This window comes from Panthera leo, chromosome A3 (assembly GCF_018350215.1).
Source record: "Panthera leo isolate Ple1 chromosome A3, P.leo_Ple1_pat1.1, whole genome shotgun sequence".
Lineage (NCBI taxonomy): Eukaryota > Metazoa > Chordata > Mammalia > Carnivora > Felidae > Panthera > Panthera leo.
Genome location: NC_056681.1, coordinates 125,630,426 through 125,702,514, shown reverse-complemented (window position 1 = coordinate 125,702,514; position 72,089 = coordinate 125,630,426). Strand labels below are relative to the sequence as shown.

General features: G+C 39.8%; 2 protein-coding genes and 1 non-coding gene across 5 annotated transcripts; all 3 read right to left on the bottom strand.

Moving 5' to 3' along the window:
• Nucleotides 1–24,267: 24,267 nt before the first annotated feature.
• RDH14 (retinol dehydrogenase 14) lies at nt 24,268–29,273 on the bottom strand. The gene is made up of 2 exons (XM_042933619.1): nt 28,791–29,273; nt 24,268–25,517 (listed from the first exon to the last, which is right to left on the bottom strand). The coding sequence occupies exons 1-2, from the start codon at nt 29,178–29,180 to the stop codon at nt 24,900–24,902; spliced, it is 1,008 nt and encodes a 335-aa protein (XP_042789553.1). The 5' UTR covers nt 29,181–29,273; the 3' UTR covers nt 24,268–24,899.
• Nucleotides 29,274–31,229: 1,956 nt separating this feature from the next.
• NT5C1B (5'-nucleotidase, cytosolic IB) lies at nt 31,230–51,334 on the bottom strand. 3 transcript variants are annotated; one of them, XM_042933618.1, is made up of 11 exons: nt 51,204–51,334; nt 49,349–49,438; nt 48,829–49,011; nt 48,080–48,217; nt 46,295–46,726; nt 45,787–45,954; nt 44,557–44,686; nt 42,013–42,135; nt 41,443–41,627; nt 33,142–33,183; nt 32,611–32,641 (listed from the first exon to the last, which is right to left on the bottom strand). In XM_042933618.1, exons 1-10 carry the CDS (start codon nt 51,234–51,236, stop codon nt 33,172–33,174), a joined length of 1,494 nt encoding a protein of 497 aa, XP_042789552.1. In that variant the 5' UTR covers nt 51,237–51,334; the 3' UTR covers nt 32,611–32,641; nt 33,142–33,171. The 3 variants fall into 3 exon arrangements, with proteins under 3 accessions (XP_042789550.1, XP_042789551.1, XP_042789552.1); XM_042933616.1 differs by lacking the exon at nt 33,142–33,183 and having other exon boundaries at nt 31,230–32,641; nt 51,204–51,333; XM_042933617.1 differs by lacking the exons at nt 33,142–33,183; nt 48,829–49,011 and having other exon boundaries at nt 31,230–32,641; nt 51,204–51,332.
• LOC122216710 lies at nt 45,067–45,169 on the bottom strand. The gene has a single exon (XR_006201063.1). It is a non-coding gene; the product is annotated as a U6 spliceosomal RNA (small nuclear RNA).
• Nucleotides 51,335–72,089: the final 20,755 nt, after the last annotated feature.

Sequence of the window (72,089 nt, the reverse complement as noted above, 5' to 3'; positions counted from 1 at the left end):
TTTGACTATGAGACCGCTTCATTCTTGCTCATCAAATGGAAATGGATTTGTATCTTCTTATTTTGATTGTTAGTGGGATTCTCAAGTTCATTGCATTTTAGGTTTGTTTTCTGGAAATGCCTATTCACATCTCTGGTCTATTTCTCAGTTAGGTGTTCGAGTCCACTGGACCACAGACCTGACCTGTGGGAGCAGTCCCTGAAGTTACAAATGTCAGGGGAGAGTTCCTCGAACAGGCTACATCAAAAGCCCAAGAGAGCTCTCACCCCTTCATCCTAAGCAATTAATAAATAGTGATCATTTCAGGTTTTAGTTTCTTTCTGTGGCTCTCCTATTACCTTTTCCCAACATTCCAGCCAAGCTCATTTCTGGTTTACTCCAGGAAGGCTTTCCAGACACATCTCATCCATAAAGACCTCTCCTTCCTCTGACAACCATCCTCCACTATTCTCAGCGCCTGCTGCACATGGCACAGAACTGTATTCTGTCTTCTCACGTCCTCCGAGATCAACTTGAAGCCCCTAGAGGCCAGGACAGTGGAGTGCTTCAGAGCTTGGAAGTGGACAGGTCAGACATATGGGCTCGGCCTTTACCAGTGTGTGATCTGGAACAAGTCACATAAACTCGTGGCCTTGTTTCCTCAACCATACAGTGAAAAAATAGCAATATCAACCTCAGAAATATTGTGAAAACTATGCCTTTACGCCTTTAGCAGAATGCTTGACTTAATCACTCAAAACATCTTTGTCATTGCCACTAGTTAAAAAAAAATAATATTTATTCATTTCTGAGAGACAGAGAGAAACAGAGTGTGAGCAGGGGTGGGGCAGAGAGAGCGAGGGAGACACAGAATCTGAAGCAGGCTCCAGACTGAGCTGTCAACATAAAGGCTGATGCAGGGCTTGAACCCACAAACCATGAGATCGTGACCTGAGCCAAAGCTGGACGCTCAACCGGCTGAGCCGCCCAGGTGCCCCTTTGTCATTTCCATTATTATGGTGACTTTGTATTTCCCTCCACCCTTGTGTAACACTAGGTCCAGAAGGGAATCCCACACACACTAGGTCAGTCCTGACTCCCATGGAACCCTCTTATGTACTGATGTTCACTTTCTCTCCGTTACCTCCTGTCCATTTGGTATTTGTTTGCTAGTACTCTTGCCCCAGACTGCAGGCAGTGAGTTACGTGTGCCCTAAAATTTGGGCAGTGTGGGACAGCAGATAGGGAGTATGCTTGAGGGTGCCAGTATGCTTACAGGTCCCAGGTAGCACATGGAACCCATTCCATGGCAAAACTAAGATGGAGGTCCCATGACACGCTGCCCCAGTATGAAATATTTTTTAGCTTGGGGGCCCCAGGCTACGAATAGCTCAGTTCTTGGCTGCGACTCTAACTGTGCCAAGTCTACGAAGCATATTTTTCCTTTGTCAGTTTATCCAGATCAAAAGCTTTTGAAAGTACACGGTCTCCATGAGATTATTTGCTTTGTAACAATAGGAATCCCATATATTTATAGAGCACATTTACAAAGTGCAAGGTACTTGCACATCTATGATGTCACACAGTCTCCCAAATAATGCTTGAAGGTAGTCAGGAATCGCTGACCCTGTGCCACAGATGATTCAGAGGAGAATAACTCGGTCCATAAAACCGAGAAGGGACAGAACAGGGCTTGAGTTCAGGACTTTTAAATCTAAAAGCTTATTAAAACATTTAAATGCTTTTAAATCTAAATCTAGTGGTGCCTGGGTGGCTCAGTCGGTTAAGCGTCGACTTCAGCCCCGCTGAAGTGAGTTCGAGACCTGCCTCGGGCTCTGTGCTGACAGCTCAGACCCTGGAGCCTGCTTTGGGTTCTGTGTCTCCCTTCTCTCTGCCCCTCGCCTGCTCACTCTCTGTCTCTCAAAAATAAATAGACATTAAAAAATACAAATTTAAATCTAAATGCTTTTAAATCTAAATGCTAATTGATAGAGTTAATATGCTGTGTACTGTGTGCCAGGCCTTACACTGAGTTTTTTTCTTATGTCCCACTTACACTCATTTTCACGTCAATGAGATAAGTTTAGAGAGATGATGCGACTGGGCTCCAGCATATACAGCTGTGACAGCGGGTTTTACAGCCACTGCTTTTGCCTCCACACCGGGCAGCTTCCAAATATCAAGGTGATGTGTATCAGAAGGCAGGAAGACACCTTACCTCAGGCCCTCTAGGCTGAGCTGACCCTAATGGCCAGCCTTCATTGAGTCACCTCCCACCTGGCCACCTCCCTCCCCTCCAGACCAGTCCCTCTGCAGGCGCTGGCCCAGCTCTTGAGGAATATTTAGCTCACTGAGGGTAGAGACCTGGGTCCGAGGAAAAGGATAAGTTTTCGACAATAATTATGCCAACTTGGGCATAGAACAGTCATTCAGATGCAGGCTTCCTTTTCCCACAAAAGATCTTAACTTCTAAGGAGAATATTGGAGAACTTTTGAATGTGTGATTTACCTAAATGATCTTCATAATGATATTCTTTTCAATGAAATACATTGTAAAACATCATTTGGGTATAAAGGAAAGTAAGAAAAATGTCTCTATGAAAAAGCAAAGAAGGTTCTTGAAGGAAACACAAAAACCCATTCATTCTCAGGGGAATTAGGCTGGGCTGGGCTGGACTGGACTGGGCTGGGCTGGAGACCTTTCACACATCCACTGGGCATGAACTCTTGGTGACCTAACACCCTGGTCGGAGGATGAGGCAGGGCGGGGCCACTGAGGCATAGACCCTACTAAGTACAGAACATCTGACTGTAGATTCTCAATACACATCCCCACATTCATGGGCTCCAGGCCCTCCATTTACAGTAGGGTCTGAGAGCTCGGACTCCAGTGTCAGAGGAAACAGGGTCCCATCTACTCAGAGCTACTGAGCCTGCTCAAAAGAGCAGTAGCTTCCCACTTCCCTTAATCAAAATCCAAGTCCTTTGAAGGGTCCCCAAGGCTCTACCCAATGTGACCCCTTTGCTCATCCCTGCTGCTTGCGCACTGACCTCTTGGCTGCTGTTCCTTAAATGATGCTGCACACAGTCCCCGCTTTATAACCTTTGAATGCTCTTCCCTCAGCCTGGCCAGCTGCTTCACCTTCTTCCATGTCTTTACTTAAATGTCACCCTCTTAGCGAGATGTGCCCTGTGAACTTCATTTATTATTACCACCATTTCAGCAGGCACCCCTTCATCCTCCTCAGGTTTTTCCTACCACCTTCATAATATATAATTGATTTATTTGTATTATTCCTACAATTTTATTCTTTGTTGATGTCCTTGTCAACTAGAACTCAAGCTTCATTAGAGTCTTAGTTTCGTTCATTAATTGAGTCCAAGTTCCTAGCACAGTGCTTGGCATATAGTCAGAAATTATGGTTGAGTAAAGTAATAAATGAATAAATAATGCATGGCACGGAAGGCACTTAACCTCTCGGAATCTGTTCTCTTCTCCAAATAGGAGTGACAATAGTGCTGCAAGGAGCAGCTACTGCTTTCCCCTGCACGGTATTCCTTCTACGTGCAACAACCCAGCTGCTTCTTCCCGTGTTAAAGCCATTCCACGTGGTTTAGATGGTATTGACCACGGGGTTCATATTGTCACCCAGGCTAGCCTGGCTCAGGAGCACCACTTCCCTGGCTATGGTGGTGCACAGAGGAGGGCATGTGTTTCAAACGGGGCTCGTCTGTGAGATTAGCTCCGTCTGGAGGAACCCAGGCTGGCAGGGCCGTGTGGGCTGGAGGCTGTCAGCAGCCACCTTGCATACACGTGTAGGCAGCTTGCCTGAGGATGAAACCAAGCAGAGGCAGGCAGAGCAGAGCCCGGGGCCTTAAGGAAGATCAGGCTTTGTGTTCTCTCTCTTAGTAATGACTGGCTGAGGGTCCTTTGAGGCAAACAAAACCTTTACAAGGCACCAGAAGACTAACATGGAGAGAGGTACTGAGAGCCAGAAAGAAGGAATTCCTCTGTCCGTGATGTCATCCTTCAATTTTAGCTTGGCAAACTGAGAACCTCACTGAAGAATTTATTCCTCCCCTAGATCTCCCAGGCCGAATTGATCATGATTCCCTTGTGCCCCATGGTACCAGGTTTATACTTTATCACACTCTTATCATCATAAATTTCAGTTATCTAGTTTATTAGTCTGTGAGAGCTGCCACAACGAAATACCAAGACAGGGTGGCTTGACCAAAAGAAACTTATCTTCTCACAGTTCTGGAGGCTGAAAGTCCAAGATCAAGGTGTCAGCAGGTTTGATTTCTTCTGAGGCCTCTCTCCTTGGCTTGCAGGTAGGTGGTCTTATTTTCTCTGTGTCCTCACATGGTCTTTTCTCTGTCTGTGATGTCTGTGTGCTGACCTCCTCTTTTTGTGGGGACACCAATCATATTGGATTAGGAAATACCCATATAATCTCATTTTACTTTAATGACTTCATGAAGGGTCCTCTCTTCAAATACAGTCACATTCTAAGGGCCTGGGGGTTAGGCCCTCAGCATGTGAATTTGGTGGGGGGACCCAATTCAGCCCATAACATCCATTTACCTGCCTGTTTTTTCCAAGTTCATTGAAGTCACATGGAATCTGCAGTGCAAACATTTGTTGAACAAAGGAGTGGGAGAATGAGTGAGTGAACGGAAAACATCATACTTCCCCAGAACAAACAGAGCCTTCATTCATTGGCAATGGCCACTTCCCTAGTCTCTCCTCCTCAGGTGGGTTTGGGAAGATCCTCGTGACCTCACTTAAGTCTACCAGAGAGAGGATTCTACCTGAGGTTACCAGAGTTCCTTTGGTCCCATTTCAGGTGAAAGCAGTGCTGAGGGGATGCTTGTATCTGAATGGTCAAGAATCAAATTAATTATTTTAATCCATTGAAGGTCTTTCTCACCACCACTCTCTAGCTCTCGTCCCACATCCAGTAAGTCTCCCCAAGCTGTCAATTCTCCCTCCAAAGTAGCTCTCAGTTCTGACTAGCTCTTTTCCTGGATTAAGAGCTGCAACTTCCAAACTGGTTTGTCTACACCACTTCCCCATTTCAATGACCTTGTCCTTGTGATCACAATCTATCCGAAATACGGAGCTAGCTGTGACATTCATCTGCTAAAAAAACTCCAACGACATCCCATGGTAAAAACCTAGGTTACCTTTCTGTCCTTCACAGGCCCTTCATGCCAGCCGCGACCCTTGCCTCATCCATCTTTCCCGCATCTTACTTAGTGTCCACCCTCCTGCCACATCATGGCCAAGTCCCCGTGCCTCAGCCTGTGCATCTCCCACTGCCTGTGATCTTCTGTCCCTTCTTCCGCAAGGAACCCACGCTTCCAAGGCCAGCCCCAAACCACATGCTTACCTAAAGCTTTCCCCTTTACTATTGTTAGTTTTCCTGTGAGTTCTTTATCACAGATCCAATCTAGTATTTATTTATTTTGTATGCACATATTCATCTACACCTGCCAGACTGAGAGTATCTTGAGGGGCAAAAATTGGTCTTATGCATCGATGTATTATTTCCAGCACCCAGCACAATACCTGGAATATGATAGATGGTCAAAAACAGGAGAGTTTTTAGGGACGTCTAGTATGTGCCAGGCATAGAGATGCACGTGGGCCTGACCTAGAGACAGACATGACTTACAGTAGTGTGTTCAGGGCTGGAAAGGACAAGGAGGTGGGAAAGGCTTTTTGTAGAGGTGGCATGGGATCTGGGGTTCATCACATGGCTAGTGATTTTACAAAGGAAGTGAAAAACAATCCCTGGCCGGTGGAGGGTGAAAACAAGGGGAAGCATTCCCGGCAGAAGTGAGTGGCCCAGTTGGAGGAAAATAAGAAGCAGCCAAAAAAGCTTCAAGAATACGGAGTGGCTGAAGCTAGCTGAGAAGTAAGTTATCGTTTGCTGAAAGTCTTCATGTTGAAGTGAAGGTCCTTGGCTTGCAACGCAGGTCACCTGTTTTCGTGAACTTCCAGAGAGCAGAATAGAAGGCGAGGGCCCACATATGGGGTGACTTACATTGGTGCGAGGGAATGTGTATGTCACTCTGCTCAGGGGTGGTATGTGCTGTGTTATTAGGCCCAGGCTGAGGCCACAGTACAGTCATAAATCAAGAAGCGGGTGTTTAAAAAACAGTGGAAGTGTTAAGGGAACATGAAGTGGCTGACCTGTGGGGCTGGCTGTTACTCCCTACAAGAATTTCGATGACTAATGATGTGGATAAATAAGTGCTTAGCTTTCTCATAACCCATGTGTAATTTATTTAATTCTGGGGGTATTATGCAGTTCTGGAAGCCCTTTAAGATGATGGTGATCCGTTGAAAAAGGTTTCCCACTCTTCAGAAGAGGCCAGAGCCTTTTTCTCCCAGACAAGTACCCCCCCCCCCCCCCCGCCGGTAACTGGGATTAATGCACAGAAGGATGGGATTTAGGGGTAGCCACCCACCTTTCTAGTTTAATTTATGGTTTTTGAAGTTCTACCAGCAGATAATCATTCACCTGGGTCTTTCAGAGCCTTTTTGGAAAAAAAAAAAGAATAACTGAGAAAGAGGTGAGTCTCCCCTTAAGATTTATTGGATCGCATTGACAGAGGTTCATGGATCTGCTGAGCGAAAGGCCTAAATGCTTGTGAGGTCGAAGGATGGCAGGTAGCAGAAACCTGAGACTGCAGCCCTACCGTTTAGTCGCTGCCACTTCACACCTCCAAGCCTCGATTTCCTCATCTCTAGAAGGGGCTGAGGGGGGCGCCCGGGTGGCTCGCTTGGTGAAGCGTCCGACTTCAGCTCAGGTCATGATCTCACGGTCCGTGGGTTCAAGTCCTGTGTCGGGCTCTGGGCTGACAGCTCGGAGCCTGGAGCCTGTTCAGATCCTGTGTCTTCTTCTCTCTCTCTTCCCCTCCCCCACCAGCGCTCTGTCTGTTTCTCTCTCTCAAAAATAAATAAACATCAAAAAGATTTTTAGAAGGGGCTGAGGATACTGGCCTCACAAAATATTGTGAAGCTCAGAAGACAAAATAAAGTCAGATGGCTATTTCCATATAATATACTTCTTACAGGTGTATGAAATCCTAATATAGATATAAGGAATGGTTGATCCAGATACTTATAAATGACAAAATCTCACATTGGCCCTGTTGTGGTATAATATTCGATGTAATATTTCTAGTATTTTGTTTATATTCTTTGGTACATTTTGATTTATAACTGGACACAGAGATAATGAACTTAAGCCCAATGAACATAGGACTGATGTTGTAAGTTGTTTGCTTTCATTACACTTATTTCACTCATTCATTCAACAAACACAAACAAATAAATGAGTATCCATTACTGGACAATTTAGTCTCAAATGTGTCAGGATTCTGAGATTTATATTGATTTATCACCTCCTTTTAAAAAAAATCTCGAGCGATTTTTAAAAATATATAGATAAAATGCAGTCCATATCAAGTAAGTTTGAAAACTTCTTCTAATACTCAACCTTGCTTTTCTTATCTCTTTTTATGAAATAAGCACTGTCCAATAAGCCACTTGCCTGCTTATCTCTACTTCAGAATCTGCTTTTCAGGTGATGTGCAAAAGACACATAAAATGGTATTTTGGGGTAGTCAGAAATTGGGGAATGTTAACATAGATGGATTATAAATTTTAGAGACAGAGTCTGTAATACTTGTGACCATTCTGATGTATCTCTAAATAAAAATAATCGGAGTTTTAATTTTCAGAATACTATAATTTAGGCTACTCTAGGAAGGCCAGTAGAAAAAATTATTCAGATTAGGCAGAAGGGCTAATATGAATCATTATTTATAAACTAGAAATTCTGTTTCAGGGGCACCTGCGTGGCTGAGTTGGTTAGGCGTCTGACTCTTGATTTGATGGTTCAGGTCATGATCTCAGGGTTCATGGGATCGAGCCTTGTGTCAGGCTCTGCACTGACAGCACGTAGCCTGCTTGGAATTCTTTCTCTCCTCTCTCTCTGCCCCTCCCCTTGCTTGTGCTGTCTCTTTTTCAAAAATAAATAAATAAAATAAAAATTAAATAAATAAAAACAACATTAAAAAAAAAGAAATTCTGTTTCAAATATATACATATCCACCAAAGGCTAATTTTAAATGAAATATGATAATCTTTAGATTTGTCAATTAATAATATGGTTAAAAACAACTTCTCTTGACCAGGTGGTACATTGCATTGCATGTTCATTTGCTTGGGATATGCTTTGTCTTGAGAGAATGTGAAGGCAACTCATTTCATCTTCAAACATGCTATTACAAAATCCCAATTAATTAAGTCACAATAATGAGGTTTTATTTCATTTACAATTACTTTAAGAAAAGATGCATTTCTAGGATACAAAATCATAAATGTATTTAGCAATAGTTTTAGTAATTTTAAAGCTATCCTGTAAGCATCTGAAAGCTAACCTTAGTTCTAAATTCAATTACTTTTCTTGTTTATGTTTTATTAAAAAAAACCCCATATATCAAAAAACAAACAAACAAAAAGAAAGCATAGCACATATGCAAATAGTTTTAAATGCCTGTACCCAGTCACCCAAGAGATAGAACATTCCTAGACACCTGGATCACAATTTTCTCCCTCCCTCCTATAGTTATCCACTATCCTTCCTTCTGTGAGGTTATTTCCCTAGTTTGCTGTATTGTTTTATCACCCACATATCACAGATCATTATGCTCCCTCCCTTGGAATCTGAATGGGATTACAATTAGTGTAACTAATAGGATGGGACAAAACTAATGCTATGCTATGCAGATTTCCAGGCCCAAGTCTTAGGACACAGCAGCTGCCACTTGAAATCCAGATGCCATGCTATGAGAAGTCCAAGCCATCACTCAGAGAGGTCCACAAAGACAGAAACCATGCCCCCCACCCAACCGTCCTATCCGAGCAACCATCTGACAGCCAGCACCAACTATCCAGCCACGTGAATGAACCATCTTGGAACTGGATCTTCCATTTCAGGCCAGTTGCCCACTTGGGGCTGGCTACATAATGTGTGGGGCTCAGTGCAACTGAAAATTCAGATACCTTTGTTCTTAAAGTAGGAGAAAAGTTTTTTTCTTTTATTAATGGCCTCTTGGTTGACCTGCCTGCCATAGGTTTTTCGGTTGTTGTTTGCTATTTCATATTGTGCACCCTTTGGGACAGGGATACATGCCAAGTGAGTGCCAACCCTCAAAGGTTTCTCAGCACCCTGCAAGAATAGGGATGGTTGAGGCAGGTGCCTGATAAAGGTGGGAGCCAGGCAGCTAGGAATCCTCTCTGGGATGCTAGAAGGTGTCAGAGGGCTAAACTACATGTAACCTTAGGCTCCAAGCCTTTACTGCATGTTCCATTGTCCCATCAGATTTTATTTACAAAACACAGATTCAAAGATAAAATTATTAAAAAGTTGAAGAGACTGTGGGCCCTCTTATGAATATGAGGCCCTCTGCACCTACACATATTGCATACCTCAAACCAGCTCAGGTCCCAGCTAATGTGAAGAGGAAAAGTGATGAGCCCCCCATGCAGAGCCTGGTCCCAAACTGCCAACTCATGAGCAAAATACATGGTTGCTATTATTTTAAGTAACTGCGTTCTAGAGTGTTTTGTTTCACAGCAGTGGGGAAGCAGAACAAATTTTGATACCTAGAAGTGGAATAATATTAAATCAATCAATCAGTCAATATAAAGGCAACACGGTTTTTGGACTAGACAGCAGGCAGAAATTGGAAGAGCCTCACAGAGATCATTAGTGAAAGTAGGAAAGATCTTAAAGAAGATTCTGCCATTGAGGGCTTGAAGGGCAGTGAGTGACATTGTCTGTTTATTTGTGCCTTCTCTACAAAAGGTAGGCCCATTTTATAAATCTTTTCAAAGAATCAACATTGTTGATTTTCTCAATTGTAAGTTGATTTTCTATTTCATTAGTATCTGCTCTTATCTTGAAAATTTTTCACTTTTCTCGAGCTAATATTTGCTGTACTTTAACCTCTAGATATGAATGCATGCCTGATTGATTCCCAATGATTTTCTACTTCTAATATATTCATTCAAGGCTATTATTTAATTATCATATCTTTTAAAATATTTAAACATCTCTGTTTTGCTTTCTGATTTGAACCATTGATATTTTAAAAGTTTATGTTTCAATTTTGAAACATAAGAGAATTTCTGATTATTATTCCTGATGTTTATCTTAACTGCATTGTGATTAGGAAATACATTCTATATGATCTCAAATTCAAGAGATAGTTGAAACTTGGTTTATAGTCTAATATAAAATCACTTTGAGGGGCTCCTGAATGGCTCCATCAGTTAAGCATGTGACTCCTGAGTTCAGCTCAGGTCATGATCCCATGGTTTGTGAGTTCAGGCCCAGCACTGGGCTCTGAGCTGACAGGGCAAAGCCTGCTTGGGATTCTCTGACTCCCTCTTTCTCTGCCCCTCCCCCGCACTCTCTCTCCCTGTCTCAAAAATAAGTAGATAAACATTTAAAAAGTAAATAAAATGAAATCACTTTGAAATTCTTCTGTACAAGCTCGAAAGTTCATGGATTCTTCAGCTGTTGAGTACAATGTTCTCTGTCTATTAAATTAGCTTTGTTAACCAAATTATGGCTCAGATCTGCTACAGGCTCACTGACATCTGGTCAGCTTTGGGTATCAACTACTGAGAAATGTGTGTTTTAAAAAAAAGATACTGGGGCGCCTGGGTGGCTCAGTCGGTTAAGTGTCCGACTTCGGCTCAGGTCATGATCTCAAGGTTCGTGAGTTCGAGCCCTGTGTCGGGCTCTGTGCTGACTGCTCCGAGCATGGAGCCTGCTTCGGATTCTGTGTCTCCCTCTCTCTCTGACCCTCCCCTGTTCATGCCCTGTCTCTCTCTGTCTCAAAAATAAATAAACGTTAAAAAAAAAAAGATACTATGACAGACAGTAGATCTGCTTGCTTTTTGCTTTATATGTTTTGAGGCTCTATAATTTTTAATTTTCACACAGTTAGGTTCATGGCACATTTGAAAAAAAACAAAAAAAAACAAAAAAACAAAAAGCAAATCTATCATATCTTCCTGGTGGACTAAAAGTGTTACTGTTAGGAAGTGACCTTCTTTATCTACACTAATGTTTTTTGGCTTAAGTTTTACTTTGTCCTAATAGAGTTATGTCCATTTTCATTTGGTGACTTGTCCTGATGCAGCCTTTTCCTTTCTTTTGCTTTTAATATCTTCATACTTACATGTAAGGTGTATCTCTTGAAACAATGTACAATTGGGTTTAAAAATTTTTTAAACATTTATTCATTTTTGAGAGACAGAGCACAAGCAGGGAAGAGGCAGAGAAAGAGGGAGACACAGAATCTGAAGCAGGCTCCAGGCTCTGAGCTGTCAGCACAGAGCTCGAAGCAGGGCTTGAACTCACGAACTGAGAGATCATGACCTGAGCTGAAGTCGGACGCTTAACTGACTGAGCCACCCAGGTGCCCCTACAATTGGGTTTTTAAAAACCAGGGTGCGTGGGTGGCTCAGTTAAGCTGCCGACTTCATCTCAGGTCATGATCTCGCAGTCTGTGAGTTCGAGCCCCACATCCGGCCCTGTGCTGACAGCTCAGAGCCTGGAGCCTGCTTCAGACTCCATGTCTCCCTCTCTCCCTGCCCCTCCCCCACTCATGCTCTGTCTCTCTCACTCTCAAAAATAAACATAAAAAAAAAGTCCAAAAATCTTTGTCTTTGTTATAGGAGTATTTAATCACTTACATTTATTATAACTATACATTTGGTTTATTATGTTGTGTCCTATGTTTGTCTCATATTGCTTACTCTTTTTCTTAGTTTTTATATTCTTTTAGAAATATTTTTTAAAACTTTTTATTTATTTAAGTAATCTCTATGTCCAAGGTGGGGCTCAAACTCATGATCAAGAGTCATATGCTCCTTTGACTGAGGCAGCAAGGTGCCCCTAGAAAGATTATTTTTGTTTTTTTTCCTGCTGTATTAGTTTGGAGATTATACCTTTTAAAAATTATTTTGGTGATTACTCTATAATACACCATGCATCCTTTACTTAATAAATTTGAGTATCAATCTTGACTTTTTAATCTTACTCCTGGATAATGGAAAACCATTAGAACACTTTAACTCAACTTACCACTTCATGATTTCAATCTAAATCTTATCAGGTGTATTAAGTCTATTCTTTCACGTTATTATTTTATATACATTATTTTTATATAATAATGTTCATATGAGTCTTATTTTCTAATATAATTATCAGTTTTACTTAATATTTTCTTTGGTCTTATCTCCTCAGGACTTCCATCTGGAATTACTTTCCTTATGCTTGAAGTGAATTGTTTAGAATGTCCTTTGATGGGGTTCAGCTGTGGCTGGTTCTCTCCATTTTGGACTGTTTATGTTTGTTAACATTTTTATTTTACTTCCATTCTGGATATATACTTTGATTGAGTATGGAATTCTAGGTTGGCAGTTATTGTCATTCAGTCTATTACTATCTTTCATATGTGTATGTTATTTTGTATGCAACCTTTCCAGATTGATTTCTCTCACTAAACAATATTCATTGAAGTCTCCTCCATGTCTTTGCTTGTCTTGATATCTCATTTCTTTTTAGTCCTGAATAACCTTCCAATGTTTGGATGTACCACAGTTTACTTAACCATTTACCTGCTGAAGTATATCTTGGCTGCTTCAAAGTTTTGGCACTTACAAGTAAGGCTATAAATATCTGCGTGCAGCTTGTTGTGTGTATGTAAGTTTTCAGTGTGTGCCTTTTTAACTTTCCTTTTAAAATTAGGTTTGTTGAAGTTGTGGATTATTGTTTCTTATCAGTTCTGGAAAATTCTCTGTCATCTCTTCAAATATTGCCTCTGTCCCTATTCTCCCCTTTTTTCTTTCTATAACTACAATAAAAGTACAATAAAAACTACAATAAAAATATATTATATTCTGGGGTACCTGAGTGGCTCAGTCAGTTTAAGCATCAGACTTCGGTTCAGGTCATGATCTCACAGCATGAGTTCGAGCCTCGCATAGGGCTCTGTCCTGACAGCTCAGAGCCTGGAGCCTACTTCAGATTCTGTGTCTGCCTCTCTCTCCGCCCCTCCTCAGCTCACATTTTGTCTCTCTCTTTCACAAAAATAAACATTATATAATATATATATATTATATATAATGTATATATATACACATATACATATATATACATGTATGTATAATATATATACATATATATCTCATACATATACATGTATATATCTCATATGTATATGTATATATCTCATATATATACATGTATGTATAATATATATACATATATATCTCATACATATATATGTTGATATATATATGTTGATATATATATATAATATATATATAATGTTCTGTCTACAAATTTCTTGATCTCTCCCCTAAAACTTCCATCCTTATGTCACTCTTTGAAACATTCTGCATTATTTCTTCTAATCTGTCTCTTTAGCTTATTATTTCTCTCTTCTGCTGTGTTCAATCAGCAGCCAAATCTACCCTCTCACTTTTCATTTTTTACAATGTTGTTATAAATTATATTTGTTATAATTTGCTATAAATTCTATAAATAAATTCATTTCTAGAAATGTTATATAGTTCTAAAAGGTGTCACTTTTGTAGTTTTTCTCTGATGAAATTTTCAACTAATTTTTATTTTTTTAAGCATAGCAAACATACTTATTATATCATCTATGTCTGAGAATTCAACTTACTTGTTATATCATCTATGTCTGAGAATTCTGTATCTGAAATCCTCGGATCAGTGCTGCTGATTCTTACTCATGGTTCCTATGCTTGTACCTTAGCTACTTGTTGACTTTGAAAAAAAATATTTATGGAGATTGCTCAAGCCCTTTTATGAAGGTCCCTTCCTTGGAAGAGGATTTGGGTTTTTTTCTGCTGGTCCTCTAGGGTACTACCAGTCCCCCAAAGGACTTTCGGCCAAATTGATGGTTTGAGTTTTTTGGGGGTTGCTCTGGTGAAGTCAATGGGCACTTCTCCCTGGGGGCCAGGGCTTAGTCTTCCTTCCAGGGAGGGGTTTTCTCTTCTTTTATATGTTCCTTCTTCTGTTCAATGTTAAGACAACTCCCCTGTTCCACGGGACAGTTGGGGGTATAATTCAATGTTAATTCTTTTTCATACTTAGAACGAGCGTGGAATGGTTCAGAATCCCAGCTTCATGTGAATTTTTGTGAGTGTGTACCAAATCCCAGATTTTGTGCAGGCTTTCACTTCTATCCTCCTTCAGGCTCTGGGGAGTCAAAACAAAATTTTGCATTCATCATTGTTTCTGCTAGGGAGACAAAGGTCCTCTGGGCAAGAGTAATTTTGCCTTCTCTCTTAACTTTTAGGATTCTTACATCATGTTTGCCTGATTTTGATCTAAAAATTTCTCACCACATTGTCCGCATATTTTTTCTATTTTTATCCAGAATTGTCAGTTGTCTTTAAATTAAAGTATTGGTCTAAGTAACCTGTCATTTTCAGCAGCCAAAATTCCCTCAAATAATTTTTTTTTGGAAAACGAAACACAAAAAGTATTTTTCTTGTCATCTCTCACTTTATTCAGAAAATTTTACATGAAATAATATTGATATGTCAAGTGTGTTATCAATTGCAAAGTGGGAAAACTATTCTAAGTATTTGGAATCTTTAGAGGGTTTTTGCTAATAGGATATGTATAATCTCTGAATTTTCAGCAGATGTTGGAGAGTTAAAACTGCTTTATTTCAAAAGAAATGGATGCATTTACTATAAAGTACAGTAATACAATTCTTTTGATCATTGTATTATGATTTAACTCAGACATTTCATTGTTTGTGCAATTTCTGCAAAGCCATGAAAGATGATATATATCCCTTTGGCAGGGAACCAACATTCTGGATGGGGCACTGGGTTTTTTAACTGCCCCGATAAATAATTTACACTTAGGGATATTATGCAGAAACCTTTTCAATTAACTTGTGTTGACAGAGAAACTAAATATAGTAGTCAATGAAAAAAAAAATTAACACATTCTTGACCTATCAGGCAGAAATAACCTTACTTAAAATATTATCTACTCTAGAAAATGAATATATTAAAGGGACAGATTGGGAATAATAATGATCATAAATATGAAAACGAAATATCTACTATTGTGTTGGTTTTAGAGAAAATTTTAACTTTTTCTATGTACATTATTTTAGTTCACTAAAAGAAGTGCACACTGGTAGGAAGGAGCCAAAGTCTCCAAAACCTGAAAAATTTTGGTTCAAATCCTGGGCCCATCACTTTCTAGGCAAGTCACGTAGGCTTTCTGAAACTCTCTTCCCTTATCTGCAAATTAGGAATAAGAATATCTTGCAGTGTTGCTACAAGAATTAGAGATAATATATGTGAAATATCTCTCATAAATAATAATTATTCTAGAAAGAACTCTCTCTGGTGAGTTTAATCACATCTCAATTGTCCTAATTGAATTGATCATCCGTGGTCTTAGGGATTTGCAAGAATGGTGACATTATTTTTATTTTATTTTTAATTTTTTTAAAAATTTTTTTTAACGTTTATTTATTTTTGAGACAGAGAGACAGAGCATGAACAGGGGAGGGGCAGAGAGAGAGGGAGACACAGAATCCAAAACAGGCTCCAGGCTCTGAGCTGTCAGCACAGAGCCAGACGCGGGGCTCGAACCCACGGACCCTGAGATCATGACCTGAGCCGAAGTCGGACGCTTAACCGACCAAGCCACCCAGGCGCCCCACGGTGGCATTATTTTTAAAAAGAACATAAGCCCTCTTTATTTCTTTTCATGCATATATACTTATTTGAAAATTAATTATGAACCAGAGCAAATACATACTGGTTGTGGCAGAATTAATTGTGTTGGCTTTGGCAAATCCTCTCTCATCAACTGAAGGCAGACTGCTTACCAGAATCCACAGGAATCTGCAAAAAGAACTGGAAGGCACTAGTCAATAGTTTGAATGAACTATATAGACGTTTCCAGGGAAATCTGTGGCAAGATTCGTTTTTTTCAGCCTATGAGCCTTCTTTGTTGACATTCTAGTTTCCCCTCCTACAAATTCCTAATTATTATTGACTATAACTGTCAAAAATGATGACACACTTACTCAAGGCTCTTTCATACGCATCATTCCGTGTTTTGAGTAAGAGTGTAGAAGACAATCCAGCATTACTGTCACAAGCCCAAAGAACCCTCTACTCCCTGTGAAGGTTGAGCTTATTTTCCAGGATGTCGGAAGAGACCATCTGCCAGGCCAGTTAAATCAGCTCCATCTACCCTGACCATCAATATGGTGGTAGACACCTTAGTTTTTGGTAATTAAATAACTAATTAAATAATCAACCTAATATCTTGTGAGTAATTGATATGTTTTAGCCCCATGCCAGATGTTAGCAGGAAGAAAAAAATGTTCAAATATGTCCTTGCCTTCCATGCACTATAGTCTGGTTCTTAAACACTCACATGTAGCCTCCGCATCCCCCTTACCTCTACTTCTCTGATTTGATTTGCAGCAGATAACTAGAAATAAATATTCCTAGGGTAGCCAGGGTTTCAGTTATGAACGTCCTTCTAATCCATTCACACTGCCCAAAACACTTATGCAGGATTATCCATCACACGTCATTCTACAATCTTAATCAAATTGCCTGCTGAAGGAAGCCTAGTATTTATTACATTTTTCCTAAATGGAAAACAGCTGTGATAAATTAACCTGTTCCCCAGAAATCTCATATTAGGAAAGATTCGCGGATACTCTCTCATATGTCAGCCTTTGCAACCATGAATGATATATTCCTCTACCCCTACCTGTGTCTTTGAGTGTGGCTAATTCCCTCGGCCGCTTTTACTTCTCTGTGATGTATTATAGAAGTGAAATGTTTCCTGAGGCAGACTAGCCATATTTAGGTGATAAGCACAGATTCAAAAAAAGCAAAAAGAAAATGTCACCCAGAAGGTGGAGTAGTCAACAAGAGAACACATCCTTTCAAAGCCCCCTTCAAGAGCCATGGCCATCTAGAGCATAAATCTGCTTATGAATTCACCTAATACAGGTATCTAATCAAATTTCTGGTTATAATTTTGTTCCCCAAATGGATTTCCTCACTGTGTGTCACCCAAAGGAAAGAGGTTTCCAGTTCCTTTGGTGGTTTCTCATTGTCTACTGACATCTTGACAAGTTCAAATATGTGAGGCTGCTGAGTGAGGGCCCAAGCATTGTACTTCTGTGATTTTACCAAAGAAATGCCATGTTGGCTGCCTCTCCTTCATCAGCTCCCTCCCTTTCCAGCTGTAACCCTCCATTTCTTTGTGTCTTCTATTATGCCATTGCTTGCTCATTTGCAAGGTGGTTTTTATTTGAAACTTTATGCTTCTTGTCCCTGGTCAGTAATCCTGTTAATCTGCTTGCTTTCTTTTCTTTCTTTCTTTCTTTCTTTCTTTCTTTCTTTCTTTCTTTCTTTCTTTCAGCAGAAAACAATCCGCCCAGATATTTTAAGGAAAAGGGGATTGAGTAAAGTAGGGAAGTAGGTGCCTACAAAATAATGGGGAGGGCTGAAATACTGGGTTAGGTTATAGTAACAGGAATGAATCCAGAAATACTACAGAACTGACCTGTAAGAGGAAGCTACTACTTCTGTCATGCACGGTCAGGAAGGTGGGAGCCTGGCAGAAATACTTATTTACAAGACATAGCTTTGATTCTGGGATCAGGAAACCAGAATCAGGATGCTGCTACTGCTGTAGCCCCTGCTCAATACCCACTGAGAAGTGAGTGGACACAGAACTACAGGATCTACCTCAATTGCCTCTTGTTATCGAAACAAAACAAAACAACAAAAATAAGACTGAATAAAAAGAAGCAACTCTGTTTCCACAACTACCAGAAAATAGCCAAAAACAGTAGGAATCACTCATTCAAAATCTCACTGTAGAGGCATCTTTTGTTGGAAACTGGTTTTTGTCTGGAATGTGCACAGTGCAGTTGTTTTACTAAAAGGAAAGAAAACTGAATGGCAATTTAACATACCCAAGATAGTTCTGGTTCTATTTGTCTTCTTGTTTTTCTATAAACTGAGTGCAAGTTATATTGAATGTATCCTATCCTGCGCATAGCCCATTGTTCACATGGAATCTCTTAATGCTTGTATATGCATTAGTGGGTAAGATAAGAATTACACACTGGAGTTAGTCATAAATTATACTCGGTGTAAGGTACTGACTTAGATCCTACATTGTCCCACACCCCAAAAGGCTATGACTAAGTATGTGGTTGGTGCCTTTGAATGTCCCCATATCACACATAGTGAAAAAAAAAAAAATCCCCACTGAAAATAAGAGCACATTTATTTGATTTCTTACATCCCGCATTTATTTTAAGGAGGTGGGGACCCTCTAACCTGCTATTCCTTTCCTTTCTACCCTGCTGCATACTTTTCCAATTTAGCTATAGTTACTTCTTTGTGGCTACGATGATTTCTTTTAAAATATTCCAATACGGTTCTTCTCCTCTTTTACAGGTCACAAAGAGAGCTATGGTGTGTTCGGAGAAGAATGAAAAATCTACATTCGAGCCTTCTCCACCCTCCTGCAAAGGACTCCATTGGCTTTTGCAACACCCCCAACTTCATTTATCTATAGGATGGCTCTCCATAGCTTTGTGTGAGCTTTTTAAAGTTCAGCCAAGCCAGCTGCATGATCAACACAAAGACAATAGCTCCCACACACAGGGCTACATGGATTAAAGAACCCGATCCATCAGTATATCTGCCAGATGGCAGTGGAAGAAAGCTTGTAACTCTCTCACTTTCATTTCAACAGCAGCAAACAATGTTCAATGTTTAAAATAAACTCTTCCAGATGAGCTAAAGATAAACTCTGAGGTGGGTGGACTTGAGCTTGCTAGGCTGCAGCTCTGAAGTGTTTGATTACATTAACACAAAACCCCTGGGTAGGACCCGCTTCTGTCAACAGAATGCTCAGACTCCAACACCTACTACATGAAGCCATTTCCTGTGCTTTCATGGGTTGGTGGCAGAAACTTGCTTTGCTTTTTTCACAAACTAATGATTATGTATTTCTCTGCGCTCAGCATTTCCTCAAACCATGTGTACAACTTCAAGATATTCCTAAAATGTTAACATTGTATGTAGGTCTGTACAGATAAAAATCTCTTGAATATATTTACAACTTAAACTTCTATTTACTCATTCATTTTACTGCTCTCATAGTAGCAGGAAAGGTGCTATTAGGATTTAAAACCGTTCTGCTAATCACTAGATTACTATGTAGACTATAGGGTATACTCCCTCCAAAAAAAAAAAAAAAAAGTATTTTTTAAGTCAGAATTTATAAAGGAAGTTAGCAACTTCTTTTTTGTTGTTTTTTGAATAGATTTTAAAACTTGAGACTTGGAACAGACCAGGCTGTCATACATCATATGTAACATGGCAACTTCTAAAGACCGAAGGACATACTGAAAAAATAACTATTAAATATTAAGGAACTTACCTACTTAACACAATTAGTAGGGGCTTTAAATGAAGCAGAGAAACAAACAGGGTTAATGATGAAAATAAATCTTAGGATGCAAAAACACTCAGGACCAAATAAACCCAATAATCAATTAAGTCTACTGGGGTACTAAAATATATATATTTCAATTTAGATTAGAAGTCTTAGGGAAAATATGACTCACTATGCAGAACACATTTATTGCCAATTCCTCCAAACTGAAACTTTCTGGTGTCAGTGATAGCTCTATTTCATACAGTACTAGCCCTCTTCTTTGGAATTGGTTGGTTACATGAACAAGTTGATTAAAGAAGGAAATCATAAAGATGAATCATATGCACTGGGATTTATTATTTCAACTTGAAACATACAGCATATTCATTTATTTGCCTATCTTCTGATACAAGGCAAAGGGCCCTTATTTGTTGTTTTTCTGAGTATGAGTTCACTTGGAATCCCATCTTATTGCATTATAGTCACTTACACAGTATAGTCTATGATTTCCAGTTTTTGTATCTTTAAAATGGAGTCAAGGGGCGCCTGGGTGGCTCCGTCGGTTGAGCGTCCGACTTCGCCTCAGATCATGATCTCACGGCCCATGGGTTCGAGCCCCGCGTCGGGTTCTGTGCTGACTGCTCGGAGCCTGGAGCCTGCTTCTGATTCTGTGTCTCCCTCTCTCTCTGACCCTCCCCTGTTCATGCACTGTCTCTCTCTGTCTCAAAAATAAATAAAAATTTAAAAAAAAATAAAATAAAATGGAGTCAAAGTTGAAAGTCACCTGCAAAGCACTAAATATAGACACCTTTTAGATTTTTATAAATATATTTTTAGTATTTGACAGGTGTTTTGAAACTTTATTCAACAGCAAGTTTCTAGCGATCTGCCCTCATTTAATTGTAAGAAAGCACTCAGCTTACCTTTCATAGAAGTTCTTTCTCTTTGTGCTCATATTTCATTGGTTTGTATTATGATGAATAGTTTCTATTATGATTACTAATAGTGCACAACTAACTCACACACACAGATTTGGTTGAGTTTTCTTTGTTGCCCCTGCCTCCCCAAAGCCTAGAATAATGACTGGCACATAATAGGCATTCAATAAATATCCGTTAAGTGAATACATGAATGCTCTACAACTCACTCTTCGTAAATATATGATAGAACAGGTGGGAGCAGAATTCTGAGCCAGAGGTGCCCTGGAGGGGAACCTGCCAGCCTAGAGCATTTGTACCCTATGGGTATCAGTCAGTATGTTTTACAAGATGGAGTTATTACAGTAAGTCAATGGTCGGTTAAAGGTGCTTCTCTGTACTTTGGTGATATATCTAATTTAGCAAAAACTCTTCCTTACTGGTGGTGCAAAATGGAGCACTCCACCTAACTTGCCTTTAGGAATAAACTACCTTCCTCGTGTTAACCTGTAACTAATTTAACTCCCTATTGTCCAGATAAGCTTTGTGAAACATCTGAAGCTGTCTGTAGGGGCCAAGCTCCTGAAGGGTGATTAGTAACATGTTCTCTCTTCAGTGTTCCTTAGGACATTTGGAATCAATTAAATATTCAAATAGAGGTTCCCTCAGATCTCTGGCCAGGCTCAGCAGGTTTGTGAGGGGAGAGAGTTGAAGGAGGATAACTATGATTCCTCACATCAGAATCGATAGCTGGAGAGAGGTTTTAAAAAATACACTCTCTAGACTTCCTGGGTCTGCAAACAAATAGTCATACAAGATTAGAGATGATATGAAGAAACAACAGGAGCCACACAAAGAAACTGGTGTTACAGCACACTCAAGAACCGCTGTCATGCACAGTGTCTGAAAGAGAAGAAGAGTTCGTTAGTCCATTGGGCTGTTGCATAAATGTAATCGTCTGGCCTGCATGAGCTAAGAAAGGTTTTTACATTTTTTAAAGGATCATAAAAGAAAAAGAACATGTACCACAGATTGTATATGGCCTAGTGACTTTAAATATTTACAGTCTGGCCTTTTGTAAAAAGTTTGCTGACCCTTGGTTTAGTTTTGTTTCCATCATACAAACTCACATAAACATTACTATTATTAATTACTATTACCATTAATAGTAATGATCAGGTGCATTTGGGAAGGGGAAATGGATGAGTGCCTATTATGTGCCAGGCACTTTGCTAAATGCTTTATTTACATACTCTAATATATTCACTGCACAGTCCTTTAAAGGATTATCTGAATGATAGAGCCAAGAAAACAGAAGCTCAAGGAGGTTAAGCACCTTGCCAGTGTCTCAGGGAGAACTGGATAGTTGAGCTGTTAATCAAATCTGATGTGGTGGTGTCTTTATGCCATGAGATCCCTTTCCCAGTTAAATGCTACTGGGAAACCCCTATACAGAATAGTTACTCTGAGTAGAATCGAGGCAGAAAATCTAGCAAGTTCACTTCTTTTCAGAACAAGTTGCTTGATGTAGAAGGCAACATTTCAAAAGATGAAGCCAGAAACCAACATGAAAATGGGTTTCTAACTCAATTATTGCATCATCTGGCACACTGCACACTTCTAACAATATTTTGCTAAGGGTGAGAATAAGAATCAGCGGAACAGAATTGCCTTTTGCTCATTTCTTTGCCCAGTGAAATGGTTAGAAGTAAGTCAGCAGAACAGAAGAGTTTAATAATAATCTTCAAAATCTAACTAGTCATACTATAGCTATTAGCCCTCGATTCCATACAACACGGGGTGGGAAGGACATCTTCCAAATGGCAGCTCATTTTACCTAAATACTTGGTGTTTCCAGATGAGTTTCTAGTTTTCCATCATGATAAATTAATATATCCTATTTTATTATGGTGCCGCAAACAAGAACTCTGAAAGGCTCAACTCTTACAAAAGGCCCAACTCCCCTGAAAAGCATCAGGTATCAAAATGAAGCCAGAAAAGATGGTATTAACTGGAAGAAAAAAAAAATAAAAAAGGCGCTCTTTTTAATGAAGTCGAGGTGTAGGACAGATTTATTAGCTTCCATTTTTCCAAGTTGCATTCTGGTGTATTTCCTGCCATATTTCTAAGTTCAGCAAGTCTCTTTGTGGAGTATTTTTTAAAAATACATTTCAAAGAACATGATGCAGCTATACCCACTACACCTGCAGAGGCACACCTGTGATGATACAAACACCGCGTTCCTCAGATGCACAACCCAGTGCTCTAACAGAAAACAGATCTTCTGTGTAATCTGCCAAGGTCCTGCGATTCTCGAAAAGAATTGATACTGGTAACCAGATAATATAAATAGTCTTAAAAATAATAACCAACCGAGGATTACTCCTGAGCAAAATGGTCCTTAAATTCAGTATTGTACAGTCCATCATTTTCTGTCCCAATTCCTTTTCCAATAAGAGATGGTTAAGACAAAGAAATACTAATTATTTTTTCTGATGTTACAGTACAGATACCTACAATAGCCCTATTCAGACTTATTTTTAGGCACACCACTGACCCATTACTTATTACTCATTCAAACATCAGTATTCAATGTTTACTGTGTGTCAAGTACTACACTTGATTCTTGAGGAACACTAATAAGAATATAACAAAATAAAAAAAAATTCCTTGAAGAATTCTTATTCTAAGTATCTAACTGGATTTTTGAGCAAATAATTAGTAAAGCTCCAAAATCAATTAAAACAAAGTAGTAAAAGGACTGGTTCTGCCTACAGGGATGGAAGGAACGATAGAAGGAAAGGCCAAGAAGCAAGTGAACATATGACTGATTTATAATGATGACTGGGTTATACAATGGAATGAAGAGAGATTCCTGTCTGAGACATTAGTCACTAGGCACCTGTGCCTATTTAAATCTAAATTAATGTTAAATAAGATTAGAAATGCAGGTCTCAGTTATATTTCAAGTACTCAATAACCACACGTATCTAGAGTGTACCTCACAGGACAGCACAGACACAATTATTTCCGTCATTGCAGAAGGTTCTATTGGACAACACTAAGAGGACAAGGTAAGCCTGTGGCCAGTTCCTGGATAGTCTCAAATGTATATTAAAGAGTTTAAACTTTAAATAGAAGTAGTTTATAAACTATCATATTCTGCTAAGTCCTTTCAGGAATTAGCAAAAGGAACATATTTGGAAAAAGACAATACTAACAAGTATTGTAATTACTTGTTTTATCCATTAAGTTTCTCTACTTAAGACTTTTTTGTTTTGTATTGTTTGTTTTTAGAGAGAGAACGAAGAGGGTTGGGGGTTGAGGGGCACAGGAAGAGAATCACAAGCAGGCTCCGTGCTCGGAGCCTGACACGGGCTCGATCCCATGACCCTGGGATCATGACCTGAGCTGAAATCAAGAGTTGGATGCTAAACCAACTGAACCACCCAAGCGCCCCTTAAGACTTCTTTTGAAGAAAGAATTCTGCAGCTTAACAAAAAAAGGCTGGAAACCCACTGTTATGGGCAATTGGAAACCACCACATATTTTTAAGCAGGGATATGACACTGTGACACAGATTTGGGTTTTTGAAATATTCTTTTAAAAATTTTTTTTTAATGTTTATTTATTTTTGACACAGAGAGAGACAGAGCATGAACGGGGGAGGGTCAGAGAGAGGGAGACACAGAATCTGAAACAGGCTCCAGGCTCTGAGCTGTCAGCACAGAGCCTGACACGGGGCTCGAACTCACAAGACCGCGAGATCATGACCTGAGCTGAAGTCGGCCGCTTAACCGACTGAGCCACCCAGGCGCCCCGAAATATTACTTCTTAATGCAGCATGCAAGATGTGTGGGAAGGGAAGACACTGGGCATACCAAGATCAGTGGAGGCTAATAAGATGATAAAGGACACAATTTAGTGAAACTTGTAAAAAATGCACAATTAAGAATTTGCATCACTGAATTTATTCCAAGTGAGAATGGTGCACACAATAGGCATATTATTTTCACACAAAAACCAGCACTGCAATATAAATATTTAACACTTTGGCCATGAAACTCAAAAAGATATTTGAAAAAACTTCTCAAGGTGTTTAAGTCACTGGATTCTTTAATATTTATAATCCATGCTTGCTCAATCATAATTTATAAAATTGTTCATTATATATTCATTATACTATTGCTCGTTACACCACTCATTATGCTTATATTTAAAACTTTTCTGAAATTTTATGTTCTCTAGAAAATAACTTTTTTAGTACCTTCAAAATATCCTTATGTACCTCTCAGCAGTTACTGTAAAACCAAAGCTGTGTTTTCAAGTAGCAAGTACTCAAGCCACACCATTTCTGATTACAGATGTAAGGCATCCAGTTTTATAAATAGCTCTCTTTCACTCCTTGTTCCTATTTTAATATGCCAACCATTACTTCACTGATATCCCAGAGTTTTCTTGCAACAGACTCATCCATAGCTTTGGGCAATAGCGCTTCCTCTTTACAGTCCCCAAAGTACTTTCCGGACACGCCTTCCACCTCAGGTGAAGAGGCTAAATAAACTGAAGTCTGAGCACCTTCTACTGGGGTTTTAAAAAAAGCCCACGACACCAAATTGAAAAGTGGTTTGACCAACAGTGGAATGTGTATGTGCCTGCCAAGATTCGTCCGCACAATACCAGGGTGTAATACGTTGACAGTAACATTTGTGCCTTCTAAGCGGCGGGCTAGTTCTCTGGTAAAAAGAATGTTAGCCAGTTTGCTCCGACTGTAACAAAAGCTTTTATTATAGCTTTGTTCACTGTTCAAGTCTTCAAAGTTGATGTCTCCATATTTATAAAGTTTGGAAGAGACTACCACAATCCTGCTGGGAGCTGAACTTTTGAGGAGTCCAAGGAGAAGATTGGTGAGTAGGAAGTGCCCCAGATGGTTCACTCCAAACTGCATCTCAAAACCATCTTCGGTCTTCATATAAGGGCAATGGAAGATCCCTGCATTGTTGATTAAGACATCCAGTCTAGGCTCTTCCTTTAAATGTCAAAAAGAGAATGAGGTAATTATGAACACAGGCCTCAAATGAAATTAAAAACAAATTCTTGCAAAGTACTAAAATTCTATACAATGCCTTCAAGGGTTTTCAACAGTTGAGGGTGGGTTGCATGCTTAATGGGGGGCTTGTGCTTCTCACATGTTATCTCATCTACCCTCAACAACTTCAAGAGCAAACTGAAGCACCCGGGTTAGGTCATTTGTGAAGACAGGGCTCCTAAGTGGCAAACAAAAATGGGAAGAGGAAATCTTCTGACAGCAATGCCCTATTTTTTAATGCCCCTATTTTTAATTAGTAAGCTAGCTTGCTTTTCTAATTGGGAGTTTCAAACCATAGCTAGAGAATCGATGTGTGCTAGAAAGTGGAAGTATAGCAGAAGGCAGGTCAGCATCCTTTATTCCCAGAGCTGCTATTAACAATGCCAGGGCCAAATTAGGATTTCTCCATTCTGTAGTTTTCTAAGGGCAAACAGTACCATGGGGATAGAGCAACTTCAAGTGGTTTCCTCAAAATTGGGACAGTAGAGAGGGTCAAGGATGCAAAATAAGACTGGAGAGGATATCAAGAATAAATCAAAGAAATATTAAGAAAAAAATAAGTAGGTAATATCAAAATATCAGAAACTACACAACGGGAAAAAAAAAAAAAAAAACAACAACAATGCAATGAAACATAACACTAAGTCTCACAATGACAGCAAAGGACGTTTAGAGAGGAGTTAGCCCCAACCAACACCTTTAACATCTATTAGGATTCTAGAATACAGTTCTTTTTTCCCTGTATGAAATCTACCTCTTTCAAGCTACAAGAGGCCCGCAGCTTGGAAGATCTATATAGTCAGAATTCTGCACTTTGTACCCTCCTGCATCTCTCCAGAGTAAAATGCTAAAATTTAGACTGTCCTCAAAAGGAAGTCTTTTCATTTTTTAATTCATATTAAGTTGGTTTTCCCCAGCCCTTTCCTGGCTCCTCTCTGTCTCTTCTGATGGGCAGAGAAAAAAATGCACAACATGTTCCAGGTGTAAAGACAGAGTGATGACCTACGATTAAATTAATTTGAGGTCAAATTTCAAATTTCACTGGCCCTTTTGCCAAGTGTAAGTAAAAAGAAAAATGTGTTAAATTTCACAACTGTTATCACAGCCTACCTGTCAGAGGATCAACTATTTATCATTCTGTCTGTCTACGCACCTTTGGCTTTTCCAACAGTCAACTTCAAAAAGAAGGCAAAAGTTCACCCGTGGGGGAAAGAAAGGAGTGTTCTTTTTTCACTAATCCTTTGGAAGAGTTTCCTGTATTAATCATTTCTGAGCCATCATTCTTTGCTGGGCTTGTATTATTTTAAGACTTTATCATTCACTATTTTTTTTTTTTTAAATTTGAGGAGATAAATGATATAAATACCATGAATACCAACCTGTGGGAAATTTACACTTCCACTAAAAAAATATATATATGGTTATTGTCACTGAACTTCAGAGCCAGGAAGAAACTTAATAAAGTTTATCTCTTTAACTTTTAATTAGTTCTGTCTCAAATGGCCAAAGTGGTTAAATGCTGTAAGTATCAGAAATGAGAAGCATTCCCAGACCCATCCACATTTTAATGAACAGGAAGACCCACTTTTTATGCTTCAACATCTTTTATACATCAGTATTGTTAACTGTTTCAGCTGATAATGAAACACTAGTTATTAAGACAAACAGACAAAAAAGATCTGCAATAGTTCCCAAACAATGCATCAAAGCGCCCTACAGCCTCATAAGGGACTCCACACGGTGCTATGGATAATTTTATATTTTCCAGGGAAACAAAGTGATAATCTGTACAACATCTCAAACTACTAGCTGCAGGGGGTTCACAGCTTAAACATTAAATTTTGCTAAATTCCTTTCAATGGTGTCTCATCTCTGCAAAGCTGAGTTTTTACCAAAATGCAAGTACAATGTTAAAAATCAATGTAGAACAAAAAAAGATGGACATTTCCAGTCTGATCCCAAAGACTGAGAAGTTGGTGCAGTGAACAACAGGTGCACATTTCCCATCAATAGTTATGGTTATTGAACAATGAAATAAAAAATTTTTTCTTTTAATTATGTGTATTATTTTTTCAAACAGCTACTAAGTTGTTAGGGCGTAAATACTGGGTTGTTTGGACCTAATTACTTAATAAACCGATAGATCTTTCCTTTGGCTCACCAGCATTATGAAAAAAAAAATAATTAGACAGTTTGGGAACCTCTGCTGTAGACTCAAGAGGCTCCATTTCATACAGGCACCTTTCCCAGGCCAGCTAATTTTAAATTTCACTTTTCTATATGGCTTTTGCAAGTTACCCCTGCAGGAAACTCTTCTATCTCAATTTCAACAGACAACAATCCCCTGCAGTGGAGTATTTATCAGCTAACCGAAGAAATCCTACACCTCACTGGCAGGCAGCAGGAGTATAGAAGCTAACAGCGAGGGCTTTGGAGACAGATCCTGGGCAAATTACTTGGCCTACCTAGCCTTCATTGCCTAACGTTGTAAAATGGGGATAAAAATGTCTACCACGGTTGCTGTGAGGCTTCGATGACAGTAATAGCCAAGGGCACTTTAATTTCATTATAAGTGCTTGGAACACCTCCTGGCACACAGGAAAGTCATCCTAAGAATGCTTGGAACACCTCCTGGCACATAGGAAACCTTCAATAAATACGAAGTATTATATTTATTTGTCCCCGTTTAGAGCACTTGGCCACTGGGATTCTGAGCTCCAGTCTATTTAGAAATCAGGCCAGATACTGCTTAAGGATGTGGTGCTAATGAGTCCACTGGTGACAGAGAACTAAACTTCCTACCCCAGTAGGGGGGGGACATTGTTTCAAGGTCCCTGGCTCTAAGGTTCTCTGAAAGATGGCTTGGTGCAGATTCACTAGGGACACAGAAAAAACAGTCCGTGACCTCGCGGATCTCCTCCAGGGCCGGCCTCACATAATGAAAGGAAATGTGCAGAAACTGGCTTATTTTCCTCTTGGGGCCATTATTTCCGCAGCATCTTTGGAAGGCAGACGCCTGTCCTACCAATTTTCCCAGCCTGCACTCCCTAGCCTTCTCAAAACCACTGGACTGTTGGGACTCTTAGGCTTGGTCTTTCCCAAGGTCACACCCCCCGGACTCTGGGCGGCTACCCGCCGCTCAGCCCACGCCCCACCCGCTCGCCGAGGCCTGCGCCCGTCCCCGATCTCCAGCTGGCTCCCGGAGCCCCACACCTGGAGCATCTCCTGACAGAAGGCGCGCACCGAACGCAGCGAGGCGAGGTCCAACTCCCTGACGACGAGCTCGCCGGCCTCGCCGGCGTCGGAGCCCGGCCCGGAGCCCCCAGCCTGGCGGAGCTCGCGGCGGAGCTGACCCGCTGCCTCTTCGGCGCGCGCGCGGTCACGGCAGCCCATGATCACCCGCGCCCCTAGGCGCAGCAGCTCGGCGGCCGTGGCGCGGCCCAGGCCGCTGTTCGCCCCTGTGATCAGCACAGTCTTCCGGTGCATGAGGCCGGAGTCCCCTCCTCCGTGCCGGACACTGGGCCCCACGAAGCGCCGGGCCGCCAGCCACAGAGCCCCACCCAGTGCAGCCAGGAGTGCCGCTACTGTAGCCACCAGGGCCATAGCCGCGGGTGCCGAGGGCCCACCGGCCCCTGCGCGGGACTTCCGGAGTGGTCGCGCGCGCCAGGGACTAAGGCTGCCACCTGCCCGCGAAGAATTCTGGGGCGCGGCCTTTCGCCGCCTGACGGGACGGCGTGGGGCATACTGGGACTTGTAGTTTTCCTTCCGAGGGCATCTGATTGGTTGCCGTAGTACAGCGCCCTGGGTCGTGGTGACTACGTGGAGAGGTCTCCAGCCTGAGCGTGGAGGGTGAGCACAGGCCCGAGAGTAGCGGGGGTCGACCCCATGGGAATGCCTAATGAATATTTTTAATTTACAAATCCCATACATCGGAGCTTGCTTAGTGTGTTTTCCGTTAAAGGGCCCTGGGACTTGTTAACCCTCAGTGAAGTTTACTTTCACCCTCAGGAGAATTGTCCCTGCCCACCTGGAGTCTGAGGAAGGGCTCTTTTTTATTATGATGAGGCGAAGAACTCAGCAACAGGAACCACTCGGAAATGGAATGGATCAGTGGTTCTGGTTGGTTTAGCGTTGTATCAGAACCTCCTGGAGGACTCATAAAAAACAACCCCCCCCCCCCCCCCCAGAAATTGTAGGGTGCCAGTACGAGTTTAGAATTCAATAGGTTCCAGATGGGACCTGAGACTTTGCAATTCTAACAAGTTCCCAGGTGATTCTGATGCTGCTGATTTGTGGACCACAGTTTGAGAACTGAAAACCGTTAGGTCATTGGTCTCTATAGCAAAAGGCATCCTCCAATGGTCTTATTTCATACTGGCAGAGATACAGTGGGAAAAGCCCATTCACTAGTGCCTCCACGCCTCCCTCCAGGAGGCTATTCAACGTGATAATGGAAGGGAAAGTGCTTTGTACACTGTAAAAATGATACAAAGATGTGAGGTCTTATTGCCACAGGGACCCATCTTCAAGCTGCAAATTTCATAGCTTTAGACCCAACTTTTCTCAAGTTGTCATTCGTTCATCTACTCACCCATCCAGTATGTGCCAGGCCCCTGCCCTAGGAGAGTCACAGAGAAATAGGACACCATTTCTTCCCTCAATGTGCTTATTGTCTTGTACAGAGACCTCCCCTGCCCAAGCCCCCATTCTAGAATCTTTAGGATAAGAGAGGAGTCACACAACTTGTACAGTTTGAAATTAACTCCCTAGATTATTTTGATAAACTCTCCTCCACTCCTGTACATTTGGGAAGGATATAACATGCATTGAGCACGCACATAGAAGAGGGTTAGAATGACAGAAGAAGGTTTCGTGTGAGTGCTGAAGGTAGAGCTTACAGGTGGGAAGGAGCACTGTCCCTGAGGATTCCACAAAGCACCAGAGAAGAAGTCACCAGGGGTGGGCCTTTATTTCTTCCTTTTGGTAATTTGAAGTTGCCTCTCAAGCTCACTGATCCCAGAGCACATCTGTTTCCTCTTTCTTTTTCTATCTATCCATGTCTTTTTCATTCTTAAAAGCTCACCTCGGTTCTCTTTATAGTCTGACCACATCCAGCCCACACAGATCTCTTCCTCAACTTCCATGTGTGACCCTCTCTTGGCACTGAGGACAAACAGCTTTTTGGGGTTGACTATATCAGTTTGCATGCTTGACTTACTCTAAGGGATTGTTCAAGGTTTTAAATTTCCCAAAGGACAGGATTATGTCTGAGTTTCTCTTGTGGTCTTCACACTGGAGAATGCATAGAAAACAGTAGGTACTCAGTAAGTGTCATGACTGGTATATTTTGGACTAGCTTATATCAAATTAAGAAAGAGAGCAAACCTATATGTCAGCAGCAGTCTTCTTTACCTAGAGCCGGGGCAGAATATGTATACATGGGTGCAGTAGAGATAGAAGTGGGGGTAGAAGAAGCAGGAGAGGGCATGAAGAGGAGAGGAGGAGGGAAATCCTCAGACCTGTTATGTAACTGCTATGTAACTGAAGCATAGGACGTAATGGAATGACTATCTGTTCAGGATGGGTCCTATGACCATGGAATTAATAACAACTTGAAGTGGAAGGCTGTATATTCACAGAGAAAACAGAATGTAGCTTTTGAAGGAATCTCAGTCCTACCATTTATTAGCTGCACGTTATTGGACAAGCTACTTTTTCTTTGTGAGTCTTAAGTCCTCCATTGGTAAAAATGAGGGTAATAATAATGTTCTGTTACAAACATTTGGTTTGATGAGAAAATGAGGTAACATGAAAATAACCATCTCACTGTGCCTATTATGCAGTAGATTATGGTTAATAACCAATAGATGTTTCTTGAAATCAAAAGAAAAATAACAAAATAATAATAACAACGAAAGGCTAGGATATTACACTTCATGTCACATTTTGAAGTGGTAGCCAAAGCTTTTTTTTTTTTTTTTTTTTTTTTTTTTTTTATGTAAACATTGGACCTACCTGCCAGGCCCAGAGCCAGAGACTTCAAATATGAAGCCTTGTAGTCCAGAGGTAATGCACCCTCGGGTAAGCTTCAAAGAACCTTCCCCAGGTTCTTCAGGTTCTCCAGACCTTCTGTTTGGAGCTCATCTTAGATGGAAAGTGCCCTCTATGAATAACCTGCTGATTTATTTCTCAATGAGCAGTGTCAAACTTGGTGCAGGAGTCAAAATTGCAGGTGGATTGACCTTTTCATTTTGCATTGATTAAAAGCCTGGTCACAGAGGCAGCAGAATAAAAAGCTCCAATTTTCAAGAGTGTATCTAACCCTACTCTTTCCTTCTTTGAAGACCAATATTCTACAATGATGGTGGGTAACAATTCATTCTATCAACCAATTCCAAAAATGAGCAATGCTTTGTAAAACTAACTAGACACCTGAGATAGCCTGTTAAGTATTCAAGCATTCAGGTTCTAAACTTATCCTAAAGAGTCATCAATATGACTTACACATAAAGGTAAGTGCAGTGGTATTCAACAGCATTGATAGCTCAAAGAGAAGTAGCTTGCAGGTAACTTGAGGGTTCAAAATATTTTCAAAATATCAAGAGGAAACCTTTCCAAATGAACTAAGTTCTGAGGTCCAATCATCTGAAATACCTATCTAATTACCCTAGAGATCCACAAAAGTGGCTTCTGTAATACCAGACTCACTGCTTTATTTCTCCTCCCCATCCCTAATTGTTCATTTTTTGATTAATGCCATAAGGTACATGAGCTGTGATGGTGCCGAATTTCTGTGCCCCTTCAATGTGGAACATGTGGTCATCAAAGAAAATGTGGGGCCTTATCTTTACCAAGATGGGACCTTTGGGGGCTCCAGCAAGGAAAAGAGCTTCGTCTATCTCTAGACCCCAGCGGCGAAGGGTTTTCAGCACTCGGGCGCCTGAACTGGCTGCACTCCTGGCTGTAACCAGGTAGGTCCTGATAGGGCAAAGTAACCGTTCGTCTTTGGCATAAAACTTCTTTTGCAGTCTGCCTAAATCTTCCAGAAAGCCTTTTAAGGGACCCTGTAAAAGGAACATATGTCATAGCTGTGATCCAGTGAGCTAAAGGAAGTGAATGCTGAAAAAGCAGAGGCTTGTAAGAGCTTATAAAAGGATATAATACTGCATTAGAACGTCAGTATTCTAAGGCCGATGGCAAAGTCCCGAAACTCCTTGCGTTTATGTGAATATGTTTCCTTTTGTGGAACTATCCTTGCATTGCTGGAATAAATATAGGATGACCATATAATTTATCATCTAAACATAGATGTTTTAAGAGTGAAAGAAGTTTCTATACAAAGTTAAACCAGGGCGACAGACATAAATTATCCATGGCAAAATGGGATACTCTAAATAAAGTCTGGTTAATCACTGAAACACTATTTTGGTTTGCTTTTTGTGAATTGCACGTTTTATTATTATAATTTATGCTATATTGTAATATATGCTAGTTAAGTGACTTCTTGGCTTGAATCTAACCTTGTCTTATATTTACAATTACCTGTGTATATCTTCACACTTACTTTTATCTTCATCTTTCTGAACACTTAGTTCTAGCTGTTTCTCTGGAATAGAGCAAGAATTGGATTCTGCTATATGATCCAATATGGAAGTCTTAATTTTTTAAAACAAAGTTGAGTTTTAGGCCATTTATATTTATTGGCATTACTAATATATGCGATAATGGTTCTGTCTTAGGATTTTTATTGTATTTTCCTTGTTCATTGAGTATCTTTTTTCTTTGTGAATGTGTGTATGTGTGTTTCTTCTAACATTTAGGAAGGTCTGTAGTATTTCCTTATATTGGTTACCTTTGTAACTTTAACTTTTTATAGTACTTTTAATCCTTTATTTTTTTAAATATCAGACCTAGTGTTTTTTATAATGAGAAGTAATGAAATTACAGTCCTTCTTTACCTCTCTTTCATCTTCTGTTTCTTTGCAAGCACCCAATTTTACTTGTTCCCTCTTCCTCATTTTCATTATTAAAGATTCCTATATTTCTATTTATCAGTTTTACATCTTATCCTTTGATCATTATTGTAACTGAAGATATCAACATACTTACTCTTCCTTGGATGTTTTTCCTCCGCATTTTTCTTGTTTTCATTAGTGATATAATTTCTACATCGTTAGGACATATAATGTGTACTTTCTTTTCTGTCACCCTAATCCCTACAATTGTTTTAGTTTTAGCTCTATGGCTAAATATATTCTGCATCCATTTGTGCCTCATCTACATGTGGGCCAATATGTGTCTTCTAGACTAATTTTCCCAAGAAAATCTTATGGAAATAACAATCTCTGAGAATATAGTATGTTTTCAACTGTTGATCTATTTTTTTTACTTGAATAAACTTTTGGCTAGATATAGAATCTGTGATATATATTTTCTCTCCAAGTGATTTTATAAGTAGTGCACCACTGTCTTTTGCTATTGAGTGCTGCTGTGGAGAAAACTGAAGACAGCTTGATTTTTTCCCCCACTCATATGTGCAGACTGCTCAGAGAATTACTTTTTCATCTTTGATGTCAAAATTTTTTACTAGGGAATGTCTTGGTGATGATAATTTTGTTCTAGTTCCCAATTACATAATGTCACCTTTAATCTTTATTCTTTTAATAGTTTATTTTTAAAATATTTTTATTTACTTTTGTTTTGAGAAAGAGAGAGAGGAAGAGAGGGAGAGGAATGGAGGGAGAGAATGAGCTGGGGAAGGGCAGAGAGAGACAGAGGGAGACACAGAATCCAAGCAGGCTCCAGGCTCCGAGCTGTCAGCACAGAGCCTGACGCGGGGCTCGAACTCATGACTGTGAGATCATGACCTGAATCAAAGTTGGACACTTAACTGACTGAGCCACCCAGGTGCCCCTAATCTTTTAATAAATCTGACAGTTTCAGATATTTTATTGATTTATATTTTGATATAATTTTGCATCTTTGTATTTACCACACACAATCCTCTCCTCCTCCCTTCAAAACATAATTTCAGTGTTTTCTTCAGGGATTCCACTTATGCATATGTTGGATTTTCTTTATCTATGATACATTTCTGTCATTTTTTTTCTCTGTAAAATCCTATTTTTCAATTTTACTCATTTCCAGAGTTCTACCATTTAACATTTTATTATCTCTCCCTTGATTCTTGCATTTCCACTTTATGACCCTGACCCTGCTTTATTACGTTTTTAAAAGTCATAGTAAATGTTTAGTCACAATTTTTACCTATGCTTTGGCCACTATTTCTAGTGAGAGATCTACATCTGTTATTAGATTTTGCCCTTTTTTGCCTTTGTCTCAGTATCTTTGTGTATGTTCTGTGCTGCTTCTGTTTTTATTACTCATCACTGAAGCAGACTGGTTTTTCTGGGAACAATTAGAGAGTTTATGGGGGAAGGACAAGGATAGTATTGTACGACTGACTTGTTTTCAATTCAAAAGATCCCTTCCCTGCTGTCCTGGAAACAAACTGTTTATTTATAAACATGACTTAACAGATGATCTTTTGTCTATTTAGATCTAAACATTATTTAGATCACTGTTTCTCTAAGACTGCAAATATCAGGGAAAAAAAAAACATGTAAAATTCATTTTCTAAAGGTATTCTAAAACTATTAACTATTTCTAAAATTGGCAACAGCAGCAAAGGGGGTATGGTGACTGTTGGCAGGATCCACCCTACTAATAACTAGTTTGGCTTTGAAACATAGAGGAATACAGTTCTCCTACTGCTTTTGAGTAGTTTCCAAAGGGAATAAATAGGGACCAGTTTATGTCACCATATTCAGAACGGGTGTCTGTGTCATCCTTTCTAGAGACAATTTAAATGTAAAAACATAGGGATGCCTGGGTGGCTCAGTCAGTTGAGTGTCTGACTTCAGCTCAGGTCATGATCTTGTGGTTTGTGAGTTTGAGCCCTGCATTGGGCTCTGTGTTGACACCTCAGAGCCTGGAGCGTGCTTCGGATTCTATGTCTCCCTCTCTCTGCCCCTGCCCCATTCACGCTCTGTCTCTCTTTCTCTCAAAAACAAGTAAACATTAAAAAAATAAATGTAAAAACATAAATCGGTTAAAAGTTAAAATTATGGAAAAGATATGCCATACAAACACCAGTGAAAAAGCCCAAACCAAAACAAATAAAAAAGCTGGAGTGGTTATATGACTATGAGACAGAGAGACATTACATAATGAAAAGGGATTATTTCACCAAGAAGACATAACAATCCTAAATATTTAGGCAGTAAGCAGAAGAGATTAAAAATACATGAAGCAAACACATAATTGAAAGGAGAAATAGATTAATCCCCAAACATACTTGAAGGCTTCATCCCTGCCTCCTCAATAATGGATAGAAGAAGTAGGTAGAAACCTACTGACAATATGGAAAACTTGGGCAATATTACCTAATACACTGTCAATTTAATCTAATTGACATTTTTGACTACTCAACTTAACAATACAGAATCAACATTCTTCTCAAGTACACATGAAACATTAACCAAGATAGACCATATTCTGGGCATAAAACACTCCTCAATAAATTTAAAGAATTGAAATCATATAAAATGTATTCTTTGATTACAACAAAATTCTATGTGGAATTGATAAGAATGAGATATCTAGTAAAATTCTAAATACTTGACAAATAACCAACTTCTAAATGACCCATAAATCAAAGAGAAAGTCAGAGGAAAATTAAAAAATACTTAGAATTGAATGAATATTACAAACAACCTATCGACATTTGTGGGATGCCATCACAGCATCATTTAGAAGAAATTTTAATGTATTAAATGCTTATTTTAGAAGTCTTAAATCAGTGTCCTCAACTTCCATCTTTAGGAACTTAGAGCTGGCTATTGAGAAGATAAATAAAATTGTTGTCTAGCTAGACTAAGAACAAGGGAGAACCACAGAGAAGACAAATATTACTAATATCAGGAATGAAAAGGTATATATCACTACAATCCTAAAGATAGTAAAAGCAAAATAAGAACATATGAAACCTTTATGCTGATGAATTCAGTGACTTCAATGAAACAGGCAAATTACTTTAAAGATACAAACTCATAAACTGCCAGAAAGTAGGACAAAAAGAGAAAATCTGAGTAATAGTTTATTAAAAATAATTGAATTTTTAGTTAAAGCCTTCCTACACAGAAAAGTCCAAGCCCAGATGGTTTCTCTGTGAAAGTCTACCTAATAGTTGAAGAAGAAATAATACGAACTATACACAAAGTCTTCCAAAAATTTGACGGGGAGAAAATATCTCCCACATGCTTCTGTGAAGTTAGCATTATTCTGTAAGATATTACCAGAAAGGAACACTATAGAGTTATATATCATTCAGGAGCATAAAGGCAAAAAAAAAAATCCTAAATTATATTTTTACAAATTGAATTTAGCAAGATATAAAAAGGGTACTACAACATGACCAAGTTGAATTTACACCAGCAGTGCAAAGCTGCCTCAACATTTTTAAATACATCAATGTAATTTAGCTATCAACATACTAGAAAAGCCACATGCTTTTCTCAATACATGCAGGAAAGAAATTTGACAAAATTCAACATGCATTTATCGTAAAAACTCTCAAAAAATAGGACTAGAAAGTAATTCCCTTACTTGGCAAAGGGCATCTTGAAGAAAACAATAGATAATATACTTAGGAGTCAAAGACTGAATGATCTGTTCCTAAGATCAGGGATAAGGCAAGGATGTCCCCTCTTATCACTCTTGTTGAACATTCCACTGAATTCACAAGCAAGGGTAATAAGGCAAGAAAGATAATTAAAAGACATGCAAAATGGAAACATAGAAATAAAAGTGTTTTTATTCAGTCAATATTGTCTATGTAGAAAATCTCAAATAATCTATGAAAATTTTACTATACTAACTAGTGAATTTAACAAAGTTGCAACATACGAAGTCAATATGCAAAATCTGTGATAACAGATTGGAAATCAAAATTTTAAAGTACCAATCACAATAGCACCAAAATTATGAAATACTTAGGTATAAATCTAACAAAGCATGTGTAATATCTATATACAAAAACATTTGAAACACTGAAAGAAATCAAAGATGACCTAAATGAATGGAGAGATGTACTATACCCATGGACTGAAAGACTTGATATTAGGACATCTTCCTGCCTCCCCCAAGTTTAAGCTATAAATTCAACATAATCATAATAAAAATTCCAGCAGAATTTTTTTTTCAGGAATGGACAACCTAGTTGTTAAATCTATATAAGAATGCAAAAAAAAAAAATTCAGAATATCCAAAAGAATTTTAAAAAATAACAAATTTGAAGAACTCACCCTACCTGATCTCAAGACTTACTATAAAACTGCACTTATCAAGACAGTGTGATATTGGTAAAAGCATGGACACCTACATTAAAGGAACAGAAAGCCAATCTTTTTCACAAATAGTGCTGGAACAATTAGGATATCCATAGGCAGTAAAAGTGAACTTAACCAATACTTTGCACAAATACAAAAGTTGATTCGAAATAGGTCATAATCCTAGGGGCGCCTGGGTGGCGCAGTCGGTTAAGCGTCCGACTTCAGCTCAGGTCACGATCTCGCGGTCTGTGAGTTCGAGCCCTGCGTCGGGCTCTGGGCTGATGGCTCAGAGCCTGGAGCCTGCTTCCGATTCTGTGTCTCCTTCTCTCTCTGCCCCTCCCCCCTTCATTCTCTGTCTCAAAAATAAATAAAAACGTTTAAAAAAATTAAAAAAAAAAAAAAAAAAGAAATAGGTCATAATCCTAAAAGAAAAAAACCCTAAAGTTATAAAATTATGTGCAAAAACATAGGGAATTTATGTGACTTTGGCAAACAGTTTTTACATATGACATTAAAAGCATGATTCATAAAAGAACTAACTGATAATTTGAACTTCATCAAAATTGTAAAATTTTGATCATTGAAAGACAATGAATGGTATAAAGAGAATAGAAAGACATGTTTGTCTTCAGACTGAGCGAAAATATTTGCAAAACATATCTAATAGAGGACTTGTATCTCGAATATGTTAAGAACTCTCAAACTTAAATAATAAACCCAATACAAATGAGCAAGAGATTTGAGCAGATATTTTTGCTAAAGAACATATATGATGGCATATGTTCAATATGATTTATTGTTAGAGAAATGCAAATTAAAACTACAGTGAGATACGGAACAACTTAAAAGAAGCAAACAAAAAAACAATTACCAGTACAAAATACTGGTAAGTATGTACTGCAACAAAATCTCGTATATAGTGCTATTGGGAATGCAAAGTGTATGGTCACTTAGGAAAATAGTTTCACAGTATGTTATAAAATTAAACATATACTTAACATGTGACCTAGAAATCCTACTCATAGGTGTTTACCCAAGAGAAATGCAATCTTATGTTTGCACAGAATGCTGTATGCAAATGCTTAAAGTGGCTTTATTTATAAATGCCAAAAAATGGAAACAGTCTAAATCTCCTCCAGCAGGTAAATGGGTAAAGAAAATGTGGTACATCCATAGAAGAGAATATGACTCAGCAATAAAAAGGAACAGACGCTACTGATACGTGGAATGGCATGGATGTATGTCAAATGCATTATGCTAAATGAAAGAAGTCAGATTCAAAAGATTGTATACTGTGTGGTTCCATTTATGTGACATCTGGAAATGGCAAAACTATAGGGACAGAAATTATATTAGTAGTTGCAGATCCTGGAGATAGCAGGGTAGGATGACTACATAGAGGTATGAGGGAATTTTGTGAGTATATTGAGTATTTTGAATTTGGTCATGGTTTCACAACGGTATACATGTGTCAAAACTCAGAAGCACCCAATAAAAATTATGAATTTTACTGTATATAAATTATACATCAAATGTTATGATTAAAACACACAGAGACACACACAGACACATACATACACACAGAGTTGGAGACCACTGTTTGAGAATGGTGAGACTAAGTAGGGATCAAATCAGGAAATGTCTGTTACTTGTTATAGTGCCACACTGGAAGCTTTTAAGCCACCAGAGAGTGGCCAAGTTAATCTTCTCTAGCTGTTTCATTTTCTGGGGACTCTCAGCTCTCCTCTATTTGAGACAAGTGGGACATTGTCATGACCAAGCTGCAAGTCCCATGACCAACATACTTGAAAGGCTTGGGTAGGAATTGTACCTCGGTTGTACTTCTTTCTCATCAGTGGAACACACTGGCAATACCTGATATTTATAGAAAAGCTACGTTTACTATGTAAAAAATAGCATCTTTATGGGGTGCTTGGGTGGCTCAGTTGGTTAAGTGTCTAACTTCGGTATGACCTCACGATTTGTGGGTTCTAGCTCCTCATCAGGCTCTGTGCTAACAGCTCAGAGCCTGGAGCCTGTTTCCGATTATGTGTCTCCCTCTCTCCCTGCCCCTCCCCTTCTTGTGCTCTATTTCTCAAAAATAAACATCAAAAATAAGTAAGTAAGTAAGTAAGTAAGTAAGTAAAATAGCGTCTTTATCCACTGCCAGAAGGACTGCATAATGAAAACAAGTATCGTCAGTTGAAATTTGTTGGGTATTCCAGCAATAACTAGAGTTGGGCTTCACAATTTCAATGTTTAATGTGAAGAACAAGTTCTTTAACACGGAAAAGGGAAGTGATTAATGCAAAATTTAAAAGAAATTTGATTTACCTGAGATGAGAAAATGGTATTTTAAGATTATCTTGAAATAATTATGATTTTGAATATTTTAAGTGTTCTTTTTCTGGAAATTTCCAAATTTCAGTAATAGACTACTATACAATGCACTCTGAATTTCAGCAGACTTACTAAAATATAACAAAGGATTTTCCTCTCAATTTCTTAACAATGAACAACTTCATAACATAAGATCAAGTTTTCCAAAGAAGCTGTTAAGGCAGGGACCATGAAGTTATGTGCACATGTGTGCACACGTACACACACACACACACACACACACACACACAGTTTAAATATCGCTTGCTATCACAAGGCAAATTAGTGAAACATTTCAGCTTTCTGTTAGTCTATTTATACTTTTACAAGTATAATAAAAATAACAATATTTGTTTATTTTAAGTTCAAGAAAAGCTGAAAAAAAGACCAATTAAATAATTAAATTCTTTGGTAAAATTCTTAGATTAAAACTAAATGGTCCATCAGTTTAGATTCAGTTTAGAGAATAGCTTGATGTTTCAGATTTCCTTTGGTTCAGGAGTTGTAAGTTTTGTTTATTTCAGACTGTGACTTTAACATTTCAGTTCATGGGTTGATTCAAAAAATTTAAATATTCAGTTTCATTTTGATTCAGTGTTCATAGCTTGCACTTACTTGAGGCTCATTGTTTGATTCAATCTGAGCTCACACTTGTGCAGATTTTCTCAATTAAATAATGCCTTTATTGAGTTTGAGGTCTATGGTCAAAGAGGTCCATAAATGTTTACTGAACCTATTGGAAATCACTTTACTATTCTGAGAACTTATTATGTAGAAATGGTTTACTGGTAAGCCATATTACCTCTATTACTTGTAATTTGGAGGTGAACTCATTATCATGAGAAGATCATAGAAACATTTCCAAAACAGGATAGATAAAAGAACCCTAAAACAAAACAAAACTAAAAACAAAACAAACCAAAAACAAAAAGTACCCAACTCGGCAGCAGATGTTTCAAAATGAGGAGTTCATGAAAGAAAGGGAGCAAAGTGTGAAGGATACGAAGTGAGGAATAGCCTGCCTAAAATAATTCAAAACATTTATATGTTGGAAAATAAGTAGATCAAAATTAATTAGAAATCACTGAACCTACCTGAGCAAGAGGCTTATTCTCAAATAGTGCTTCATGTTGAAAGAACTTGTCCAGCCCGTGCTCCTTGGTAATATGTTCAGATTCATCCGAGAAGAGGACGGCATCCCCATCAAAGGCCACGCGGAGCTGTGTGTCACAGTAAGCCATGTCTTTGGCTCCATCAAACATAGTTGCAGAAGCGATCCCTGGCAGACCATGGAGATTTATTAATAGTCTTCCCAGAAGCGTCAGTTTCTTCTACCATTTTGATGATTAAAAAAAGAAAAAAACCTTTGCGGTATTTTTTTTTCAAGCTATTACCTGATGACTCAACTGCTCTTTATAACCACGCATCCCCAAACTATTGTTTACACACTGCCTCCATTTCTATAAGGGATGGGAAAGTGTAAAAGCAGTTGTAGGACAATCACTGAGGATGTCCACCTCTAGGTCAGAGCTCTAAAAGACAGCCTTAGGGGCTGCCACTCGTTGGAAACGGCTTACAAGAAAATTTAACAAGCCACATAATCATATATGAAGCCCAATGAAAGTCAACACTAGCGCAAACCTTCGATAAAACCAAATGAATACCTTCTTGTATGGCTTCTTGTACTTTTTCAGAATCTGCCGAAAGATACAAGTTGGTAAGATATGCCTTCAAATAGCCAATGGGGCTTTTTCCACCAGTCAGACAGAAGCGGTCAATTAGTAAGCCTATTATTGGGCAAGAAAGACTTTGTTATGTCAGAGACTAAAGACAATCTACCTACTATAAATGTAAATCAAAGTTATCATAGGAATAATTGAGCGTCTATTGAAGTTTTAAAATTCATAGCACTAATATTGAAAAACTGCTATATTACATTTAAAAAGCTATTTTATATAATAGTGGATGGGTTTGGTACATGATAATTCATTAAGTATGTCCACGTAGACCATGCCAATTTACCCTCACAACAACTGTATGACAGGCATTATTCTCATTGTGACACAAAAGGAAACTGAGACATAAAGACTTGTCTAAGCCCATTGGTTCATAAGGACTCTTGTCTAGACTAGAACATAGTTCTTTTCCTTCAACCACAGGCTCTTCACTTGTTGAAAGAGATAGTTAATGTGTGGCTCTATTTTAAGTACCATTTCTGTATTTCTTCAGTAACAGTACAATAGTAATGACAAGCAGTGCCAGGATTTAAACTGTTTTCTAAAAACAACAACAAAAGGTCTGAAAGTGTCTCCTTCTTCACTTGGAATTTTAAATGTAATTATTTAGCAGAATAAATATTAAAATACCACTAAATGTCTTTCAAATCAACAACAATTAAAAAGCAAACGCTAGATGTTGGTGAAAGTTTTCTAAAACAGGTACCCATATTCACTTTAGATGAGGGTATAAACTGCTACAAGCTATCTAGAAAGTAACCTGACAATATGTCTCAAGAGCTTTTATTAGTTTATAGCTTTTGACCTTTTCATAGTTTATTCTAAGGGAATAATCTGAGGCTCTGATAAAGATTTATGTGGAAAAGTCTCAGCTCAGGATTATTTATAAAAGCAGAATACCGTTTAATGATATGAGAATAGCTGAATAAAGTATAACATTATGCATATGAGATAGTACATACCCATTCAAAGTATTTTTTAGGTACATGATGAATGGGTACCTGCACGTGATACAAAGCAGAATTTTGAGTCTAGTCATTGTGTTTCATCTGTATGGACCAACAGAGTAGATAGAGTCCATTGACAGTTGAGGTGGAAGTGTTTGCTACTGTATGAACAAAATACTCTTGTTTTTCACTTAAGCCAACATTGGGCGTAAGTGGCACCGAAGTATACTCTACAATCCCTTAAATAATATTAATTTAAAGGTCAGAAATTATTTGGTGGCATGGAGGACTTCAGAAATGATTAAAACACCATCCCAATTCACCAGTAAATCATAGTTCCCTGAGCAGCCAGGCACGTAAAACAGATAATTATAATCTAACAGGCCATATGTAGCAGAAGGAGACACAGATTGCATTCAATACTCCGAGAAGAGAAATGATGCTTCCAGGTGAAAGGTTGTTATTTCATGAGTAAGGCTGTGTGAAGAGATGGAGGTCAGTCAGTTCATTAGCAGAACTGTTAGGTCAATAACCATGATTCCTTATGCTACTAGCCATGATGGACCCAGTTTGGCAAGGGTCAAGAGACCTAAATCACCTACTAAATCAAATAAGATTGCTGTAAAGTTAATAGCTGCCATAACTGAGTGATTTTGCTGCTCATCTATACCAAACCTTTTATATACGTTCTCTTTTCATGTCATAACACTATGAAAGCTGCTTTTTTGAAAGGCAAACATTTTTTAAAGTATGTCTCAGACATCAGCCTTATAATTAGGATAATGTAAAACTCATAATTTGTAAAATACATCTTGATTATTTATAAGTATTCCCACTTTAAACCCACTTTAAACCTTGAATATACCAAAGTTCAACCTTACTCTGACTTCACATACCCATAAGACTGGATATGTCACTTAAAGATAGGCTAAAGGTCCTCAGATAACAAGTCAGGTAATTCCATAACAGGAAAATGAGGATTTTTCTCTTAAAGTATCCAACACATTGACGGAAATGCTATGAGAAGATGAGAGTCAATCCAAATTTCCATGTAAAGGAACAAAGACATTTTTGCTGGCATGGATCTGATGTGCAGGGAAAGCAGTCAAGGAGAATCAAATTGTTAAGAGTCGAAAGGAAAGGGGAAAACCTGTAAACCTTAGACATGGATGTGTGGTGAACAAGAAGTGTGATCACCCAGAGAAAGCCTCTGGGTTGATGGCTCCTTGAAGTCAAGTTCAGAAGCGAAAAACATAAAACAGAGAAATATATCGCAGGAGCTGGGATTAAGTCTTTGAAATTCACACTTGACAAGTTAAGTCCGGAGCTTTGGGCCCAACTCTGCTGAAGTTAAAAATGAACATGGCCTCTCTTTTTCTGACATAGGCAAATAAACATTCCTCACGCAGAAGGGGGTGTCAGTATCAAAGACGTTGCGTTGGTTAGGCCACAGTTAGCAAAATGACATGGCTTCTCCCTTCCAGAGCAGCTAGCTGTTCTTCCACATGTTGTTTATTTTACTTACCATAGTGATTGACGCTGTTTATAAGCCGCACTCCCACTTGGGCATGGTTATTAGTCATCAGTACAATATCAAATAAGTCCTGTTCATTAGGATACAGCTCACGGAGTCTAGCATTGACATGCTGCAGTGCCTGCAGGTTACAAACATGAATGCATGTAAAGAGGGGCAGGCAAGGTGGGCATTGGAGTCTGGAGTCTGGAGAGAAAGGATAGCATCAGTGTCAAATTCAAACTCTGAAGACTCCTCACTGAGAGATTATGGCTCCATTAAGGCAGGGGTATGTCATTCATTCCTGTATTTCCAGCCTCTGCTACACAGGACATCAGTTAATGTTTGCTGAGTAGATAGGGAAAGTTTGTTGAAGACCGTTACATTTGATTTCTTAGAATTATCTCTGTGGGGTAGGTAGAGGGAAGGATCAGGTTAACCCTTTTATGCTTTGTCTATTTTTTTTTTTTTGGATTCATAAAATCTGCTTTTCCGGATCATCTGGTGATTATTTTTTATTGTGAAAATATAGAATGCTTCATGAATTTGCAGGTTACCCTTGCACAAGAGCCATGTTAATGGTTTCTGTATTGTTCGAATTTTAGGATATGTGCTACCAAAGCACTTTGTCTATTTTTCAAACATGAGTCTTTAAAATAGGTTAGTGGTTTCCTCCGATGCATCTACCATGCCCCACAAATACCTTCTACTCACAACTTGTGGAGATGTCATTTATTTCTGTCTGGTTATAATGTTATGGTGTAAAATTTTATAAGTTATATAGGGGATCACAAGTGCTATACATTTCAGTGTGAGTTCAGAGAACTTTACTTTCTCTATTAAAATCATGCCTCTAAGCACCAACCAAGATCATCTCGATATTATGTTTGGGGCAGCTAAAGTGAATTTCATTTTGTTTCTAATGCTGGGATTATAACTCATTATCGTTTCCGGTTACCACTCCTTCTAGGAAGGGAACAAAGGTGTCTCTTACACATGTCATCATTAGAACTCGGCTGAGGGCCATCTCAGCATCCGAAATCTAGAACTGGAGACCCTTTCTCACCAGTCTAGGAGCCTCTGTGAAAGCATAAGTTGACCTGAGGTCAACTTGAAAAGGGCAAGAATTACAAAGGTAGACCAGTAATTATAAAGAAACCTGGATGAGTTCCCAAGGACCTGCCTGGGTCCTTCCCTCTCCATCCAGGGTTCTGACAGGAGGAACACAGCTTTGGAGGGTACCTTGACAAAGCGGAATGCAGGCCCTGGGGTCAGGATGACATTCTCATTGGTGAGCTGATATTCCATGTACTTTTCTAGACCCTCTTCCTCGAAGATTTTCCTGCCGTCCACCATGTTGAAAAGTGCCCGGGATGACACAGCGATGGTGATGGCATGCTTGGGTTTGGGCTGCATAAGAGGGGTGCCAATGCGAGGACAGTCACACAGAAGGAAGGGATCAGCAAAGGGGCTCATGCCAGGGCAAGGTGGAAAGGTGGAAAGAAAACACCTAGGCGTCCGCTTGGAGCACTGAGATGCTGGAGACAGCAAAGGGCTGAGATTCCACAACCCAACACCCGCCCCCCCTCCAACTCCTGAACCTACAGGGGTGGGGGTTTAGGGGGAGGAGAAGCAGGAGGCTGGGCAGGACTTCCCTACACACTGGAGAGGAGGAAGGCTGGGGGAGATTCAGGCTGTAGGGTTGCAGAGAGGGGGAGTCCTGGGTCCCAGGTCGGTGGGCCACGCTCACCGGTCGGGGGCGAGAGCAGCTGGGGGTCTTCTCATACAGAGTTCTCACGGATGCCCAATAGGCCTCATCCTCTTCCTCCTCTTCCTCCAGCTGCTGCTGCCGGGGCAGTTCTGACAGGCAGTCGCGGTCCAGCTGGGTGGAGTAGGTCGTCCTGCGCTGGGCATAGGACTTCCATTCGGTGGGGGGCGTGCGAGGAGGGTATTCCCGTAGCTGCATGGAGTCCCGCGCGATGCCATGAGCCCAGGCTTCTGGATTCTCCTGCATCTTGTTGCTGCGCCGGGACTGGGAATAGGACTCCGGGGGAGTGGGAGGGCTCGAGTCGAGAGGCATGGGTGGCGTGGGCGGCGAGGGCTGCGCCGACAGCTCTTTCTGGGACTCTTGCTGGCTGGGGGAGGTGGATGAAGTCCGGGAGGTTGTGGAGCTAGCGGGGAGCTGGAGCGAGAAAGTGGGAGTCTGAATTAGATGCTCGCCTTTCCCCCTATCTCTGCCCAGCAGGAGTAAAGGACCCTTGCCCTTCCCTTTGTTACATTTTTAGCCCTTAGTTGGATCCCGGTCATCCCAGCTCCTTTAAGTAGGGCTTGGAGGGGCTCACATGTTTCAAGAACCCAGTCATTAGGTATTTCTGTTAAACAGACACAGAGACAGATTGCTTTTATTTTCCCCCCCCCCCCCCCCCCCCCCCCCCCCCCCCCGCCCCATCCCATCAGCACCTCACACTGTTTTTTGTTTGTTTTGTTTTGTTTTAGTTTGGAGTAGATATTACAGGTCTTCTTGCCCTTAGGCAGCTGGCACATAGTTCCAAAGTTCTATGGCTTGCTTTCATTTTAACTGCTCATTCAGAGACCTCCAGGTGGGATGGAGGGCTTGAGTAAGGGACCTTGCTCACCACTGCCTTCATCTGTGACCTCCAGTTAACTATGAGCTACTAGACCAGATGCTCCACCAGCAGACTCTACAAAACATCTGTAGGCATCTCTCTCTCTATTTGCCCTGTGATTAATGCAGCAATTGCTGGGAAGGTTGGTAGTCTAGAGAACCAAGGGTCTCCCTGTTGCCTTCAGAACTTTGTGCCAGTGGAGCTCATTGGGAGAGAATCATCTAATTAGAAAGGAAGTATACCTGTGCAGTAAATTATTAAGCACCTATATCTTATTTCAATTTTGATGATTGTTTCACGTGTTTCAAAAGACATTCTTGGTTAGATTATTGAGCCACTTTTCAAACAGGGATAGATGGATTGGTAGGGATACATATTCTTCATCTAGGTCTGTGTCACTCTCTCTGTACTCAAAAACTCAATCTCAAAACTAATGTTTTCTTCTCATGGGACAAGGCTTCCATAAGGGCCCAAAGCACCACACAATGTAACACTTTTCAACAACTTATTTCCTTTGTTGATTTTTCCACCCCATCTTCTAAGGCTTCGGTACTCAGTTACTGAAGGAAGGAAAGATGGAAGGAGATGTCAAAGAGCATAATCATTAAGTGTACAGTTTATAGACCTGGTAACCCTGGGTTTTAATCTAGCTCTATTAGTGTTATTAATGTGAGATCTTAGGCAAGTTACTCTGTGTTTCAATTTTCTCTACCATAAAATAGGGCTTTATAGGTTTGTTTGTTTTGTTAATGATGACTGAATTAGCTAAAACATGTAAAATGAATAGAATGGGGCCTGGCACATAGAAAGCATCAATAAAAAATTATTATCATTATCATCATCATCATCATCATCATCGCCATTATCATTATTATATCATGTTCCCTTCATTTCATCTCCATCTCTACCTTAAGACTGGCACTCTTGCTTCTGGTTTCGTCTACTGATGGAGCTCTGGTGGATGGGCTCCGTGAAGTTCGTGACCACTGATTTCGCACAACGTACCCCCGAGAATCAGTCTTCGGCAATGGTGATTCTTGTGATTCCTTTGGAGGAGAGAAGAGACCCAGGAGTATGATGCCCCATCACCCACTCCTGCCATGCATGTACCTACAGAACAGCCATGTCAAGCTAAATATAGCAGAGTCCAGTGAGAATGTCCCTGGCCTATATGATTAATTCAACCTTGACCCTTATGTACTATTCTAGCTCTGGCCCAATCCTAAACTCTTTGAGGGACAAACAGTGGGGATCCACCTGGAGGAGAACCCAAAACTAAGAAACAAATCTGATGTCTCCTATTTTTTTTACCTGTGACTCCTCTTATATGGAACATAGTAGAGTTGACCGTTTTTCCTCCCTTTTCCCCACTTGTTCCCTTAAGGGTAAGCCTGTTAGCTGAAACTAAGAAGGTGTGATTCACCATTTTTGACCCTACTACAAAGATGAGGGCAGGTGCCTCCTAAATGGGGCTGCAGCATGGCTCCAAAGCAGCTACCGAAGAGGGAATAGAGCACTCTGGCATTTCCTTTGGGAGGAGTAAGAATGGAGGACACCATGGAGAGGCAAGCGGAAGAGTTTTTATTCCCCGTATCCTGCCCCTCACCCAGACTGCCTGTGGCTCCCCTCCAAAATCAGTTGTTTGATCTCTGCTCACCCTGATCATGGTGATCTGCCGGCCCTGCTCCCACAAGAGGCACATGTGAATATAAACACGTATTGTGCGGCAGGGGCCAAGAAGTACTGTTCCCTCCGCTGCACAAAGGCAGCGTCTACACGACGAGTGACCTCGCATGGGGCAACATCTCAGGAAGTGATTCGGATTGACTGCACGCCTCATCTGAAAGATTGTGCAGAAAATGGTCAATGCGATGGCCAGACTCCCCTTCCCTCCCTGATTTGAACAATGACCAGTCTCCTCCCATAGGCTGAGCAGAGAATATGGCTGTGGTTTCTACACCATATATTCTATATGAACATGGGGATGTGTACTGGTGGGGAAGGCAGGGACCAGCTTCTCCTAGTCTGTCTTTAACCTCTCATGAGAACATTAGGTTTCCTTTAGTAGAAATCTCGGCAGCTCAGTCTTCTCTCCCAGAACTCCCCTGCTGCCTTACATTTTCTGTTTTGCTTTCTACTCTTTAATTCACTCATCATATCTAAAGAGGTCAGCTCACCTGCGTGCTCAGACGAACTCCTGATTTCTCAGAATCCTTTCTTTTCTCTGTGTCTATGCTGTCTTTTGAGTTCTTCGATCCAGTATCATTCTTAATATGAAAACAAAGTGTATTTATTAATTTTTTAATCCTAGGGGCATTAGAAACCTTGGGTTTAGGAATGGGAGGATAAATAAAAATTAGAATTTGTCTCTTTCCCAATTTAAAAGTATATATAAATTTTAGACATTTTCCCTCTGTTATAACAGGCATGGGTAAAAAATAACACCTATCAGAGAACTATATAAACAATTTTTTAATTTAGAAATTTGTTGGCTTATATATTGAGGCATGAGGTATTTATCATTTAAAAAAATGATAACAAGGGAAAGGCTATGGCAGAATTTTCTAGGGCTCAGCCAGACTTCAATTTAATGTGAAATTGCTCACACAGAATAATTTTTTTTCTCTCCATTCCTCTGAAGATTGCTGCATGAGGAACTTTTCCTTTTGCCACGTAGAATTAAAACTTCTCTTGTTTGTTTTCTTAACAAACCAGAACTCCAATCTTCTGTGCATCTAAGCCTCACCAATATTAGCTTGATTTTTAAAATCAAGGTTCTTAATCCCATGCAGATCTAATGACCGACCTGTCTTCAGTACATATTTTCTAATTACTCATACCAGCTACAGTGAAAGGATGGACATTTCTTAATTAACAAACTTGTAGGGAAGTCTGTGTAGGAGAGCACAGGGAGATAATTCATGTCATGGACAGCTAGTCAAATATTTTCATTTTCAATTGCGGAACATACCATTGTGTGTGTTTGTATTGTTTCATACTAATTCGGCAGCTGTAATGCAACCAAGATTAGCATTATTTCTGTTTTAAGAGCTCATCTTCTAGCTTAGACCACGGTGCTCAGGCGCAGTCTAGGCATAAAGCTCTTTGTGCATCTGTGTTAGTTGAGTGACGGAGACTGTGACTGCAGAGAATGGCAGAGCTGTGTGGTCCTAGAACTGATCTTAAAATCCTCCTAGCCGTTCTCCACACCATCACCCTAAAATCCCGTCAAAAGATATTTTAAACCCAATCCTTCGTCTCCATCCCTAGTATCATTGCCTCGTTCCAGATCTCAGATCAGTATAGGACTGCATTCTCAGAATTATAGACTTGTGGTCAGGTTTCATAACTTTAAATCCTCCCAACTTCTAGATCTACCCCATCAATTTAAAGTGACCTTTATCAAACATAAATCTAATTATGCTTCATTTCCAGGTACACCCTTCATTTGCTTGGATTTACAGACCAGGAGCCTCATGGTGCATCCTGTCCGCCTCCAACTCGCCCTCCACCGTACACTTTTATCTCTGTGTTTGCTTGTGCTAAATGACTTGGCATTTGCCTCCATATCACCCTATTTCCTTGTAACCTCCTCTTCTCTTTAATGTTCTTCAAAACCCAGCTCAGCATGACCTGGGAGAAGTTCCCAGAGTTAAACATTCTTTTATGTTGCCTGTGTCTTTTATACATATTTTCACTGAGCACTGAACTGTATTTTGTTTATATATTCTCTTTCCTACTAGGCTGTGCATTCTTCACAGATAGCAACAGTGTTTCCACCTCTTGCCACTGACATAGGAGCGTCAGCCCAATAAAGGCTAAATAATTCAACTGATTGCTACTGTATGCTCTAATCTCATTCTTCTCCATTCTTCATTTCCTTTATTTTCCTTCCCTTTTCTCCACATGCAGTCATTATCTGAAATGATTTAATTGTTGCCGAACATCCCCAGAGGTAATGCTATCCACATTTGTTGATAGCTACATTTCCTTAGCTCTTTGGCAAGGTTCTAGGACATTCAGCTCACTCACCTTCTTTTTCTGTTTCAGAGATGTTTGACTCATTTCTTTTAACTGGAATTTCTTTTGTTGTTACGCAGGTTTTCCTCTCCCCAGCTCCATTTCCTGTTGTTTCTGTTGCTCTGCCTAGGTTTGCGCTTAGAATGTCAAATTTATGACATCATATGTGATTCCATAGTAACAAACTGACTCTATATATGTGACTATAAAAAAAGCAATAGTATTTCTTCAAATTTGAGTACATCTACTCATAACCATTCTTAGAGTTTTTAGGAAGTGATGTCTACACAATGTTAAAATGTTTTATACGTAGCAATATCAATATTACTGCTTCCTTCTTTTTAAACATTACTATATTACTCATCAGGTAAACCCCACTGTGGATGTACATTTTCTGGTACTGCAAAATTGAATGGCAAACTCATTTGCGGCCCCGATCATTTATTATTGTTTACCCCAAAAGATTTTGGAGAACTTTGTGCAATCTGGAGATGATTTTTGACAGCTGAGGTTTTGGTCTCATGGAGAACAATGGAGTTTAGACCTGTTTTTAGTTTCTTGTTGGGTGTTTCTTTCACAATGGCAAGGTCATTTCCATTTTACAAAGTCAAAGCACCTTCCCTTGGGCCAGACAGTGTAGGAGAATGATACCTGCACTGTCGTTTTGCTATTTGCCCCATCCTCGAAACTTTAAGCACATATTTGTCCCTCTTGTGTACACACAGAAAATATACAATCCAGTCCCCAGCTCTGGTTTACAGGGTCTGCTAATGTAATGCATTTAATGGTTCTGGTTTTATCTTCAACCAGGCTCTAGGAAAGAGACACACACACCAGCCTGAGTTGGTCAAACCAGCCAGGACTAAGGCAGATTTCCTCCTCTCTTAATTGGAGTTAATAATTTAATTTGAATATCAGAGGAAGTTTTTGAAAGCTTTAATCAAAGTACTCCAAGGAGTCTTCTAGATAGTAAAACACATTGGCTCAAGTTTAGAGGCCCTCGGTTTGAATTCTTTCCCCACTGTCACCCTGTACCTCACCCCCACCCAGTATCTCTCTGAGATTCTGAACAAGTGGTTTAATCTTCCTAAATCTCAATTTCCTTATTTGTAAAATGGAGAAAATGATGGCATCAACATCAAAATGCACACAATGATAGTAATCGTGATAGTTGAAATAGTGTGAAGTACTTAAGACAGTTCTCGGCATTTATAAGTGATTAATAAATGTTAGCTATCACTGTGTTATTCATAATTATGCTATAGCTATACTAGAGAGTTCAAACAGAAAATCTCTAATCTCCAATGCAATCTGGTTGTAGGAACAGAAGTTTAAAAATACCTATTGTTCATATACATGTATAATCAATCAAATATCAGTTTGGTGGTTCTTCCCGTATCCTAGACTCTAGAGAGTCCCACTGGTGAGACAGAGCAAGGAGGGCAGGCTGGGAGGGAGCAGTTGTTAAAGTAGCAGGAGCAAAAGCTGGAGTGCTCTGAGACTTGCTTTCTGTAACACACAGGAGGAAGATTTTGCAGAGATGAAGGATTGGAAGAGTCTGGTTTCTGACTGGTTCTTGGAGCCAGGATCAGCCTTTGCTTCTTGTCCTTTCCATGACTCTTCCATGTAAATCAGCATTCATATGTTCAATAAGTTCCTTGATTATTGCTCCCTTCCCGTAGCACACAGCCTCGGATAGACTATGAGCTTCATGAGTGTTTTGAATTTTTTTGTGTACCAAGATTTAAATATGTCATTTTGTTTTGAGTGCTGAGGATGATGTTAAAGAATTATTCGTATTTTTTCAGATTTCCTCATTTGTCTTTCTTTATTATCTGCTGATTATTAACTTTGTTATTGAACACTGAAAACTACGCATACATGTAGGCAGTTGTGCTAGTCAGGATTCTCTAGAGAAACAGAACCAATAGGAGATATATAGATATATAGGAAGACATTTATTGTGGGAACCAATTCATGTGACTGTGAAGGTTCTTCTGATTGCCATCTGCAAGCTGGAGAATGAGGAAAGCCAGTGGTATGCGTCAGTATCAATCTGAAGGCCTGGAAACTAGGGTAGCCAATGGTGAACTCCCAATCCAAGGGTAAAGGCCAGAGAGCTTGAAAGACCCCTGGTTTAAGCTCTAGGGTCTGAAGGTCTCAGTATCAGGAGCTCTGATGTCCAAGGGCAGGAGAAAAAGGTAGATGTTATGGCTCAAGAAGAGAGAGAATTCACCCTTCCTCCACCTTTTTTGTTCCCTTTGAACCCTTAATGGGTTGGATGATGCTTGCCCACATTGATGAGGGTGGATCTTCTTTGCTTAGTCTACTGATTCACATGCTAATCTCTTCCAGAAACATCCTCATATATACACCCAAATATATACACCAGTTTAACCTGCTATCTGGGCATTCCTTAGCCTAGTCCAGTTGTTACATAAAATTAACCATCACAGCAGCATATCTCTTGTTTGTCTTGGGTTCATTTCCCCATGAGTTCAACCTTGGTAATAAAGCCAAGATACTACAAGGTTATGACACTGTCATGCACACTTTCCAGATCAACCAAAATCATTTTCTATAGTGAAATTTTCATTCTAGTTGTGGATGAAATTTTTTTATTTAAAAGAGTTCCATAAAAGGACTCTAAAAGACATTTTAGAATACCACAAATGTGTATAACTAGGCATTTCCCATCTATTTTTGGCTAATGAATTTTGATTCTTGCCATGGTTATCGACAGGAATATACCCATTCCCTTGACAGAGCTAAGAGGATTTTGCATAGTCATTTGTGGGACATGACTCCTACTGGGTCATCCTTCTGCTATTTCTTATTTTCTTGTGAAGCTGTGATATTATGCAAAATTTCTGGGGACACCAGGAGACTCTGCTTTTGCCAGGAGATTTTCATAACGTAGGAGGCATATTGCTTAATACAACTAGGCACTAGTGCACTGGGAAGACTCCGAAGAATCTTTTTTTTCACTATGTCCATCCAGGTCTATTGGAATAAATATGGTGGAAAGTGGCTCTGTTGCTCTCATAGCTTTTCTTCTCTGAGTCTAAAGATACACAAGTAACTAGCATGTCAGAATGTCAACAACATTTATTAATATTTTAAACTGTTTGTACGGGGGTGCCTGGGTGGCTCGGTCGGTTAAGCGTCCGACTTCAGCTCAGGTCATGATCTCATGGTCCGTGAGTTCAAGCCCCGCGTCGGGCTCTGTGCTGATAGCTCAGAGCCTGGAGCCTGTTTCAGATTCTGTGTCTCCCTCTCTCTCTGCCCCTCCCCTGTTCATGCTCTGTCTCTCTGTCTCAAAAATAAATAAACGTTAAAAAAAAAAATTAAAAAAAAATAATAAACTGTACGTATGCATATAAATAAGTTCAAAGATAATGAAATTTAGTGAAAATTAGAGAGTTCAAAAAAAGGCATCTGTGAACTCAGTATCCTAAGATAGTCATAATTATATTCTTCCAAAATTTTTTCACCCATTTGTCTGACATTTAATTTTTCTTCCTTTGTAAAATATTATTAGAATTATATAGTGTATACAGTTCAGTATCTTGATTTTTTTCTATATAATATTAAACACAGCTATTTTCATGATATTACTTGGTCTGAGTAATCATTAATTTAATGACTCCATATGCTCTACAGTGGGTCTGCTACAATTTGCATAAGTATTTCCCTATTATTGAATATTTGGAGTATCTCCAGTATTTTGCTATTATGAATAATACTTTCCTGAGTATCTTCTTTCTCAGCTAACATAAAGTTCTTAGTACAAAATCTTTCTTTCCATAGTGACTAGTACATTCAGACATGTATTGGATGGGCCCATCAGAATCCAAGTGCTCTTGATGGAGTGTTACTTATGTTCAAGAGGGCCACATTGGGTTGGTTGGGATTTAAGCAGATGGCATTTATTTTGACCTGACTTTGTTTATTGTCTCCTTTGGCCTCACTGTCCTGAAAATTTTTCATCAGCAGAGACCTGTATACCTTGTCCACTGCTGTTTTCCTGGTGCCTAGAACAGTTACTAGGAGGTACCACAATAAATATTTCTTAAATAAATACATCATTCCCTTAAGAAATGCATAGCAGTAATAAGCAGGATACAGAGTGATATCAGTACTGTGATAACAGTAGTGGTGAAGATGAGAGGAGACCCACAAGGTCAGTGAGTAGGAAGGAGAAGTACAAAAACACCTTATTTTTTTCCCTGTCTTTTTAAGTTATTTTTCTAGATATCAGTGGTTCTCAAAAACAAACATGCATCAGAATGACCTGGATGGCTTATTGAAACAAGACTGTAGTAGGTGGATGGTTACACAAACGTCCATACCATGGAACGCTACTCAACAGTACAAAGAAAACATTGATTCTCACAACAACTAGGTGACTCTCCAGAGAATTATACTGAGTAAAAAAAGCCAGTCCCCCAAAGCTATATTTTGTTTGATTCTATTTATATAACATTATTGAATGACAAAATTATAGAATTGGGGACAGTAGTGGCCAAGGTTTAAGAAGTACATGAGGCCAAGATGGAAGTGAACGTGGCTATAAAAGGGCAACATGAGGGGTGCCTGGATGGCTCAAGTGTCTGATTTTGGCTCAGGTGATGATCTTGCGGTTTATGGTTCAAGCCCTGTGTGGGGCTCTGTACTGACAGCTTGGACTATGGATCCAGCTTCAGATTCTATATCTCCTTCTCTTTCTCTGCCCTTCCCCTGCTTATTCTCTGTCTGTCTGTCTGTCTGTCTATCTCTCAAAAATAAATAAGCATTAAAAAATTTTAAATGAAAAAGGGCAACATGAGAGATCCTTATGATGGTGTAAATATTCTATATTTTTAACTTAATTGTATCAGTCTCGATATACTGACTGTGATATTGTACTATAGTTTTGCAAGATGTTGCTATTGGCATATATTGGGCAAAGGGTGATGGTGATGAAGTTTTGGGGTGATGGTGGGGTTTGTGGGGTTCAGAGCTGATGGCTAAGAAAGAATTCTTGAAGATGTTTTTGGTGTAAAAAGATGATTTTATTAAAGCACAAGGACAGGACCCGTGGGCAGGAAGAGCTGGACTGGGGTTGTGTGGAATGTCTGGTTATATACCAAGGACTTGGAGTAGGTAAAATCAAAAGGGAAGTTTCCAAAGAGACTTTCACATGCTAAAGACTTGCTGGAAACCTAACTATTGTCAAAGCTAAGGTTGTTTTTCCCTCTAGCAAACAATTAACATTAAGACAGTAGGGAGTTCCTGGACTTTAGGCCATTGATGGGGTTGCCTTTTTCTTGTCAACTGGTGGAGACTTATTTATTTTGTTTTTGGGTAGTGGGGGTGTCCAAAGAATATCATACAGGTCCCACCTGGCAGGAGTGGGGTGCATGGGGGAGGCTGGGGGTGTGGGGAGTGGGTAGTGGTGCTGTTAGCCTGAACTTGACCCTCAGCTGGCCCACACTCTCTCATTAATGGGATGGTTCTGTATTATTTCTTATAATTGCCTATGAATCTATTATTATTTCAAAATTTGTAAAGGTTTACTTTATTTAAAAAAATATACATTGATTGTTGGGCCTCCTTTCCAAGGTTTGTGATCATTAGGTTGGGATTAAAGCCCAAGAAACTGAATTTGTAATGAGTACCCAGATGAAGTTGGTGTTGCTTGTCTGAGAACTACACTTTGATAATCACTGAACAAGAGTAATTAGGAATTCTTACCACTCAGAGTAGAGCTCTAGCTAGCCCACACTTAACCAGTTCAAATAGTCTTCTCCTTACCTTAAATTTTATCTGTTGTGGTAAAATCCACCCTCAGTGAAACTGCTTCTTGGATGGGCCCAAGAAACCCCATGACTCATGATGGGGCTTATCTTGATAGGGAAAAATCTGTTAGAAGATGGCCGACAGGACTGATAGGGGAATTCCAGTCCCTGCCTGAAGACTCCCCTTCTGGGTTCTTCCTGGAAGAACTGCTTGCCCCAGCACCAAATTTCTACTAATGAGGAATGCAGAAGTAACAGACTACAAATTGTCCCCTCTGTGGATGTTCTGGGCTCAGACCTCTGGGGAATGAACTCCTCGGAACCCACCAGTGTAAAATAAACCTCCTGCCTGCCAAGATCTGCAAGTGCCACTTGGTTCTTCTGCCGGGTGATCCAGACCAGTTTCTGTAACAATCTCTGTTCAGTAGGGCCAAGTCTTGTAGGCTAGGCTGTAAGCATTGGTAAGCAACCGGTGGGTGCTCTTCTGCCAGCCTCACCTGGAAAGGAGCTATCCAAGCCAGAGGTTCACAGGCTTGGCTGTGTGTTAGAATGACTTAGGATCTCTTAAAAATTTCACTGCCCAGACCACAATCACAAAAAGACTTAATCGTTTGTGTTTGGCTAGAGGGCAGAGCCCCAGGATCTAAGTAGAAATTTCTAAGTACCTAATGCACATCCCCACCCACCACCTCCCACAATTCCCTTGGGTCCAGTTCCCCAGACTCTAAAAAAGGCCAGGCAGGCACCATCATCCTTACAAAGCTGGACTCTCAAACTAGAAACCCCAGTGGTCTTGAGCTTCTTCCTTATCTTAAAAAGTTACATCTTTTTTTCTGTCTCCATTGTTTCTCAAACATTAGGCCTTCTTCCAGTCCTTTTGCCTTAGGCCAAGTCTATCTTTTCAGTGAGTTAATCTCTTTACCAACCTCCTAGTCTGCAGTATATGTCTCTCTTCTCAAATTCATCCTTATAGAGCCACTAGAGGTATCTTTCTAAAACAATAATAGGACTTTTCACTCCCTTATTTAAAACCCTTTGTAGGGAACCATTATTTTTGGAGGAACACATTCCAGTCAGATTAGCTTGATATGCAAGGCTTTCCATGATTTAGCCTCGCCCTCATTCCTCACCTGCTTCCCTAGCCTTATATACCTCAATTTCTCCTACAAAACTTTTCTCACTTTTCTTTTTAGAAAACAGCTTTATTGACGGGCACCTGGGTATCTCAGTCAGCTGAGCATCCAATGAGTTCAAGTCCTGCATCGGGCTCACTGCTGTCAGTGCAGAACTGGCTTTGGATATCCTGTCCCCTTCTCTCTCTGCCCCTTCCCCGCTTGCACTCTTTCTCTGAAAAATAAGATCTTTAAAATAAATCTTAAAAAACCTCTTTTATTGAGATATAATTAACATGCCAAACAATTAATCCATTTAAAGTGTATAATTCAATTGTTTTTAGTGTATTCACAGAGTTGTACAACCATTTGGGTTCTCTGCTCAAGGTCTCCTAAGGCTGAAATCAAGGTATCAGCCAGGCTGGGCTCTTATCTGGAAACTCTGGGGAAAAATCTGCTTCTAAGCCCATTCATGTTATAAAATCTAGTATCTTGTGACTACAGGACTGAAGTGGAAGTTTTTGGATTGGCCAATCCTTGGCCAAGGATTACCTTCAGCTCCTAGGGGCCATTCTCAGATTTTGCCCCACATTCTCCATCTCCTTATTGGAGAACTTGCCTTGGATGAATTTCTCTCATTGTTTGTTCGTTTGTTTGTTGTTTATTTATTTATCTTGAGAGAGAGAAAGAGAGAGGGGGAGAGGGAGAGAGAGAGAGAGCACATGAGCAGGGGCGGGGCAGAGGGAGAGGAAAAAAGAGAATCCCAAGCAGGCTCATCACTGTCAGCGCAGAGCCCTATGCAGGGCTCGATCTCACAAACCTGGTGAGATCATGACCTGAGCCAAAATCAATAATTGGATGCTTAACTGACTGAGCCACACAGGCACCCCAAATTCCTTTCCTTTTAAATCTCTCTGCCTTTCTCTTCTGTTGCCAGACAGAAAACTCTGTTTTTAAAGAAGTCACAAAATTAGGTTACCCCTACCTGGATAATCTCCTTTTCAATGAACTCAGAGTCAACTGATGAGTGACCTTAATTATAATTACAAAATCCCTTTTGTCAGGTACAATAACATAATCATGGGAGTGATGTTCCATTGTATTCACAGGGGAGGAAATTATTCAAGGGTGAGGGATTTTTTTGGAAGGGTCATCTTAGAATATTGCCTACAACATTCATTTAACTGACTTGATGTTAGCGATCTTTCAAAACAGGGAGTTAGATGAATAAAACCTAGGCTTGCAAATTGATGATCACCATCATCTATCTCTGGGAATATGGGCTAATTAGGTAGGGCTGCTCTTGGCACTTGATTTAAAAACATTTCCTGTTTTTTGAGAATATGGGCTGGGAAAAGTAATATGTGATGAGTTGTTTGAGCCTGTTCTAAGTCCCTTGGATTCATGTGTTTGGACATTTTGGGAGGAGTAGTAGACCCTTCCCTGTAGATTGTCGAGGCTGGCATGGAACAGACTTGGAAGCACCTTGACATCTAAAAGGAGAGTTTATGTACTTAAGTTTTCTTGGGGTGCCAGGGTGGCTAAGTCAATTAAGCATCCACTTCAGCTCAAGTCATAATCTCATGGTTCATGAGTTTGAGCCTTGCATCGGGCTCTGTGCTGACAGCTCAGAGCCTGCAGCCTGCTTCAGATTCTGTGTCCTCCTCTCTCTGCCCCTCCCACTCACACTCTGTCTCTCAATCTCTCTCTAAAATAAACATTGACAAAATTAAAAAAAAAAAAAAGAAGTTTTCTTTGGAATAGTCCTAAAAACATAAATGTGAGGATAAAGTAGTGTATTTTTCTTAGCTCCTTTCTATAGAAATGTAAGCATTGCTCATGCTTGGCCTTTAAAGTATATATTTGAGTTATCAGTGTTGGTTTTGGAATAAAAACTGAGTTTAAAGAGCAGACCTGCTCTTTATTAACTACTTCGTTAATCTCAGATAAATTCTTAATGTTTGTGAGCCTGTTTTTCATGTCTATAAAATGGGTGTATAACACCTAGTTTGAGGGTTTCTTTTTTAGGAAGAAATATATGAGTAATGCATGTTGTATGTTTAACTCAGAGTACCGGGTTCTGTGGCCAACTAAGCCATGCACAATATTTTGTAGCCATTCCCATCAGGAAGTGAAGTCTGTTTCCCACCCCTTGAATTCAGGTCTGCCTGTGACTTACTTTATCTAATATAATGCTGGGGAAGTAACATTGTGTAAATGCCAAAACCAAGCAGGTCTTCAAAGGTTTGCAGTGACTACTTTTTTTTTTTCTTTCTCTTTTGGGATGCTGCTGCCATAGGGAAGATTTGAAATCTTTATGAATTAAACAGTTCACACATTTTATATTATTTATTACATTTCAACTACCAAGCAGAGTGAAGCAACCTGTCCAAAGTCAAAAAATTGAAAATTAGTAAAATCAAGATTATCAGTCCTACCTGCCTCTAAAGCTTCAGTGGCTACTCAATTCGACTTCCTCTTGAAGGAGCCTCTCCAATGGCCCATTCTTCTATACCCAGATTAACAACGGGCCGATCTGAAATTCTATGCAGGTGATTGAATAGTCCAAAGAACAAGTCTTCATATTTCCAAATATAAACCCTATTGGATGAGACCATGTCTTTACCAGCCTGAGAGCATGATTACGGAGCAGCTTCTCATATCGACCCTGTTCATAGTGCATATGCAGAGTACTCTTGCCGAAAGTTCATAAGTGGAAATTCCTTGTTCAAAGGAGTGACTAGAGGCCAATGTACATATGTACTAGGCTCTGTCCAGATGACTTTTATATCAGCCTTCCACTTGCATAGGTCATGGCTGCAACGTACAAGTTCTGGGAAGACTATCCAGAGAGGAGAGTAAGCCATTCAGAATTCACTAGTGAAGAATAGCTGTTTTGGCAGTTCATATTTCTTGGGTCAGTCCATCTTGATTACCCACATGACTCAGGGGTTACCATGAAGTCAAACGGCCAGAGAGCTCTTTCTGTGGGACACTGGAATGGAATGTATCTGATGGATTGGGAAAGAATTAAAAGAAAAGGAAAACATTTGTACTTTAGAAAATAAGTTTTAAAGGTTATCCTGGGGGAGTCTTAAAGGTAAAGATGCTCTATAAAACAGAAGGCCCTGGAAAATAAAAGTGCCACTTAGTTGTGTAGATTAGGGCTTTGAGCTTCGATTTTTTCATCTGTAAAATGGGAATTAGATGCATATACATATCTCACAATTGTGTTGTCAAACTTGAATGAAATCATACAAGTCAAAGCACAGAGCATAGTTCATGGTAAGTTCTTAATAACACATGCCTCCCAAGACGACTTCCATTTAAGAAGTTATGCATGTTGCACTGGGAGGAAAGGTCAATTGGAAGGTCAACAAAGGGCCTGAAAAGCCAGCAGGCTAAGTAGGAATGGGTGACCACTGTCTTCTAAAGGCAAGGGAGCATGGTGCACGTGTGAAATTGGGGTCTTGCTTTTTTAAAGAAACTCATGAGGCATTTTTTCCACTTTGCATTTGGCTTAGCCAAAATGGGCCATGTTCACCTTTTTTTTTTCTCCATTCTGCCTTCAACACTCACTTTCCTAAGTAAAGTTAACAAATGATCCCATTTCTCCCATTAGTAACAGCCATTAGCGGGAATGTTCGACACTCACCAGCATTAACCAAACCCTAATTAGCTAAACACTGCCTGCCACCCCCTTACAAAGCACACCTTTCTTTCCCTGTGCCGGCTGTGGCTCTCCGAAAGGAAACTTTTGTAGAACTCCCCTCCTTAGCCCACTCTCCCTCACATCATTAATCAGCTTGCTATGCCTCATCCGAGGGAAAAAAAAAAAAAAATTATCCAGTTTCCTGCTGCATGCCGGTCAGATGAACCAAGTGCTAAATAGGACTTAAATATGTGCCCTCCCCGTGTTCATGGCATGGAAGCTTCTGCACCTGGAACTCCAGTGTGTTAAGGAGAACGTGTCCTGGAGTTCCCAGAGGCCATCTAAGCTGTCTGGTTCTGTATGACATTCTGATGCTTCTGATTCCCAGAGTCAAGTCTCGAGTAGAACAAAGCAGGGAAACAACTCCTGGCCTGAGACTTTCAGGACTTTATCAACTTGCTCAGAGAACCCATAATCTGAGTGGAACTGTGGAGACTAAGAGGCTCTCTCCTTATTAGTTAGCTTTAAAAACAAAACCCAAAAAAGAATAACAACAAAAAAAGGAGTGTTGAGACATCTACACGTACACACGTTCAGCATACTGGGCCTGCATTGTTACCAGGTTGTTTTCTGCGTGGACGTGGCAGTGATAGGCGCCTCACCTCCGGCCCCGACAAGCTCCCAGAAAGCACGCTTACTTCCTCGAGACAGGCGATGGATGCATTGCTGAGAAAAGAAACAGCTTTGGCATCTGCAGGCTTGGCTCTGAACATTAGCACGGCCACTGCCCAGCGGCCTCTGAGAGTCGCTCACCCTCACAGCCTGTTTCCTCATTTGTGAAATAGGAATGATAATAACACTGACTTCATAGACAGGAAACAAGGAATGTGAGGGAAGAAGCACAGTGCCTGGCACGGAACAGGCACGCCGTAACCATCCTCTTCCCAGGTCCCCTGCCTTCTGATTCACCTGCACAAACAAATTTCAGAGGCTCTGGGAAGGATTTTATCTGGACCCCGTGACCACCTAGAGAGGGCCTTGCCCTGAACTTCAGTGCCCCATGAACAGGAGACTAGGAGGCTTGTCTCTTTGTTTTCCTTTGGCTTGTTTTTTATTTGGGGTCTGTGTGATTTCCTGGCAATAGCCCCGCTGGTGGTGAGAACATATGTGTGTTTGCTATTTAAGGAGCAAGCAGCTTGTTTCTGGAGGTGCTCCCCCTCGATACTGTTGCAAAATATGGGTCAGCGATGCATGTCCCTCAGCGCAGCGCGGAGTGCCAAGTCCAGTCCAGCATGCATTCGGTATTTTTGTGGATGAAATTGGCGTTGGTGACATTTTTCGGGTTTTTTTTGGAGTTTGGCTTTGAGATTGATGGCCTCTCCTTTCTTTTCCAGTTAGTCACTGCTGCTAGCCTCTTCCTCCTCCCCATTAAAACAAAGAAAGCTTGCCTTCGACTCTTGTGTTCTCATCCCTGTGAATGGCACCAACATCTTCCTGGTAGCTCAGGTAAAATCCATCCTGAATTTATCCTAGACCCCTGTATCCGCTTCCCTATCACATTCAGGCACTTCTTAGCACGCTTTAGCTTGATTTCCTTAATATCTTTCAAAACCAGCCACACCCCTGATTGCATGTTCACTGTCATTCTCTTGTCCCTTCTACATAATCCTGTGCAGCCTCTACCCTAAGCACACTGATTTATAATTATTTTTCTTTTCCACTAATCCCTGAAAACCTTGGGGGGCAGGGCCAATGAATTAATCATCTCTGTATCTCCAGTGCCTTGTACAGTGTTTGAAGTAAATATTTCCTGGATGAATAAAAAGATAAGTATAAAGACAATGTGTCCCCTGGAAAGACTATCTGTGTCAGAGATCAGGCGAGGGTTTGAGGAGGTGCTTTCTATGACTCTAAATTTAATCAGATCCCAATCCGATTTCCACCAAACCTAGGCTTGAATGACATTATACCCATTTGTGGTTTTCTAATTTCAGCCAAATGCCCTCAGTGATTAGTCTACTTGATACCTTGAGAGACTATTCTAAGTAAATAAAGGTATCATTGCTGCCTGATGATTCGTGGGTATCTACAACTTGTCATGTTCAAATTTGGATTTATTCTCTCCCTCTAATATCTTTTCTTCATCCTGTGTTTCTTATCCCAGTGAGCTCTGTTACCTGAGCAGGGACACAAGAGTCATGCCAAGCTTCTCCTGGCTCCACCATCCTGCCATTCATTTGATCACTGAATTCTGCTGATTCAACTTCCACAACATCTCTTGAATCTGTCTCCTCTGTCGTTGTCTGGTTCCAGCCCTCATCACTTCTGATAGGAACTTCTGGACTAGGTTCATTGATTTCCCCAAGCAGAAGTGGCCACTTCCTATTCTGAGTCACCTCTTTGCCAGTATATCTTTCTGCCAGAACAAGGTGTTTCATGTAGTTGTTGAAATTCTCCCTACTCTACTGTGAACTGATTGAGAGCAAGAATTATGTTCACTGAATAAATGCATGTTATAGTTGATTTAAATGTAATTTAAAACTTATAGACAAATAAATAGTAAAAGGAGCTCTTGGATTTCTTTTATTCAGATTCACTGATTGTTTATATTTTATCCAATTTAATTCTCTCTCCCTTTATTCCTCTTCCTGGATGGATGGATGGATGGATGGATAGATAGATAATTTTTTTGACACTTTGAGAGTTGGTGACATTGTGCCCCTTATACCCCTAAGTATTTCAGTGTGCATTTGCTAAGATAGGGTGTTCTCTTGCATAAGTATAATGCCATTATTAAAATCAGGAAGGTTAACACTGATATAATATTATTATCTAATCCTGGGCCTCTATTCACATTTGGCAGCTGTTACAATATACTGTTTCTTATTGTTTTTCTTGTTCAGGATCTAATCCAGGACCACACACTACATTAGTTTTTATTTCTCTTTAATCTTCTATCTCGGGTACAATTCTTTAGCCCTTCTCTTTTGTTTTTGTTTTGTTTTGTTTGTTTGTTTTGACTTGGGCCTTTTTGAAAATTATTAGTAAAATATTCTCTAAAATGCCCCTCAATTTGGGTCTTTGTGACAGTTCCTTATCATTAGATCCAGATTACTTATTTTTGGGATAGTGTCTCTGAAACAATATTGTGTCCTTCTCAGTGCATCTCGTTAGGAGGACCACAATGTCAGTTTGTCCCAGTATTGGTGATTTTAGTTGGAAGATTTGGTTGAATCTGTGCCTTTCAGGTTTCTCCATAGTGAAGTTCCAAATTGTCCCTTTGTATGTAATGTGTAATTGTGAAGAGGTGTATTGAGAGCCTCTGCACTTACCCCATCCTTCAAACTTTCACCTCTAGTTTTAGCTTCATTGATGATTTTCTAGCTCCATTCCTTCTGTACTCAGGTGGCATTCTACTTTAATGAAGTACATTCTCTTCTCACACATTTACTCATTTCTGTAATTATGGACTCATAGATTTTTATTTTATTCATTGTGTGTAATTCAATTGTTACCATATTTTTTAGATATTCATATTGTTCCAGATTTGGCCCCTTGGAACTCTTTCAAGCTTCCTATGTATCTCTGAAACGTCCTCAAGATTATTCGGTACTTTCTTACTTTCAGAAATGACAGAATTCTCTAGACTCATCTTGTACTTTTTCTCTTCCATCTCTGGAATCAGGTATTTCTCTAGAAGTCTATTTCCTTTTACTGGACAATAGTATATAGAAACCAGTATGGGGGCACCTGGGTGGCTCAGTCGGTTAAGCATCCAACTCATGGTTTTGGCCCAGGATGTGATCTCACGGGTTCATGAGTTCGAGCCCTGCGTTGAACTCTGTGCTGACAGTTTAGAGCCTGCTTGAGATCCTCTCTCTCCCTCTTTCTGCCCCTCCCCCACTCACACTGTCTGTGCCTCTCTCAAAACTAAGTAAATGAACCTTAAAAAAAAAGAAATGAGTATGTGGGCATTAAGTGGTTTGTTGCTTCTCATATGTCATTGCTGCTAGGCCCTTCCAACAGATGGAACTAAAACACACATACATGCACATGCACATACCTGGGTTTATTTACATGTCTATTTAACTATTTACTTGTCTATGATCTTAAAAACCATGAATTGATACCAATATCTCCAATCACAATCCAGATCTACAGTGTTCATTCCAATCTTTCTTTCTATATTTATAACTTCCTCCTTCTGGCTTCCCCCTAGCATATTCATTCCTCAACTTTAGAGTATACATAAAATAGTTTTATAATTGCTAACTCATTACACTGTGCAAATATAGTTTTGTGAAATAAATTAAGAGCCTTTGTCCTTATCTTCCTGCCTTTAGTGTTTCTTGCCCCGATTTCTTACCTGCACATAGCTTCCAGACCACATTTTGAAATAGGAATCTTACTTTGTAGGTTCAAGTATCATGGGAGCTAAGTAACTTTATGAGAAAAGGAAGGAACCAAAATCTAAACTTTGGTTGGTCTGACACCAATACTATAATACTAACTCAATACTACAACTGTTATCTTACTACTCAAGACAAAATGAAAGAGAAAATACAAAGGATCTGAAAAGAACTTAGGTCATTTTATTGAGAAAACTATTTTAAAACAGAGTCCACACTTAACTATGTTAATATAAGTATTATATTAGAATTCTGCTCATTTTCCCAGTCAGTTAGCAACTGGATCATTGAAGAGACTTGTTTTATATGATGGTTATTCATTATTAAATCTGAATAATTTTCTCATGTGAGAAACTTTGCTACCCTGATGACTTTTAGTATGTAAAGATCTTGTGGACATTTGAAGTATTTGTGTGCCTGAACATTTTTATAGTGATGAGAAGACTACAAGCTTGATAAGTTGTTTTTTTTTTTTTTTTTAATTTTTTTTTTTAACGTTTATTTATTTTTGAGACAGAGAGAGACAGAGCATGAACAGGGGAGGGGCAGAGAGAGAGGGAGACACAGAATCTGAAACAGGCTCCAGGCTCTGAGCTGTCAGCACAGAGCCCGACGCGGGGCTCGAACTCACGGACTGTGAGATCATGACCTGAGCCGAAGTCAGACACTCAACCGACCAAGCCACCCAGGCACCCCAAGCTTGATAACTTTTAATGCATAGATAATTACAATAATCCTTTTATACACGTAGGTATCTGTGAAATAAATATTTGACTAAAATCCCATTACTTATATTTCTATGGAGGAAGTCAATTCTTTATTAATTTTTTCCCCTGCTTTAAAAAAATAGCCTCAAGGGAGAGGGTATTTCCCTAGCACTCTATTCCTCTTTCACTAATAGAGATGAGGGAGTTTTGAAACTACCAAGCTAGCGTCACCTCTTAGATTTGGATGCTCCTTGATCCTCCTATAACACCGTGTACACCCCCCTATTATCAAACGTACTATATGACACTTTGTCATTTATATGTTGTCTGTCCTGCAACACTTTGATTATATTTTGTACTCAAGTGCATGATATTGTCCTGTTTCGTCACAGTCCTCAATAAATGTTTCCAAAGGGATGAAGGTGACTAACTTCTGAAATGGGTAGCTTTCCCTTCCTTTGGGGTCTGTTTAGCCCATTCACTTCTGGGCCTGATCTCAGAATGTGAAGCTATGGGATGAGAAAGAAGGGGCATACATGATGTTTCTTAAGTGAATCTGCAAGGTAGCAGGTGGATTATAAGCAACGACATAATGTTGAGAAACTGGCTAGGTGCCAAATGACTGCTTAAAGCATTTGTCTTAACACAGCCTTCCAACAACTCTGAGATGAAGGAAATAGGAATCTTACTTTGTAGGTGGTTCAAGTTTCATGGGAGCTAAGTAACTTTCTTAGAAAACGAAGGAACCAAAATCTAAACTCTGGTTGGTCTGACTCCAAAGCTTGAACTTTTTTTGCTATGTGGCTCTGCTCACCACACCTTGGATGCCATCAGAACTATGCTATGTGGGAACATCAAGAGGAACTTAACAGAAAATTTAGCTACCGATGATGGAGTTCTGCGGGGGCGGGGGGAGGGTATTGCCAAAATAAGTGAACTTACTGAATAAATATAGTGGTGAATATACAGTTTGTTGTACAGGGGAGGAAGTGTGACATTTCTGGTGGGACAATAGGCCTTAAAAATTTTGGGGGGGTTAATAGAGCAGGTGATATTTGAGATATTTCAGATACAATCAATCAAAATGAACTCATTTTACAGATGAGGAAACCAAGGCCTAGAAAGAAGAAAGGGCTTGTGTATAGTCACACAGTGTTGATGATGCAACCAAAGAGCCAAAACTCGGGTCTTTGTATTCTGTCTCCTCTTACCATGTCCAGCTAGTCAGTCCATCTGACTCATTCACTTCAATTCCACAACAAAGCACTTGATGTAAATTAGCTCTGTAATGAGCATTGGCCAGGCACTGGGGACCCAAAGACAGGAGAACAGTCTTCGCAAAACACTTGCCTCTGTCTCTCTGTGTGTCTGTCTGTCTCCCTCTACAATGGGTGACCTCTTTCTCAAGTGCAGAGGGCAGAACATGCCTGCACATGAATATAGCCCTTCGTGTGTTGTGCTCATGACCACGCATGTGTTCCAAATCTCAGTGTTGCGTTATTGCAGTGCCTACTGATAAATAGTAGGCAGAGAATGGACGAGCATGATTATGAAGAGGGAGAAACTGTCCAGATGTTAGTAGCTCATAATGTTTTAATTTGCCCAATGCCATCACTAAAGGTTTGTCTTTGGTTTATTTGTGTTATCACAACAGTGAGGATGGAGTTAAATGAAGCCTTTGAAAAGAGGATTTTTGCTTGTTTCATTTATATTCTACTGTTCTTTCATTAAACATTTCTAAATATCCATGGGGCCCAATTCTTACAAAAATAAATCAGATAAACCCAGGGTTCTTGCCAAGTCAAATATCTACAGTTTCTGGCAATTATGTAATTTCCAACTCTGCTGCAGTAACTATTGCTGATAAGTCAATCGTCATAAAGAGAAATGTTCCAGACCAATCTTTATTAGCGTGTCCTTCACTGATATATGCAGAGTCTTTTTTTAAAAGCAGAGTTGTAATTTTTTTTTGTCCCAAGTGAATAGCTTCTCATCATAACAATTTATATCTGGATAATGTCATAGCAAAATGTAAAAATGGTAAATTAAAACCCATGAAATTAGGTTCTGCTGTTATTAATAAAAACTGCTCTGGTTTTCAACATTTTGTTATGATGGCACTGTCTTATAATGCAGCTTTGTAGTAATGTACGTCTGGCATCTCAAGTTGATTTGGCCCAGACAAAAGCAATATTTAGAAAGTTACTCCGTGGAACTTCTCTGAGAGAAGGAACTTGAGAATCATGTGCTAATTTAAATACCTCTGTAACGTTGAGGTTAAACACAGTATTGATCAGGAAAGGCTTTTATGGAGAGAGGGCCTGGGTTATTCTGTAGGAGTGGCATAAAATAAACAAATAGAAAATACCAGCATGCTGTTTTTTTCCCCCAGAGTAACATATCTGTTTGGTGGAGATATACAGTGTTTAAAACAGATTTAAAATAAAAGCATTATTTTCAAGTCACCATTTCTGCCCTCATTTGAGGGGAATCCTTAGAGACTGACTCTCCTTTGTAGCTAGAGCTCACATACTATGAACTTGCTATTATTGGGGTCATTACAGTTTGTAGAATATTTTTGCTCACACTCTCCTACTCATATCCTAGAATAGCCTAGGAGGAAGGCAAGGTTTCATTCCTGTGTTACAGATGAAGAAACTTAACTCACACTAGGCCTCATGCAAAGTCCCTTTCAGTCCTTCTAACAAGTAGAAGCCCAGGGACTCAACCAGGCCTTATGCCTCTTGACCACTCCCTGCCTGACACCGTGCTGAGGAGGGAGTAGGTCCTTTCATGATACACATTGATGTTTATGCTCCTGATATAGATATATAGTAGATTAACCCCACTTTCATTTCTGTGAAGGGAAAGCGGCCTGATAGAGTCATCTTACTTTAGATGCTGTCCATTCACATTACAGAGCAATAACCAAAATCAATTAAATATTCTTTCCCACCTCACACTCACATAAATTCAGGGAGGAAGAAGCAAACTGGTGAGTGCCTGTGTCAATGGAGAGCCAGAGCCTTTAGGTTTTCCAAGAGCAGGCTTTATTTACAAATGGTTATTAGAAGCATCCTGTTGACGTAGACAGTACCTTTCAATGTCTTAAGGATTTTCTTTTTTTTTTTTTTTTTAATTTTTTTAATGTTTATTTATTTTTGAGAGGGACAGAGAAAGACTGAGTATGAGTGGGGGAGGGGCAGAGAGAGGGAGAGGGAGACACAGAATCTGAAACAGGCTCCAAGCTCTGAACCGTCAGCACAGAGCCCGATGCGGGGCTTGAACTCACGAACCGTGAGATCATGACCTGAGCCGAAGTCGGACACTTAACCGACTGAGCCACCTAGGCGCCCCCGTCTTAAGGATTTTCAAAGCCAGCTGGTTGTTGTCTTTTATGGGAAAATGCCTCCTTTTTCTAGTATCAGTGAAAAAAGATTGGAAAGATGGGAATAGAACTTATTCTTAATGGCTAGGAGTGATTTCTTTCAGCTCTCTGCTTCCTTGGAGCAAAAGATGTGGTCATTCAAACCCTCTCTATATCACATATAGATAAGAATGCAATCTTCTGGCTGAATGGAAGCTTCTGGCCAAAGGACATTTGGAGACAATCAGCCTAGATAGGTAATAAAATTTCAACTGAGAAGCCAGACTTGGTGAAAAGGAATGGAAACAGGGCTTTCACAATGTCTTAAAGCAAATGACATATAACTAAAGTATATGGTATTGCAGAGGTTGGAGCTAAAATAAAATATGCTAGGCACACACGAACATAACATCGATTTGCAACAAAATGTGAAATTCATATACACAATTAGTTTTGGAAGCAAATGATATTTAAGTTACAAAAATTAGAATACAGAAGGCATGATTTTTATATCTTAGTTTGCATCCAATCTACATTGGGCTAATAACATAGATTTCAAACTGTTGGACATTGGTATTTACCCTCACAATTGTATGTGAACAGGACAGTTGCAGGGTGAATAAATGTGTAATTGCAAGGTGATAAATGTATAATTTATCAGCTTGAGTCTTCGGGCCATTGTTGTCATTGAACAGCAGGAGTTAACCACGTTGCTATCTACTTGTCTACCTGTCACTTTCACCACAAGGCTAAAAAACCTCCTTGTTGGGATGGGACAGGCCTCGGAGAATTGAGGAGAGGGCAGATCACCCAGGGAGGAAACTGCAGCTGCCTTTGTGAGTGAGTCCTTTTTGGCATGGTGGGTCATCTGGTTCAAAGCTCAGGCAGTTGGAACATGCCTTCTTTGGAGACCCTCTGCTGGATTCCTTCCTACTCCTGCTGATGTGGTTCTCAGAATTCAGTTTTGTTACTGCTCTTCCTCTAAAACAACTTTCCTGGAAGTATTGCATCAAACGATAGGTAGGTATCTTTCAGGGTTTGGAATCAGCACTTAATAAAGGACCCAGAGAACCACCTGGCTACGAAGTCTTCTTGGAGATTGAATTCTTATCTATATGTGAGATAGAGACGGCTTGAAAGACCGCATCTTTTGCTCCATATTTTATTGTTCATACAATGGAATAACAGCCATAGGATAATAAAATACCAATTGTCCAAGCACCCTTCCTGTCCTTCTTCAGCCTCTATTTTCCTGCGATCACAATATATGGTAACCATCTCCAGAATAAGAAGGAAGCCAGACAACTTCTTCCTTTCTTCTTCCAGTGACAGGTATTGCTCTGGCAATCCTGGCTTCTCTGCCTTCTGTGCTTTACGGAGGAACCACAGCCAGTTCAAGTCACTTTCCTGCAGCTGTCGCATGATGGAGTGGTGCAGCTGGGTGGCTCTCAGAGTGGGGGAAAGATTGCTGGCTCCTATATATTCCATTTAGGATTAGTTGGGAAATGAGGGCATTGGATTCCCTGCTGCTCTTGTTTTATCTGGGACTGTGCAACAGGAATGGGGACGGGGAGAGGTCTGCAAAGGCAGTTGTTGCGTGTACACAGCAAGTTTTACAAGCGTGAAATCTATTCCAGTGTCCTTCCTAGGAGTGTTTCCTCTGAATTAGAAAGCTCTAGTTTTCATTTGATGACTGCTTTCTGGTTAATTCAATTGTTCGGGCCCCTGCTGGAACTCGTATAATGGATATTTAGGGGAGAGAATGTAGCTTTTTGAAATGACTTCATGAACAGCACTGCCAGATTTAGCAAATAGAAATTCAGGGTGACCAATTAAATTGATATTTCAGATAAATAATGAATAATTTCTTA

Excerpts from the sequence above, each read along its gene's own strand:
- RDH14 (XM_042933619.1), bottom strand. The coding sequence starts at position 29,180 with ATGGCCCTGGTGGCTACAGTAGCGGCACTCCTGGCTGCACTGGGTGGG. Across the intron at positions 25,518-28,790 it reads TCTGTCAGGAGATGCTCCAG|GAAGAGCCTAGACTGGATGT; the intron begins GTGTGGGGCTCC and ends TGACATTTAAAG.
- NT5C1B (XM_042933616.1), bottom strand. The coding sequence starts at position 51,236 with ATGAGTCAAACATCTCTGAAACAGAAAAAGAAG. Across the intron at positions 49,439-51,203 it reads CTCTGAAACAGAAAAAGAAG|AATGATACTGGATCGAAGAA; the intron begins GTGAGTGAGCTG and ends TTTCATATTAAG. Across the intron at positions 46,727-48,079 it reads GCAAGAGTGCCAGTCTTAAG|CTCCCCGCTAGCTCCACAAC; the intron begins GTAGAGATGGAG and ends TTCTCGCTCCAG.